General features: G+C 41.6%; 1 protein-coding gene across 3 annotated transcripts; it reads left to right on the top strand.

Annotated features, from left to right (window-relative positions):
• The first annotated feature begins 35,522 nt into the window (after positions 1–35,522).
• EFCAB14 (EF-hand calcium binding domain 14) lies at positions 35,523–71,865 on the top strand. Of its 3 annotated transcripts, none has more exons than XM_057544629.1 (11): positions 35,523–36,711; positions 38,269–38,417; positions 42,777–42,922; positions 53,102–53,200; positions 56,708–56,818; positions 59,145–59,249; positions 60,283–60,474; positions 62,146–62,232; positions 64,656–64,767; positions 65,813–65,938; positions 70,661–71,865. In XM_057544629.1, the coding sequence occupies exons 1-11, from the start codon at positions 36,530–36,532 to the stop codon at positions 70,696–70,698; spliced, it is 1,347 nt and encodes a 448-aa protein (XP_057400612.1). In that variant the 5' UTR covers positions 35,523–36,529; the 3' UTR covers positions 70,699–71,865. The 3 variants fall into 3 exon arrangements, with proteins under 3 accessions (XP_057400612.1, XP_007164566.2, XP_007164565.2); XM_007164504.3 differs by having other exon boundaries at positions 68,421–71,865; XM_007164503.3 differs by lacking the exon at positions 60,283–60,474 and having other exon boundaries at positions 68,421–71,865.
• Positions 71,866–72,089: the final 224 nt, after the last annotated feature.

Here is a 72,089-nt window from a genome sequence, read left to right as displayed (position 1 = left end):
CTAGTTGGATGGAAGAGGAAATGATGAAGAGAACTGAGTCCAAAGCCACCAAGAAATCCACAAGGATGACAAGCAGCCTTGGGATTTGGAACTTAGAAAGTCACTGGTGACCTTGGCAAGCACCATGTCAGTGGAATAATGGGGCTGGAAGCATGATTTCAGGACGCTGGTATGGAAGAGGAGTCAGGGAGTGCAGACAACTCTTTCAAGGCGTATGGAAGGGAAGGAAAGAGCAGAGATTTGGATGGTTTCTTGAAGCAATGTAGTGTCAGGTAAGGGTGTTTTAGGGACTTGGGCAAGCTTATAGGCTAGAGACAAGAGAGAAAATAGAGGAGAGAGGGGATGACCAATGAAACGAGTCTGGGAGAGGTAGGAAGGATGGAGTCTACGGCACGTGTAACGGGTGACCTTAAACAGGAGGAGGGACCCCTCACTCTCTAAAACTGGGGGAGAGGAGCTAAGGATGGGTGTGATGTTCACAGGTTTATAGTTGAGGGTAGAGAGAGGATTTTGAGAGAGCTCATACTACATATTAAGAAAGAAGAAACCATTGGTTTTAATGACTGATTAGAGGCTGAAGGTGATGAAGAGAAAGAATTAGGGATGTTTCCTGGATCATTAACCTGAGCATCTGGGTAGATGGAAATGCTGAGAGAGAAGTTTGGGGAAGAGGGGCAAGGAAGCAGCAAAGGGATGAGAGATGATATGATCAGAACTGGCCAATGAGTATGAGGTACCTCTGGGCTCCCCATGGAGATGTACGTTCCTCAAGGCTTTAACACAGGGTGGGGAGCCTGGAGTAGCAATAAAGTTTTGGAAGCTGTATCAGTTCAGAAATGAGAAGACTCAAGGGAGCTCTGGGGATTCATATAGCAAGAACTAGTGGTCAGTCTCATCAGGATACTGTTGCCCAGATGAAACATCTCAAAATTCAGATTTGCCCAACTGGAGTCATGCGCTCACCCCTTCACCAGGGAAGGGTAGGCATCTTGGCAAATGGTTCCACCAAGATTATATCCAACCAGAGAAGGAGTGATGCATATAGAAAACCAGAGGAAGGGGGAAGGGAAGCTGGTCAGAAACAGCCAGGATGTCTCATTCAGGGGCCATCATGTGGCAATTGAAGCTGTAGAGATGAGAAAGATCCCATGCATTGTGTAGGCAGAGTGAGAAGACAGAGGAAGAGGAGCACAAAGGGTCTACTTCCTGATATTTCCTGTGCTCACCAGAGGTCACTTGCCTTCAAGCTCACTCAGATTCTGGGACTTGGAGCCTCGGAACCTGTTTCTCCCTAGAAGCTGAAGCGGACACTGAGAATCACAGCCACAGTTGCTTCCTCAGAAGAGTCTAGTTTTCATCAATCATTTTGCATCTCCTGGTATTCTTCTACGAAGCTGCCCACCAACCTGGGGACCTGATTTTGCCCTATATCTGAATGGTCTGATGCCTTTCCCTTTCAGGCAACTGCTGAGCACCCAGGAGATGTCAAGGCCCCCTTTAGTCACCCCCAACCATCTCCAGTCACACACACATACATATCTCATCAGCAGAGCATTTATACCCACACTGCTTTGCCCCACATCGCACTGATAGCGGAAGACACACCTAATCAAGGGAAGCACAGCCCTTACAGGCAGAAGCTTCATGAGAGGGCAAACCAGTCCCTCCAGGTCTCAAGCAAGTGAGGGAAGAGATGAAGGGGACAAAATAGCTTGATTTACCAGGCAGCTAAGTGCTGTGCATGCAACCTAGCGGGAATGACCAGGTGGGTAGGGAAGGTGGAAGACAGAAGTGAGAAGATCACAGGATTGTCAAGCCTGACAGCGACCACAGTGCTGGGCTGAGAACTTTCTTTAAATGCTGCCCCTGGCTGAATTATGCCTTGGCTTATGTTGAGCTAAACCTGCCTCAATCTTGTTCATGTGTGTTGTTGATAAACTATGTCTCTCTCATGCTCCTGTCCCTGGTAAATATCATCTTAATAAGTTTAGTCCTTCTCTCTGGCTTCTCATAACTTCTTTGAGGGTACATTTGATCAACCATCACATTAATTCTCCTTCCCAGCTTTGCATTATTGACAATGTATAGAGCTGGTCTTCTACGTGCTCATTTAAGGCAGAGAACAGAGACCTGGGACAACCTCCTGGCTCATCCAAATTCTGGACTAGTCTCTCTGTGAAGTCAATTCTATCCATTCCAAATTAAGGCTTTTCTTCTGGACAGAGAAGATGGAAGGAAGTCAAGAAGGATCTTTTACCTTCATCCCTCTGCTTTATGAAGCCATTGCTCTTACCATCCTCTGCTCAGGACATATCTTACCCAATCCTTCCTGATGCAAACATGGCCTCAAAGCCCCTCACCCTTCTCAAGCTTTATTAGCTTTCTTGAGCCCAATCTGCTCCATCCCATTATCATCTCTTTAAATGGGCCTTGCTCACTCAATCAGGACTGTGCACCGGGTCCCACTCTTCCTTGGCCTGCTCCCCTCCTGCTCATCTTTCCTGATTCCTCCATCCCTCTCATTTTGGCTTCTGTGCCTCTTTGATGGACCACTATTTGGGTTCAGCATCCCAACCTGACCTTCCAGGACACAAGTTGAAGAATCTGACTTCCAACTCCTCTTGCAACAGCTCAGGTGAAAGGCCATCTGCCCCACCTCAGGCCACCTGCCTCTACCATAGTCCTTGGCTGTATGCCTCACTTCCCCATTGGTGGCACGAACCACTCCCAGTCTTTCCCACTCCTTCTCAACATCACGGGTGACCAGGGAGCAAGGAGCATAGCCACCAATGCCTGTCAGAACACTGGAGCAGCAGGGACTTGCCCAAGGTCAGGCCACGGAACATGGTGCTCCCCAGAATAATGCCTCTACCAAAATCTTCTCAAGCGAAACGAAACCAAACCTCCCCATCACCACCTCACCCAGTGTGGCCTCCTCTGCCTGACAGTCCAACCCCATTTCCACTCCAAACAAGTTTCCCAGGATGTGATTTAGGCCATCTGCTCTCAGGGCTACCTTCTTTCTCTGCCCCCATCTCACCAGCCTCTGAGCCTCTACTCATGGTGTCATCCTTCCCTTTTTGCTCCCCTTTACATCTTACTCCCGCTCCAGGACCTACCTCCAGGGATGCTTCCTCCTCAGGACTGCCCAGGTCCTCTCTTCTTGGACCCTTAAGTCAGAACTATGTAATCCTATATGAAATTTCTCAGTGGTCATGAAATGGAAAAGTGAAATTTTGAATAAATGCCTTGTCTATGATAAATTTATAATTTTTATTTATGGAACATTCCAATACATACTTCAGATGAAAGCCCAAGTATTTAGGAGTGAAGTATCATGCTGAATGTAATTTCCCTTCAAATGGTTCAGAAAAATATATATATGTGTATGTAATATATAAGTATGTATATATAATACATAATAATGCATATACCACACATATAATTCATATGATATATGTATGTAGAGTGTGTGTGTGTGTGTGTGTGTGTGTGTGAGAGAGAGAGAGAGAGAGAGAGAAAGAGACAGTCTGAGAGAAAGTTAATCTAGGTCCTCCAAAAAGTAGATACCAAGACAGGTTTAAACATGTAAGGATTTTATTTGGAGAAGTGCCTATATGGGAAAATGGGGAGGAAGCCTGAAAAGGCTGGGAGAGCCATCAGAATGATGCAAGTCTGACACCGAGTGAAGGAGAGAGGGAAGCAAGGTTGGGGAGGAGTGTCCTGGGCTGCCATATAGTCTAAGGAAAGTTTGGCAAAGAGCCCTTGAGCCAAAATCTCCCATCAGAGGAGTTCCATGTCTCCTAGGAACAGGCCTGCCTTAGTAGCCCTGATGCATGTTAACATTTCTAGGTAGCCATGTAAGAGTATAATATGGAAAATGGAATGAGAGAAAAATGTTCAGTCAACCCAAAAGAAAGCAAGAAAGGGGAGAAAAAGAAATATAGAAAAGGAGGGGAAAGCCACCTTTTATGGAAATAGAAAAGAGAAAGCACAAAATAAAATGGAAGAAAGATGCTATGACTCCAAGGGGGAGGGAAGGGGGGAAGGGGCAATGTTGCACCCTGCTGAGAGAGGGGAGAGTGAGGGAAGTGCTACAGATGCACATTGAGCCCGCTTCCAGTGCCCGGTGCCCTGTGACCATGCCCAAGAAGCAATCTGGTTGTCTCAGCCAACCCCCAATCTCCGATAATTTCCAAGAATCTCCCACCAATGTGTCCCTCAGAAAAACAATTTAAGTAAAAGCAAAGCATTTGTTATGAAAATGCAGAAAAAAGTGCTCTAGATGTTTCCCACTCCACCCCCAAAACATACCACCCATTCCAACCAGGGTTCTTGTGAAGGTTAGATAATAAGATTTAATTTGCGCATGCGTAGAAAGAAGGGGTTCCATGAAGCTTAGCGGGCCTTTCATTGGGTTTCCCCTGAACCAAAGGACAGGGCTGAGCCAACTGTAGAGACTCATCAAAAAGATAACAGGCTTGGTATCAGACCCAATGGGGCAAAACCTCTTCAACTTGTAGCACTGCCTGGAGACAGGAAAAGGACAAGAGAACAGGAACTCACAGAAAACTCTTACCATGCCAGACGCATTACAAAACCAGCCTGCCAGGCAGGTACCTCTGAGCCATGAGTGGTGAGCTCCCCATCACTGGAAGTGGGCAAGCAGGGCTGAGGTTTAGTGGGTGGGGGAGAGGAAGAGGGGTTGAGTCAGTGCCCTCAGAAACTCCTTTCTCTCTAATTCAAAAAACAGGGCTCCACTTCAGCAAGACAGGCCGGATGGTGGCCCAATCTCCAACAAGGGCAACCAAGGATTACTGGGGCAGGTGCAGGTCAGGCAAGGGACCAAGTTACCAAGTTACCTGGCTCAGGTAACTTGGTAACCCCATCCTGTGGGTCTTGCCCCTGCCCTGCAGCAGCTCAGGCAATTAAACAATACTTAGGCTTAGGACGGCTTCTAAAACCTCCGAGAGAATGTGCTAAGTACCTTTGTCTCCAGCCCTGCCCTGGGAACAGCTCCCCTTTCTGTGGTCAGCAAACACTGGCTGGCCCTCAGCCCTGCTGATACGAGCTGAGCAGCTTTAGCGAAGGGAGGGGTGGGGAGTGCCGATGACCTGGGCCAGAGCTATGTCAGGGGAACAACCCTGGACCAGAAATCAGAACAAGTGGATGGAGGAGTGAGTGGGAAGGGAAGACCGTAGACAGCAAGGGTCAATAATAAACCCTTCTGAGCAGGGCTGTGAAGAGGGGCAGCTGAGGAGCACCAAAGGGTGCTTAACTTTTAAGATGGAGAAACCTGAGTGTTTTTTACTGCTGAAGGGAAGGTGCTGGTAGAGAACACAGTTGAGAATGCAGGACAGAGGGGGGAATAAGAGACGGATCCAGGTCCCAAGCAGGCAGGGAACATAAGAACTGTGGGGCAGGATTGATGACACCCAGGGGGCAAAGGAGCATGAGAATGGGGTGGGGTGAAGGTGAGCTTCTGAGGGGACCTAGAGGGACGTAGAATCCTTCTCAAAGCTGGAGAAGACAGCTTTCGGGCAGAGGGGAGGCTGCCCTGAGTAGGAGGGTCGAGTAGGAGACGGTGGCCAGCCCGAGAAGCTCGGGGACAGTCGCAGAGAAAGGACACAGGCAGACCATGAGCTGGGGCCCAGCGAGCTGAGGGAGGGCAGGCCCTGCCTGGAGCAGGGTGGGCAGAGCCTGTGAGGACCGTGCTGTGAGGGTGGGCGCTGAGGACCTGCGCAGCTGGCTCCTCCCCAGGGGCTCCTCTTCATCCTTCAGGGCCCAGCCTGGTGACCTTCCCCAGTCCACCTCCACCCCAAGCTGAGAGAACCCTCCCTCCTGAGAGCCCCCCACAGGCCCCTCTTAATAATCACAATCTCTGAAATAATGCCTGGAGCACCAAGTTGACATGTTGATTTTTCTTTTCATTTAACCCTCATCACCCACCCTCTATATACAGGAATTATCATCCTCATTTTACTGAAGGGGCACTGAGGCTCAGAGAGGTAAAGACATTTGCCCAAGATGACTCAGCCAGGATTTGCCCAGGTCAGTCTGACCACAAAACCCATCCTTTCCACTTTGCCACAGCATTAGAACCAGCTGAGTATGGATCTGTCCCCCCCACCGCCCCCAACTATATGCCCCATTAGGGCAGGAATAGGGTCTGCTTCATCCCCGCATCACCAGCACACCCCGCCTGGTACTCAAGAACATTTCTTTTTTTTTTTTTTTTAATTTATTTATTTACTTTTGGCTGTGTTGGGTCTTTGTTTCTGTGCGAGGGCTTTCTCTAGTTGCGGCGAGCGGGGGCCACTCTTCATCGCGGTGTGCGGGCCTCTCACTATCGTGGCCTCTCTTGTTGCAGAGCACAGGCTCCAGACGCGCAGGCTCAGTAGTTGTGGCTCACGGGCCCAGTTGCTCCGCGGCATGTGGGATCTTCCCAGACCAGGGCTCGAACCCATGTCCCCTGCATTGGCAGGCAGATTCTCAACCACTGCACCACCATGGAAGCCCTGGAATTTTTTTTTAAGGAAAAAAGTGTAGTTAGAAAATAACTGAAGATCGCAGCCATCAAAATGCCTCACCTCCTTCGAAACAAGCACACGAGGGGTAACAAAGTTTTGGGGAATCAGATTTTCTTACCTTTTCTCCATTCTTTAGGGTTACTGGAAATAAATATATATTATTTAATTTAAATTATTTAAAAAATCTTTCTACCTAAATAACTTGATAAAAATAACCTGAATAAACATATTAGCACATATAGTGAACTAAAGTATGTACTCACAAAAAGACAAATACTGTGTGATACGACTTACATGTGGAATCTAAAAAATACAACAAACTAGTGAATATAACAAAAAAGAAGCAGATTCACAGATACAGAGAGCAAACTAGTGGTTACCAGTGGAGAAAGAGAAGGGGAGAGGGGCAATATAGGGGTAGGGGATTAAGAGGTACAAACCATTATGTATAATATAAGCTACAAGGATATATTGTACATCACAGGGAATATAGCCAATATTTTATAATAACTATAAATGGAGCATAACCTTTAAAAATTGTGAATTGCTATATTGTACACCTGTAACATAATATTGTACATCAACTATTCTTTAATAAAAAATTTTTTTAGGGGCTTCCCTGGTGGCGCAGTGGTTGGGAACCTGCCTGCTAATGCAGGAGGCGCAGGTTCGGGCCCTGGCCTGGGAGGATCCCACGTGCCGCGGAGCGGCTGGGCCCGTGAGCCACAGTTGCTGAGCCTGCGCGTCTGGAGCCTGTGCTCCGCAGCGGGAGAGGCCGCGATGGTGAGAGGCCTGCGCAGCGCGATGAAGAGTGGCCCCCGCTTGCCGCGGCTGGGGAGGGCCCTCGCACAGAGACGAGGACCCAACACAGCCAAAAATTAATTAATTAATTAATTAATTAATAAAAAAAAAAAATGTAAAAAAAAAAAAAAATTTTTTTTAAAAACCACTGTGTAAGACATTTACTTCCCAGGACTCTTCTGTCTCTATGCACTGCTCTCCCCATCCCCTTCCCAGTACCCACCCAGGCAGCTAGGCCTGCAATTCTTTGCAATCAGAGTGAAATTCTTGATTTGGGGATTCAAAAGCCAAGGCCTGGAGTTGCAAAAACCCAGGCTTTCTAACTTCAAAAGCCTAAGCCCTGAAGGATTTGGAGCATAAGCTCTGTAACATACATAGTAGATTTAAAGGAATACATGAACAATCGGCGCCACCCTCCCGCAGCTGAGACTGGAACCGAACCGAAGGGGGCAGCAGGGACAGAGAAAGAGTCAGGGGTGAGGAAGAGGTGAGACTCTGATGAGTCCCTGAGAAAGTCCTCATGTTACCTATGTGGGAACTCAGAGAGAGAAAAGGGACACACGCCCTCCCGAGGTCAAGCCCAGGAAAGCAGCACGGCCCAGGTGGCTCTGGAAATGTGGTTAGGAAGGGGCTGCATGGTGCTTCTAGGCTGATGGGTCTTAACAGTCTCGCAGCATGGGAGCAGATGAGTATTCTGTGCACCCAGGTGGGATTCAGGGGCTGCTGAGAGGGAGATGGACCTGGAGAGACCTTGCGGCTGGACACAAAGGAAGACACAGTGGCCACCTTTGCTAATTGACAATAGCAGTGAGGCAGAGCCATGTACACTCAGGGCACACCCCCCAAGAACAGACACCACACCCCAGCTGCACTAGTCTTGCAGTGACTCCCAGAATGTGACACACACCTGGCAGAGGAGTGAGGATACCCAGAGGTGACTGAGATATGTTTCTGCCACCTATAGGAAGGGCGCTGGGAAAAGGAAATAAGTTTACATGCAGAGAAAGCATCTTTCATTTCTTGCAGCCTTATGTTTATGGACTAAGACTGTAACGGTTGGATGGCTCTGCCTGTGAAAACAAGAATTAATGCAGCTACAGAGGGAGAGGAGGATTGAGGGTGGAGGGAGAAAGAGAGGCCCAAGATGATGGCAGAAAGCCTTGACCCAAGGGTAGACAGGACCAGCAAAAATCCCCCGTGGAAGGGAATGCCTGTGAATTTTCCCTAAAGGGAGTTTAATATACTCAAATTCAAGTTCTCATTTGTCCTGGTCTTTGCTGCAGCTCCCCTCTGTGGCCCCAAACCTTCAGTATCATCCACTGCACATACTAGCTTTGCATGAGTAATGCTTTGCAAGGATGAAGGAGGAGGAGCAATGGTGTGTGTGGACCCAAGCAGCAAAGAAAGAGGATAGCACTGCCAGGATATAGCGTGGTGGCAGTCAGACAGTGGCTGGGGCTGGAGTCCTCTCAAAGGCTTCCTCACTCACCACTCACATGTCACCTGGGACCTCAGTTAAGGCTGTTGGCCAGAACACCTGCACATGGCCTCTCCGTGTGGCCTGGGCTTCCTCACAGCATGGCGGCTGGGTTCCGAAAGCAAGCATCCAGAAAGAGAGCCTGACAGAAGCTCTATCATCTTGTATAATCTAGCCTCAGGAATCAAGCAGCATCACCTTCGCCTCTTTCCAGTTGTTTTGTTTTGTTTTGTTTGGCCATGCCACGTGGCATGTGGGATCTTAGTTCCCCAACCAGGGATCAAACCCACACCCCCTGCAGTGGCAGCATGGAGTCCTAACCTTTGGACCACTAGGGAATTCCCTTGCCTCTTTCTGTTTATGAGAAGCAGATCACTGAGGACAGCCCATAGGCAAGGGGAAGGGAATTAGACGTCACTTCTTTTTTTTTTTTTTTTTAACTTATTTATTTATTTATTTATTTATTTATTTTTTATTTTTATGGCTGTGTTGGGTCTTCGTTTCTGTGCGAGGGCTTTCTCTAGTTGTGGCAAGCGGGGGCCACTCTTCATCGCGGTGCGCAGGCCTCTCACTATCGCAGCCTCTCTTGTTGCGGAGCACAGGCTCCAGACGTGCAGGCTCAGTAATTGTGGCTCACAGGCCTAGTTGCTCCACGGCATGTGGGATCCTCCCAGACCAGGGCTCGAACCCGTGTCCCCTGCATTGGCAGGCAGATTCTCAACCAGTGTGCCACCAGGGAAGCCCTAGACGTCACTTCTTGATAGAAAGAATTTGTAGACAAGTTTAAGATCACCACAAAGACCAAGAAATCACCAGGAGAAACACAAGCCCCTGAGAATCCCTGAAAATATTGATTGTGAGGGTCAGGCTAATCTTCCACCATGTGTGGAAATGCATCCCAGATGATTCTATTTGAGTGGCAAAAGGCAGTGTGACCCCAGAGGCTAGAGGACTTTGGGGAACCCAGGGAATTGCTGCCAGTTTGCCTGTCTGACACCCCCCAAAAGGCAGTAAACTCACTACCCTCTGCCTTGGACATTGGACTGCGCTGGTGAATGAGTAACCAGGAGCAAGTGAAACTGTTCAGGGCTTGTTTGCATAATATGCACATGGTTGCTTAAAATTTGACAAATGTGTAAAATTTGTGGCGCTCACTACAAGCATTGCTACAAGAGAGGGTACAGCAATTTGCAGACTTGGGAATGAGTACCTGGAATTGACTTTGGGACTGACCAGGACTCTGCTGGACACACCCAGAGGTGGGTGATGGTTCCTCCAGCGATCAAAACTCACAGACTAAACTAGACAGTTAAAATCAGCATAGATGGATTGAAAAGTGAATCCCTCCACAACATGGTTAGTGTCTAATAGTAAAGCAAATCAGAACTTATGTACACAAACATGTCTGTGAGTGGGAGAGTACAAGACAAGAGCAGAAAATGTGAATCAGGTTCTGCTAAAAGGCAGGCACCTGCTGGCTCCAGGCGCCTCTGAGGACCTTCCCTCAGGGAAGATGTCGGGGTTCCTGATATTAAATCATTCATCCCCTTCCCTGCAAAAAGTGCCAAAGAGGAGGAGTTACTTTTCCTTGCCCCTTCACCGAGAAGATGGAAGCCCTAGAACATCAAGGTATGACTCACCCTCTCCACCTCCACTCTCTCCTATCTCCAACCACACCTGCTCCCTCTCCCTCTCTCCTGACAATTGACAACAGAGGGTGAGTAAAGCCAGGAGGCAACAGGGGATGCCAGGAGCTGCACATTTTATAGACTCTTGGCAGACTTTTGGAGAGGGAAGTGGTTGGGAGAGAAGGAAGGAGGGAATGTGCCTCAAGGCTTATGCCAAGGCAGAACTCCAAGGCAGGATCTCCCTCTGGCCATGGCGGGCTATGGTGGGGGATGCTTACTCATTGTGGAAGGGTGTCCAGAGGAAGGGGGAGCCTGACCAGCAGGGACATTGAAGCCAGCTCTTTCTTCATACAACTTTGCCCAGTTTTCCCATAACTTCAGAGGAGATTGGAGCAGCAGGAGCCTGAAGCCACAGGCCTGAGCAGTAAAGCCATCATGCTTTCAACAGACACCCACTAAGCTACTACTATGTGCTGGGCCCCGTACTGAGGGCTGGGGACACAGAACTATCTCAGACATGGAGGAACTCACAGAGGAGTGGGAGAAAAAAGCACAGAACGAATTAAGGCAGTGAAGTGCTTCCCATTACTGAAACCACAGGGAAGGGAGTGGAGGAGGAATTTGTTCCAGCTGGGGTGGAAAGAGAGGTCATGGAAGCATGCCCAGAAGAGAGTCACTAGGAATGAGTCTGGAAAGATAAGCAAGCCTTCCCTAGCAGAGAAAATAATGTGGATGGCCAAGGCCACAGAGGCAGGGGACAGCCAGCCAGTTGTTGAGTAATGCCGGGGCACTGGGCATGAGGATGGGGCAGACTGAGGGAAGAGGCTGGAGAGGCAGGCCAGACCCAAATCACACCAAGCCTTGCAGGCCAGGCTGAGGAGCTGGAGCTTTACCCTAGAGGCCATGGGGAGGGCTGAAAGATTTGAAGGGAACTGAGGCATTAGCCACTCTGGCTAATGTGGGGATTAATGTGGAGAGGTAGAAAGGCCTAGAGGGTAGGAGAGCAGTGAGGAGGGCTGACAAGAGAGGGTGGAGGCTTATACTAGGGCAGTGGCCACTGAGGATCACCTGGGTGTAAGACTAGCAGCAGCAAGACCAGAGGTCAGAGGTCAGCAGTCCAGTCCAGTGTCCCAGACTCTAGCGCCAAGCTCCTGTTTCCTGTCCCAGCTTTGGATGGAAAAGAAGCATTGGAGGCAGCTTCAGAAAGAAAGAAGAAAAAGACATTATGGGAGACTTTGGGCAGTGACAGAATCAGGAGGTAGAAGGCAGGGAGCAGGATGATTTCCTCCTCAAGCTGGAGATCTGCACTCAGCTCTGTGTGGTGTCAACCCCAAGAAGTAGGATGGCTTGGAGGAGCAGGGTGTCTGGGAGGGAGGAGGACCCTGCCTTGACTTCATTCAACAAGTTTGTTCAACAGACATTTGTCCTGAACTTGCTAAGGGAGACACACCAATCCTTTGGAACCAGCAGACCTGGTTCACATCCCAGGTATACCATTTACCAGTTCTATGGCCACAGGAAAGTGACTTAATTTCTGAGTCACTTTCCCCATCCGGAAAATGAAGACTGTCCTCCCTTCCACGTGCAGTTGTTTTAAAGATTAAAAATAATATATATGATAATAATTGTGGCACATAGTAAGCGTTCAGTAAACGTCAGTCATTATTACTTGCCTAGAACTCTGCCGAGGCTCTGACCATGGAAAGAGAGGGTGAACCCAAAGCAGTCCTGGGCTTTAGAAAGTTCTGTGTTTCAGTGCTTCCCTCTGCTGGCCAAAAGGAGCAGACACCACCGGGGAAAGAATCACAGGAGGCTGAAACCAGACAGAGCTCCCTATCTCCCCACCCACAGCAGGAATCTCCCTACATGGAGCATTCCCCAGTGGGAGGACACCAGCCTCCCTCCAGATGTGGATCCCTCCAGAGGCAGCAGATGTGAAGCAGCATATAGACTGCCAGCCACTTACCAGCAGTGTGAAATTGGATGTATCGCTCACCTCTCTGCACCTCTGTTTCCTTGGCTATAAAATGGGTGATGATCCCTACCATGTTTCACAGAATTGTCGTGACTTTTGGGAAAAGAGATTATGCATGGATAATGCCTGTGGACAGACATGATCTGAGCTACCCCACAAATGTTAATGATCAAGCATTTTCTGATGTCCCTTCCCCAATGTGCTGGGTGCTAGGGACCACAGGAAGATATAAGAAGTTGGCCCTGCCCTTGAGGAGCTCCAATCTGGTGGGAGAGACAACCATGCTTCAGGCAGGTATTGATGGGGTGGGATGAGGACTCTGCATGACTGGAGGAGTCAAGGAAAGACCTGCTGTTGTGCCAGCCTGTCCCAAGGACCCAGTTGTTCAGCCCTAAAACAACAGAGGATAGAGCCAAGCCCAGGATGAACTACAGGTCTCCAATCACAGCATCTCTTGGCATAATCCTTCTTTCTGCTCCTCAATCCCCTCTCCCCCAAAGCAGTGAACAGGAAAATGTGGTAGGAGGTCAACAGAGTCAACCAGCCAAAGCCACAGCTGTCTCTGAGTATAAGCCCACCCTGTATTCAGGTAAGGCTCTCAAGACCTTGCCACACATTGTAATACCTTCTCACTGGAATTCCTGGACCAACTCCTGAAGGAGTTGCCCTCACCTTCAAAGCTTTGTTTTAACTTCACCCCACTAATCTTGTTAGACTCCACAGGTGGGTTTCCACCAGAGAAATTTATCCTGGTTCCCACAACCTATAGAAATTTCTTAGGACATGGATATTGACAAAGACTTACAGGGACAGAAAGAAGTTAAGACAACAGACAGGGACCAACTGGCAGGGAAACACACATATTTGGTCCTTCCTTAGAATTTAGGTTCAGAAGAGAAAAATTTTTGTATGACAGGGAAACACTGGGGCTGAGAGAGCACAAAGGAGAAATTTCAACCCTAATAAGTGAAAAAGACATTCAGGCATAAATGACTGGAAAGGGAGAAATAAAGCTGTCATTAAACACAGATAGTATGATTGTCCACATAAAATGAAACAAAACAAAAAAATCCACAAATTATTAGAATTATTAGGAGAGCAAGGCAATTGGACATAAAGGCAATATACAAAGGTCATTGCATTTCTATACACCAGCAACCAACAATTGCCATAGAAAACAATATTTAAGAGTCCAACTATAATAGCAACAAAATTATAAAGTACTTAGGCATAATAGTAACTAAAAGTTGTGTAAGATCTACATGTAAGTAAGTAGCCAAATGATCAAATCTAACTTCACCAATAATTACACAGATAACACTGTACCCTCAAATGTGATACACTGAGATACATCTCAGTGTTATAGTGTTATAGTATTCCTGCAAAAGTGTTTAACCTGAATCTAACCTTGAGGAAACAATCATACAACACTTCCTGGTGGGAGTGTATATTTGACAACCATTGTGAATCTAAATTGAAGGACATTTTTGCAAAACAACTGGCCTATACTTTCAAAAATATCACAAAAGACAAAATTTCATACAGGTCAGTGACAGGTGGGAAACTGCTCTAGATTAAAGGAAAAAAAAGACAAAGCAATTAAATATGGTGTGAGATCTTTGATTTGATCCTGATGTTTTTAAATCAGCTATGAAGGGCATTAAAGGAACAATAGAAGAATTTTTATTAAGAACTTTATATTAGAAAATAATAATGCATCAGTATCAAATTTCCTGAATATGATCATTACACTGTACTCATGCAGAAGAACATCTATGTAGTTGGGAGTTATATGCAGAAATATTTGGGAGTACAATTTCATAATTTGAGAGTAAGTTACCCTCAAATTGTTCAGAACAAAAGAACACATTAATACTTATATAAATATAGAGAGCTAAAGCAAATATTGCAAGGGTGCGCAGGTATTGATTTACTACTCTTGTGGATATATATAGTCCTGATTATTGTTCCCAAATTAAAAGCTGGGGGGAAAACTTTACTGAAAGATATGAAAGATCTAAATAAATAGAGACATATCTATCCCATGTCTCCAAATAGAAATATTTAACACGGTTAATTTTAGATTCAGTTCAACCTCAATCAAAATCTCCATAGAGCTTTTTTAAAATTCAACCTAACAAACTGATTGTAAATTAATATGGAAGAGGAAAGGGCCAAGAATATCCTACATATTTCTGAAGAAGAAAAGGGAGGAAAGACTTGCCCTACCAGTTATCAGAATATATTATAAAATCATGGTAATTAAGACAGTGTGATGATAGAAACTGGCCAATATGAATTAGAATAGACAATCCCCAAACAGACCGATCATGTAATATGACAGAAATGAAAAATGTGAAATTGGATCCATATTTTGCCCTATACACAAAAAATCCATTCAAGATGAACTAAGGACCAAAACGGAAAATATAAAACTTTGAAGCATTTAGTACAAAATACAGGTTAATATCTTTATAACTTTGACCTGGGAAATAATTTCTTAAACAATTTACAATAAAAGAGCTAATCATAAAAGAAAAAGAATAGCGAACTATATTAAAGTAATTACTTCTGTCCATTAAAAGACATTTTAAAGAAAGATAAGCAATAATTTACAAACTGGAAAAAATACAATTGTAACAGAAAACCAACAAAGGACTTATATCAAGAATTATAAAATGCCTCAAGTCATTCATAGAAGGAAAAACAATAGAAAAATGAACTAAAGTCACAATTAGGCATTTCACAGAAAAGGAAACCATATCTTTAATAAATATTTGCTGAACCTCATTAGTAATCAGGTAAAGGAAAACAAAGACTACAATGAAATCCCAATAACCCCATTCAATTTACAAAGATTAAGAAGTCTGACAGCATAGCACAGGGAACTATATTCAATATCTTGTAATAACCTATAATGGAAAAGAATCTGAAAAAAATATATTTATGTATATATAGAGAGAGATATAGATATATAGATATAACTGAATCACTTTGCTGTACACCTGAAACTAACACAACATTGTAAATTAACTATACTGCAATTAAAAATGGTTAAAAATAAAAAATAAACAAAGAAGTCTGACAATAGCAAATGTTAGAAAGAATGTTGGTCAACTATTCTACTATACACTGTTCGTGGGAGTGTAAATTTACACAACCATTTTGATTAAAAATTTAGTATTATCTTATAAGTTTAAATTTTCAGATATTTTACAACCCAGAAATTCCACTTCAAGATATGTATGTGTGTGTATGTAAGTGTGGGTGTGTATGAGGAGAGATGCACCAGGATACATGTACAATAATATTTTTAGCAGTACTGTTTGTAATAGCAAAATAATAGAGACAACTCCATTACTATCCATTGACAGGAAAATCGATAAATTGTGATATATTTTCAGAAAAGGATATTTTATATGCAGCAGCAAAATTGAATGAACTATAGCGCATATTACAATTTGGTTGAATATTGGTAATATATATATTGAAAGAAAAAAGCAAGTCTCAGAAGATTGTATACAGAATGATATTCTTTTTGTAAATTTCAAAAAAAAAGCTAGAACTACAAAAAGTGTGTATGTGTGTTTGCTTTGAAAATCAAAGAAATGACAAATAGAAATTTCAGGATGGTGTTTACATGGGATGGGGAAAGAGGATGGACACTTAAATGTAATTATTGTTTTCGTTTTTGTTTTTTGCTATTCTTTTGTAAATTTTATTTTATTATTTTTTTATACAGCAGGTTCTTATCAGTTATCCATTTTATACATATTAGTGTATACATATCAATCCCAATCGCCCAATTCATCCCACCACCCTCACCCCCACCCCCGCTTTCCCCGCTTGGTGTCCATACGTTTGTTCTCTACATCTGTGTCTCTATTTCTGCCTTGCAAACCGGTTCATCTGTACCATTTTCTAGATTCCACATATATGTGTTAAAATACGATATTTGTTTTTCTCTTTCTGACTTACTTCATTCTGTATGACAGTCTCTAGGTCCATCCACGTCTCTACAAATGACCCAATTTCATTCTTTTTTATGGCTGAGTAATATTCCATTGTATATATGTACCACTTCTTCTTTATCCATTGGTCTATCAATGGGCATTTAGGTTGCTTCCATGACCTGCCTATTGTAAACAGTGCTGCAATGAACATTGGGGTGCATGTGTCTTTTTGAATTATAGTTTTCTCTGAGTATATACCCAGTAGTGGGATTGCTGGGTCATATGGTAATTCCATTCTTAGTTTTTTAAGGAACCTCCATACTGCTGTCCATAGTGGCTGTATCAATTTACATTCCCACCAACAGTGCAAGAGGGTTCCCTTTTCTCCACACCCTCTCCAGCATTTGTTGTTTGTAGATTTTCTGTTGATGCCCATTCTAACTGGTGTGAGTTGTAGTTCTGATTTGCATTTCCCTAATAATTTGTGATGTCGAGCAGCTTTTCATGTGCTTCTTGGCCATCTGTATGTCTTCTTTGGAGAAATGTCTATTTAGGTCTTCTGCCCATTTTTGGATTGCGTTGTTTGGTTTTTTAATATTGAGCTACATGAGCTGTTTAAATATTTTGGAGATTAATCCTTTGTCTGTTGATTTGTTGGCAAATATTTTCTCCCATTCTGAGGGTTCTCTTTTCATCTTGTTTATAGTTTGCTTTGTTGTGCAAAAGCTTTTAAATTTCATTAGGTCCCATTTTTTATTTTTGTTTTTATTTCCATTACTCTAGGAGGTGAGTCAAAAAAGATCTTGCTGTGGTTTATGTCAAAGAGTGTTCTTCCTATGTTTTCCTCTAAGAGTTTTATAGTGTCCAGTCTTATATTTAAGTCCTTAATCCATTTTGAGTTTATGTTCGTGTATGGTGTTAGGGAGTGTTCTAATTTCATTCTTTTACATGCTGTCCAGTTTTCCCAGCACAACTTATTGAAGAGGCTGTCTTTTCTCCATTTTATATCCTTGCCTCCTTTGTCATAGATTAGGTGACCATAGGTACATGGGTTTGTCTCTGGGCTTTTTATCCTGTTCCATTGATCTATATTTCTGTTTTTGTGTCAGTACCATATTATCTTGATTACTGTAGCTTTGTAGTATAGTCTGAAGTCAGGGAGTCTGATTCCTCCAGCTCCGTTTTTTTCCCCTCAAGATTGCTTTTGCTATTCGGGGTCTTTTGTGTCTCCATACAAATTTTGAGTTTTGTTCTAGTTCTGTAAAAAATGCCATTGGTAATTTGATAGGGGTTGCATTGAATCTGTAGATTGCTTTGGGTAGTAGAGTCATTTTCACAATATTGATTCTTCCAATCCAAGAACATGGTATATCTCTCCATCTGTTTGTGTCATCTTTGATTTCTTTCTTCAGTGTCTTATGGTTTTCTTAGTACAGGTCTTTTGCCTCCTTAGGTAAGTTTATTCCTAGGTATTTTATTCTTTTTGTTGCAATGGTGAATGGGATTATTTCCTTGATTTCTCCTTCTGATCTTTCACTGTTAGTGTATAGGAACGCAAGAGAGTTCTGTTCATTAATTTTGTATCCTGCCACTTTACCAAATTCACTGATTAGCTCTAGTAGTATTCCGCTGGCACCTTTAGGATTATCTATGTATAGTATCATGTCATCTGCAAACAGTGACAATTTTACTTCTTCTTTTCCAATTTGTATTCATTTTATTTCTTTTTCTTCTCTGATTGCCATGGTTGGGACTTCCAGAACTATGTTGAAAAATAGTGGCAAGAGTGGACATCCTTGTCTTGTTTCTGATCTTAGAGGAAATGCTTTCAGTTTTTCACCACTGAGAATGATGTTTGCTGTGGGTTTGTCGTATATGGCCTTTATTATGTTGAGGTAGGTTTCCTCTATGCCTACTTTCTGGAGAATTTTTATCATAAATGGGTGTTGAATTTTGTCAAAAGCTTTATCTGCATCTATTGAGATAATCATATGGTTTTTCTTCTTTGATTTGTTAATATGGTGTATTACATTGATTGATTTGTGTATACTGAAGAATCCTTGCATCCCTGATAAATCCCACTTGATCATGGTGTATGATCCTTTTAATATGTTGTTGGATTCTGTTTGCTAGTATTTTGTTGAGGATTTTTGCATCTATGTTCATCAGTGATATTGGTCTGTAATTTTCTTTTGTTGTAGTATCTTTGTCTGGTTTTGGTATCAGGGTGATGGTGGCCTTGTAGAATGAGTTTGGGAGTGTTCCTTCCTCTGCAAATTTTTGGGAGAGTTTGAGGAGGATGGGTGTTAGCTCTTCTCTAAATGTTTGATAGAATTCACCTGTGAAGCCTTCTGGTCCTGGACTTTTGTTTGTTGGAAGATTTTTAATCACAGTTTCAATTTCATTACTTGTGATTGGTCTGTTCATATTTTCTATTTCTTCCTGGTTCAGTCTTGGAAGGTTATACCTTTCTAAGAATTTGTCCATTTCTTCCAGGTGGTCCATTTTATTGGCATAGAGTTGCTTGTAGTAGTCTCTTATGATGCTTTGTATTTCTGTGGTGTCCATTGTAACTTCTCCTTTTACATTTCTAATTTTATTGATTTGAGTCCTCACCCTCTTTTTCTTGATGAGTCTGGCTAAATGTTTTTCAATTTTGTTTATCTTCTCAAAGAATCAGCTTTTAGTTTTATTGATCTTTGTTATTGGTTTCTTTGTTTCTATTTCATTTATTTCTGCTCTGATCTTTATGATTTCTTTCCTTCTACTAACTTTGGGTTTTGTTTGTTCTTCTTTCTCTAATTCCTTTAGGTGTAAGGTTAGATTGTTTATTTGAAATTTTTCTTGTTTCTTGAGGTAGGATTGTGCTGCTATAAACTTCCTTCTTAGAACTGCTTTTGCTGCATCCCACAGGTTTTGGATTGTCGTGTTTTCATTGTCATTTGTCTCTAGGTATTTTTTGATTTCCTCTTTGATTTCTTCAGTGATCTCTTGCTTATCTAGTAATGTATTGTTTAGCCTCGATGTGTTTGTGTTTTTTATGTTTTATTCCCTGTAATTTATTTCTAATCTCATAGTGTTGTGGTCAGAAAAGATGCTTGAGATGATTTCAATTTTCTTAAATTTACTGAGGCTTGATTTGTGACCCAAGATGTGATCTATCCTGGAGAATGTTCCATGTGCACTTGAGAAGAAAGTGTAATCTGCTGTTTACAGATGGAATGTTCTATAAATATCAATTAAATCTATCTGGTTTATTGTGTCATTTAAAGCTTGTGTTTCCTTATTAATTTTCCATCTGGATGATCTGTCCATTGGTGTAAGTGAGGTGTTAAAGTCCCCCATTATTATTGTGTTACTGTTGATTTCCTCTTTTAGAGCTGTTAGCATTTGCCTTACGTATTGAGGTGCTCCTATGTTGGGTGTATATATATTTATAATTGTTATATCTTCTTCTTGGATTGATCCCTTGATCATTATGTAGTGTCCTTCCTTGTTTCTTGTAACATTACTTATTTCCTTATTTTAAAATCTATTTTATCTGGTATGAGTATTGCTACTCCAGCTTTCTTTTGATTTCCATTTGCATGGAATATCTTTTTCCATACCTGCAGTTTCAGTCTGTATGTGTCCCTAGGTCTGAAGTGGGTCTCTTGTAGACAGCATATATGTGGGTCTTGTTTTTGTATCCATTCAGTGAGCCTGTGTCTTTTGGTTGGAGCATTTAATCCATTCACATTTAAGGTAATTATCGATATGTATGTTCCTATTACCATTTTCTTAATTGTTTTGGGTTTGTTTTTGTAGGTCCTTTTCTCTTGTGTTTCCCACTTAGAGAAGTTCCTTTAGCATTTTTTGTAGAGCTGGTTTGGTGGTGCTGAATTCTCTTAGCTTTTGCTCGTCCGTAAAGCTTTTGATTTCTCTGCCGAATCTAAATGAGATCCTTGCTGGCTAGGGTAATCTTGGTTGTAGATTCTTCCCTTTCATCACTTTAAATATATCGTGCCACTCCCTTCTGGCTTGTAGAATTTCTGCTGAGAAATCAGCTGTTAACCTTATGGGAGTTCGCTTGTATGTTATTTGTCGTTTTTCCCTCATTGCTTTTAATAATTTTTTTTTGTCTTAAATTTTTGTCAGTTTGATTACTCTGTGTCTCGGTGTGTTTCTCCTTGGGTTTATCTTGCCTGGGACTCGCTGCACTTCCTGGTCTTGGGTGGCTATTTCCTTTCCCATGTTAGGGAAGTTTTAGACTATTATCTGTTCAAATATTTTCTCAGGTCCTTTCTCTCTCTCTACTCCTTCTGGGACCCCTATAATGCGAATGTTGGTGTGTTTAATGTTGTCCCAGTGGTCTCTTAGTCTGTCTTCATTTCTTTTCATTCTTTTTTCTTTTTTCTGTTCCACAGCTGTGAATTCCACCATTCTGTCTTCCAGGTCGCTTATCCATTCTTCTGCCTCAGTTATTCTGCTATTGATTCCTTCTAGTGTATTTTTCATTTCAGTTATTGTATTGTTCATCTCTGTTTGTTTGCTCTTTAATTCTTCTAGGTGTTTGTTCTTTAATTCTTCTAGGTCTTTGTTAAACATTTCTTGCATCTTCTCGATCTTTGCCTCTATTCTTTTTCCGAGGTCCTGGAACATCTTCACTATCATCATTCTGAATTCTTTTTCTGGAAAGTTGCCCATCTCCACTTCATTTAGTTGTTTCTCTGGGGTTTTATCTTGTTCCTTCATCTGGTACATAGTCCTCTGCCTTTTCATTTTGCCTGTCTTTCTGTGAATGTGGTTTTCATTCCACAAGCTGCAAGACTGTAGTTCTTCTCACTTCTGCTGTCTGCCCTTTGGTGGATGAGGCTATCTAAGAGACTTGTGCAAGCTTCCTGATGGGAGGGACTGGTGGAAGGTAGAGCTGGGTGTTGCTCTGGTGGGCAGGGTTCAGTAAAACTTTAATCCACTTGTCTGCTGATGGGTGGGGCTGAGTTCCCTCCCTGTTGGTTGTTTGGCCTGAGGTGACCCAGCACTGGAGCCTAGAGGCTCTTTGGTGGAGCTAATGGTGGACTCCAAGAGGACTAACACCAAGGAGTACTTCCCAGAACTCCTTCTGCCAGTGTTCTTGTCCCCTTGGTGAACCACAGCCACTCCTCCACTTCTGCAGGAGACCTTCCAACACTAGCAGGTAGGTCTGGTTCAGTGTCCCATGGGGTCACTGCTCCTTCCCCCTGGGTCCTGATGCAGATACTACTTTGTGTGTGCCCTCCAAGTGTGGAGTCTCTGTTTCCCCCAGTCCTGTCAAAGTCCTGCAATCAAATCCCGCTAGCCTTAAAAGTCTGATTCTCTGGGAATTCCTCCTCCCTTTGCCGGACCCCCAGGTTGGGAAGCCTGACGTTGGGCTCAGAACCTTCACTCCAATGGGTGGACTTCTGTGGTATAATTGTTCCCCAGTTTGTGAGTCACCCACCCTTCTACTCTGCCATCTTGAACCAATCTCTGTAATTATTGTTGATGTTACTTGCTGGGTTGGGTTGTGAGCTTCTGTATGTCTGTGTGTGTGTGTGTGTGTGTGTGTGCGAGAGAGAGAGAGAGCAGGAGGAATGGAGGGAGGAGGGAGAGGGAGAAAGAAAGGAAAGAGGGAGAAAGGGAGAAAGGAAGGAAGGAGGGAAGAGGAGGGAAGGAGGGAAGAAAAGAGGTCTATGCAAAGACTAATGGTGACAGTGTCATGAGCCAAGATTATAGATAAGCCAATTTTGTGCAACTGGTGTCAATTAAGAAGAAGAGGAGGAGTAGGAAAAGAAAGAGACACCTAAGCAACCTGGATATCAGAGAAGGCTTTCTGGAATAAGGTACCCCTAATCTGAGCATTGAAGAGCACCTAGGATTCATTCAGATGAAGGAGGCATAAAAAGGCTTTTCAGGAAAAGTCAACATGCAAATATAAAAGGCCAGAAAGTTTGGGCTTGGGTTGTTAAGGATAATTGCTGAGCAGAATGGGAAATAGGCTAAGGAACTGTCCCTATAAGAAAAAAGTCTAAGGAACTATGCACGTCCAACAACCTCAAACACATGGGTGGGGTGGGGCCTAGGAAAGTGACTGGGTCAGAGCCCTCCATTCCCTAGATGTGAAGCCTTTCTCAATCTGTCTGGACAGTAAGACTCTATCAAAGCAACAATGCCCTGGGAGATCTGAAAAGAGGTGGAGCCAGACACACAACCCAAAAACATCTTTTATCACATCCCAAGGCTCTGAGCCTCTGGCTATATGCAGAGGGACGCTGAGCTGGTTGATTCTGTGCCCGTCCTGAAAGCTGAGATAGGAACACAGAAGTGCCTTCAAGAGGTGGAGAGAGGACCTTACAAATCAGCACCACGGACAGAGGCCTCGACGATTCATTTTTTCTCAGGGTTCAGGTAAAGCCAGGAACACCCAGCTGGAATCTTTGGCAGACAAATCCCTGGGCTCCAGGAGCTCAAGGACAGGGAAATCCCAGATCAGGAGATCATCAGTCCTGATTTGGCCTGATTGGATGACCTCATGATTGCTTTTGCCTCTTCCCTGGTCTTCCTGCCTACAGCCTCACACCTTCCTAACCTCCATTCCAGCCCCACAGTGCTACCAGAACAATCTTTCTATGTCTTGAATCGGATCATGACTCTGTCTTTTTAGAAACCCTTCAGTGATATCCCTATCCTGGCATTCAAGGCCCTTCAAGACTTCCGCTGCCCATATGTCTATTATCAGTCTCTTCTCTTCCTAACACCTTTGCTCCTAGCAAAGCTTTCCTTCCTACTTCTTTGATGAACCCCTCTATCCCCCCAAGTGCTAAATATTGGAGGATCCACAAGGCTCAGTCTTTGGAACTTTTCTTCTATTTCCACTCATCCCATTAGTCATCTTATCCAATCCCATGGCTTTAAATACATCTCTAACCTAGACTTCTACCCTAGACTTCAGATTCATATATCTATCTACTTGATAGCCCCACTTGGGTAACCAATAGATATCTCAGATTTACGTCTCTAACAAAATTGTTGGGAGGAGGGATATGGAATAATATCCTCTGAATTGAGAAGGAACTTTAAGATTGAAAAACACAGCAGGCAACTCCATAAAGTGCAATAATGAAGTTTACTGTGGGTAACTTACATGCAGGCACGACTGGGCAGACTATGATCCAGAGGCATTTGTAGCGGTGCTGCACGCCAGCCGGCGGAAGGGGTACAGGAGGATTTAAAGGGGCCAGAGCTAAAAGTAGAACCCGACTACCAAGTGAGAAGCACGTCAGCACCAGATGGAACTGGGCGTTTTTCCTCTCCCCTAGGGGTCTCATGACCATTAACCACCTGCATCAGCAAAAAGCATTCTTCCAGTTTTCATATGAAATGAGGCAAGGGTGAAAGTTGATAGAGAACTTATCTGGCTTGGGCGCATTCCTTGTGAGTAGGTTAAAGCTCAGTCATGCAGAAAGGGGAGGGTGTAGGACTTCAGGTGTAAGATGAAGCTGACAAGATGGAGTCAGTGTGGTTCAGCCACACAAAACCCATGGTCTCATCCTCCTACCAGCTTCCCCATCTCAGTAATCAGCAGTTCTGTTGTCCAGTTGCCCAGACCTTAACTTCTCTCTTTATTTCTTTCATATCCTATAACCATTTCATCAGGAAATTCAGTCAGCTCTGCCTTCAAAAATGTGTGCATAAACCAACCACTTCTTACCACTTGGTCTAAATCACCATCACCTCTGTATTATTGCAGTAGCCTCTAAACTGATTTTCTGCTTCTGCTCTTTCACCTTTCATTCTGCTCTGAACATGGCAGCCAAAGTGACCCTATTAAAACATTCAGTGGGATCATATAATCCCTCTTATCAAAATCCTCTAAGAGCTCCCTAACTCACTTAGAATGAAATCCATTATCTCTTTGCATCAATCATTCTGCTACGGTCATACCGGTATCCTCACTGTTCCTCAAACGTGCAAACATGCTCCCACCTTGGGGCTAGTCTTAGAATCAAATATTGTAAATCTTCCAACTTTGTTCTTCTTTCTCAAACTTTTTTTTACTATTATAGGTTTTTGGCATTTTTATATATATTTAGTATCAGCGTGTCAATTTTTATTCAAAAAAAAAAAAGCCTGCTGGTTTTTTGCTTAAAGCTACATTGAACCTATAGATCAATTTAGGAGTAACTGACATCATAACAGTGTTGTCTTCCAATCCATGAACATGGTACATGTCTTCATTTATTTAGGTCTTACTTTAGTCTCTCAGCAATATTTTGTAGATTTAGTGTACCGATTTTACACATAATTTGCTAAACTTATCCATAAATATTTCATGTTTTTAAGTCATTGTAAATGGTACTATAAATTTTTTATTTTCCTGTTGTTCATTTCTAGTATATAAACATACAAGTAACTTTTGTACATTGACCTTTTATCTTGTGACTTTGCTAAACTAATATATTAGTTTAATAGCTCTTTTGTAGATTCCTTAGGATTTTTTATTTACAGTATATGATCATATCATCTGATCTGTAAATACAGTTTACTTCTTCATGTCTAACTATGTGCCTTTTTTTTTTTTTTTTTTTTTTTTGGCTATGGCAATGAATAGGACCTCAGTACAATGTTGAACAGAAATAGTGAGAGCAGATGTCCTTGTTTTGTTCCTAGTCTAAGAGTAAAAGTATTCTCTTTCAGCGTTACGTATGATATTAGCTGTAGGATTTTCATAGTTGCTTTTTATCACATTCTACTCTTAATTTTCTTAGAGCTTTTCTTATAAGTAGTTGGTGAATGTTATCAATGCTCTTTTTTTTGCATGTATTGTGATAAATTTTGTTTTTCTCCTTCATTTTATAACATGGTGATTTTCAAATGTTAAACTAATCCTGCATTTCTAAGATGAACCCCACTTAGTCATGATATATGCTTTTTATTTGTAGTTGGTTACAGTTTGGTAACAATTGTTAAATGTTTTTGTACCTATTTTCATAAGAGAAAATTAGTAATTTTCTTTGTAATATCTTTGTTTGGTTTTAATATCAGGATAATATTCATCTCAAAAAATAAATTGGAGAAATTTCCCTCTTCCCATGTTTTTTAATGAGTTTGTGTTAAATTAGTATAATTTCTTCCTCAAGTGTTTAATAAAACTTACCAGAGAAGCTATTTAGTCCTGGATTTTCTTCTCCTTTATTATTTTTGGGGGGAAGTGGGGAGAGATTTTAATTACAAATTTAATTTCTTTAATAGATATAGGGCTATTCAATACAGAGGTTTTTTTCTCTAGTAAGTTTTGGCAGTTTGTAGTTTTCAAGGGATTTGTCCATTTCATCTAAGTTGTCAGATTTATTGGCATAAAGTTTTTCAAAATATTACCTTATTATCCTTTTCACATCTGAAGGATATGTAGTGATGTTCCCTCTTCTATTTCTGTTATTGGTAATTCACATCTTCTCTCTTTTCTCTTAATCAGTCTGACTAGAGATATATCAGTTTTATTGATATTTTCAAAGAACCAAGCTTGGTTTAATTTTTTTCTATTGTTTGTTTTCTACTTAATTGATTTCCACTCATATCTTTATTATTTCCTTCCTTCTGCAGTTGGCCCTTGAACAATGTTAGTCTGAACTGCATGGACCCACTTACAGGCGGATATTTTTCAATAGTAAATACCACAGATCTACGTGGTTGGTTGAATCTGTGGATGCAGAGAAACCACGGGTTCAGAGGGTCACTCTAAGGTATACACAGATTAACCCTCACATTGTTCAAGGGTCAACCGTATTTGTTTTTAACTTAATTTGCTCCTTTTTTTTCCTATTATGTTTTTTAAAATTATTTCTTATGCTTTTTTTTTTTAAGGAAAGCCTTTTATTTATTTATTTATTTTTGGCTGCTTTGGGTCTTCGTTGCTATGCTCAAGCTTTCTCTAGTTGAGGAGAGCAGGGACTGCTCTTTGTTGCGGTGCATGGGCTTCTCATTGTGGTGGCTTCTCTTGTTGCAGAGCACAGGCTCTAGGCACAGGGGCTTCAGTAGTTGTGGCACATGGGCTCAGTAGTTGTAGCTAGCGGGCTCCAGAGCGCAGGCTCAGTAGTTGTGGCGCAGGGGCTTAGTTGCTCCACAGCATGTGGGATCTTCCTGTACCAGGGCTCAAACCTGTGTCCCCTGCATTGGCAGGCAGATTCTTAGCCACTGCGCCATCAGGGAAGTCCCTCTTATTATGTTAAGGTAAACTTTTTTTTTTTTTTTTTTTAAGGATTTTCTTTTTAATTTATTTATTTATTTATTTTTGTCTGTATTGGGTCTTCGGTTCGTGCGAGGGCTTTCTCCAGTTGCGGCAAGCGGGGGCCACTCTTCATCGCGGTGCGGGGACCGCTCTTCATCGCGGTGCGCGGGCCTTTCTCCATCGCGGCCCCTCCCGTTGCGGGGCACAGGCTCCAGACGCGCAGGCTCAGCAATTGTGGCTCACGGGCCCAGCTGCTCCGTGGCATGTGGGATCTTCCCAGACCAGGGCTCGAACCCGTGTCCCCTGCATTAGCAGGCAGATTCTCAACCACTGCGCCACCAGGGAAGCCCGGTAAACTTTTATATAATTACTTTTCAACCTTTGTTTCTTTCTAATGCAAGAATTTAAAATTACAGATTTCATCTTAAGTAATTTTAGTCACTACCCTCAAATTTTGATGTCTTTTTTTTTTCCTGCCTTCTTTTGGATAGAGGGGTTTTTGTTTGTTTATTTGTTTGTTTTACTATTTTGTTTCCACCATTGGCTTATCAGTCATGCATCTTTTATTTTCTCTAAGGTTTAAAATATGCATCCATCCATAACTTATCACACTCTACCTTCAAACAATATTATACCACTTCACACATATTGAAGGAAATAATAATATGCTTCCATTTCTCCTTCCTATCCTTTTTTGCCATACATTTTACTTCTACATATGTGATAAACGCCACAGTACCTTGTTATTATTTTGCATTAAATAGTTAATTTAAATTTTTTTAAACTGAGACAAAAGGACTCTGTATTTAACATTGCCTGTGTTTGTCATTTCTTTGTATAGATCCAAATTTTCATCTGGTATCACCTTACTTCAGCTTGCAGAATTTCCTTTAGCATTTCTTTTAGTGCAAAGTAGTTTGTGTAAATTCTCTCAGCTTTTGTTTTTCTAAAAATGTCTTTATTTTCCTTTGATTTTGAAGAGCATTTTAACTGGTGTATAATTCTAGTCTGATCTCTCTGTCTCTCTTCTCTCTTTCTCTCTCTCCCACCTCTTTAAAGAGGTTATTCCATTGTGTTTTGCCTTGCATTGTTCCTAGTGAGAAATCAGTGATGCTTCTTTTTTTATTCCCCTGTATATAATACAGATCTTCTTTTCAGTCTGCCTCTAATATTTCCTATTTATCACTAGTTTTTTAGTAAATTGGTTATGATGTGCTTTGGTATGGTTTTTTTTTATGTGTTTATCCTTTTAGGGTTTGTTGAGTTTCTTGGGTCTGTTGTTTATAGTCTTCAAGTTTGGGAAAATGGAGCTATTATTTCTTCGAATGTTTTTCACCCCTACCCTTCCTGGGACCCCAGTTACAAATATGTTAGATTACTTGTAGTGCTCATAGGTACTGAGGCTCTATTCATTTTTTTAAGTCTTTTTTTCTTTCTATGCTACAATTTGGATATTTTCTATGGCTGTGTTTTCAAATTCACTGATATTTTCTTCTTCAGTATCTAATCTGCTATAAAGACATACAATGTATTCTTTAGTTCAGATATTATACTTTTAAACTCTTGAGGTTCCATTTGGTAACTTCAACTTCTTTCATCATTATGTTCATGTTTCCATTCAAATCTCTTAATGTATATTTAGAATTGTTGCTTCAAAGTCTATGTCTGCTAATTCCATCATCTCTGTCATTTCTGGATCTGTTTCTATGAATTAAGATTTCTTCTGTTTATGGATGATATTTTCCTGCTTCTTTTCATGTCTAATCATTTTATTGGTTGTTGGACATTGTAAATGTTTCATTGTTGAGAGTCTGAATTTTGTTTCCTTTCTTTAAAGAATGTTGAAGTGTGTTTTGTTTGGGCAGGCAATTAAGTTACTTGTGGATCAGTTCCATCCTTTTTCAAGCTTTATTAAGGTAGCTCTAGAGTAGTCTTTAAGGCTACTTTAGCCCTACTATTATGATTCTTTTGAGGTCTCTACTGAATGTCCCTGGTTCAACAAGTTCTCTCCACTCTATACAGATGGAACGTGAATGTCTCCCAGCCCAGTCTGAATTCTGGAAAGTACAACTCCCCAGTAGTTATTTACCCACACTCATGGAGTTTCACCCTGTGCATGCACAACTTAGCATTTAGACAAAGACTCAAGTGAGACCCCCTATACATATTTCTTGAGCTCATTTCTGAGTAGCTCCTTCCTCTCTGGTACTCTTACCCTGCAAATTCTAATGTGTCAGCCTTTCCAAACTCCAATATCCCTCTCATCAACACAAAAATACCCCTGTGGTCTACTTGGGTTTTCTCTCCCTGCTTTGCCAGAAAGTGCCTCAGGCATAAAGCTAGGGTGATCATCAGAATCATCTTATTTGTTTTCCTTCTCTCAAGGATCATAGTTCTGTGCTAACAGTTGTCCAATGACTGAAAAGTTGTTTCATATATTTGTCCAGTTTTCTAGTTATTTACACAGGACAGAAAGCCCAGTACAACTTAATCATGTTCAGAAGCTAAAATCCCTCTCCCTAGGGTCTTTTTATTCAAATTTCACTTCAAAAGTTGTAATCACTCCAACAATACTCTCTGTCCTCCTTTCTTGCTTAATTTTTCTCCTTAGTACTCATCATCCAACACTGTATATATTTACCATCTTATTTGTGAATTGTTTCCTTTCATTAGAATGTAGGTTCCATGCAGGCAAGGATATCTGTATATTTTGTTCCCTGTTATAGCTCTAGCACAAAGATTAGGGCTTAGAATACATTAAGTGCTCAATGAATATATGATGGATAGATGAATGGATGGAGGAAAGCTTACCTCCTTTCAAAATCTTTCCCTAATGCCATCCCTACCCATTCTGCATCTTGTATCATGGTGCTGATCACATCTTTATTGTTCATGTGTCTGTTTCTCTCTGTTTCTGTCTCTGTCTCTCTCTCTCTCTCTCTCACACACACACACACACACACGCACACACACACCCCAGAAGTTCTTACACAACAGGAGTGTGATCATGTCTATCTGTGTGTCCCCATCTCCCTACACAGGGCTGGACACAGGAGAGTTATCATTTGTGTTGAATGGAAATTGTCCCCATCCAAGAGGTGCAGTTGTGTGCAGGAAACCAGCAGAGGGCAGCACGAGGTCATGCATGTCTATTGTCTTCTAGTGCCAGTCTTCTCAGGTAAGTAGGGACTGGTCTCAGATGGAGCTGGACTGTAGTCTCAGGCTGACTTAGACACACAGAGCTAGTGCTATTCCCTCAGTAAAGGCAGCCTCTCCTGGTTACCCCCACCCCTTGCTGATTTAGCATCTCCTGCCATTTACGCCTTCATTCACACCAGGCATTGATGGATGGAGCACACACACACACACACACACACACACAGCCCCTCCTCAGTTAGAAGAGCCTTCCCTTCACGATCCCATCACCTTCTCTTCCAGCCTGTGCTGTTTAAGTTCCCTGCTCCAAATAGGATTTCTCAGAGGTCTGTTTCCTGGCCTCCCTGTCCACTCAATGCACTTAGCAATTCCCTTGAAGTCCTTTAATGTCCACCATTTAAATTTAATCCTACCACAGGCACTGCCAGGAGGTGCGCATTGTTAGTTCCAATTTACAGATGAGAAAACAGACTCAGAGAGGAAAAGGAACTCACCTAAGATCACACAGTTTAGTGGGTGAAGAGGCTGAGACTCAACAGCAGACTGTACTGGTCCAGGGTTCCTTCTGGTCCAGCTGCAATCCCCTCTCCAGCTCAAGCCCCCAGGGAAGAGGGCAGGAGCAGGTGGTCTGGAGACCATGGTGCACATACTTTCCTTCCAGGATTATTGTTCTCATCCTAAAATAAACCCAGTCACTCCAGACTTTCTTTCCCCCCCCCCCCCAATATAAACCCTGGGGACCACTGCCTGCTTCCTGGGAACTCTTACAGAACAGAGCCTGGATATTACTGGTGTATTCCAGGGCCATACACAAGGCTTCGCACACGGTAGGGGCCTCCTTAAGGCAGGATTGTCAGAAGAATGGATGGATGGAGTCACCAAGATGAAGGACAATGCCTGGAAGCTCTTTAGAGTCTCCTCTGTTCTTCCAATAATTTAATTCAGCAAACAGTCCCTGAGGTCCCTCCAACACTGGACCCTGTTCTGGGAGCTAAGACACAGTCAGTAGATGGGGAAACTGAGGCTACTACGTAGCCAAGGGACAAAAGCTTGCAGCAACTCGGAGGAGACTGTGCCTGGAATAGAAGAAGAAACCCGGCGGGGGCAGCCCTCACCCCTGCCCACAATAATGCTGGGAACCAGTGCTGCTTCCTGCTGCCTGGGACCCACCGGGAGAAAAACAATTGTTTAGCTTGGAGCTTGGCCCCTTTCCTACCACCCAATCCTTCCCCTTCCCATTGTCTTTAGCCCCCTCATCAGGGTACAGGAAGCAGCTGCCGACACAGCAGCAAAAAGAATGGGGAAGGGGCTGGGGGGAGCAGATGAGGCCATCCCAGGAGAGGTAAGACGCTTCAGCTGGTTGTCCCTTCCTAGATGAGCTGCAGACAAAGGCCCAGGCAGCAGACTCCGCCAGTATGGAGCTGGGCACCAGGTGCAGAACTCAGGCTTCAGAGGCTCAGATCCAGATTCAAGCCCCAGTATCTGCCACTGATGTGCTGTGTGTCCCTGGGCAAGCCTCTTACAATCTCTGAGCATCAATTTTCTTCTCAGTTAGAGCAAGGGTAAGATGCTTGCCTAGTGAGGATTAGCTTATTGCAGTCACAATTAACACAAAAATGCCTAATACCTGAGTATTTTTAAAAATACTGTTTTTTAAAATACAAAATACTTTAAAATACTGTCATTTCTGTTCCTTCCCCCCACTTTAACCATAGAAAAACACCAAGAAAGATGATGGCAAAGGGGGTTCTTGTAGCAGATGGAAGCAGCGTTTTCTATTGGGTAAATGAAGATGTATTGCCACAACTGGGTCATCATCAAAATCACACTTAATAAATCTGTAATAAATCACATTTAATAATTAATAATCACATTAATGGAACAGGTACATTTATTGAGCATTTACTATGAGTCAGGCACGTTATTTCTTCACAGCTATTCTGTGAGTTAGGTATTGTCAGGGCCAGCTTCGTGGGTATGTGACCAGTGCAGTTGCACAGAACCCGTAACTCAGAAGTTTGCCCCACAGTTGGGGTTTAATGCTCTGTGGTCGCCATCTTGAAATTCTTAATCATTTTATTTTTGAATTTCTGTTTTGAAAGTGAAGTCTGATGGAACATGGAGCATACACTGGGGACTTGGAAGCTCCACTCATACATAGTCCTGCCTCTCCTAACCTCCCTCTCCCCATCCCCAGGATGGGTTCTCAGCTGCCTGTCCCCCTGCCCCGCGTCATCCTAGACAGGGGCCTGGGTGCAGGCACAAAGAGGGCTGGGTTGGCGGTGCATGCCAAGTCATGAGGAAGGGCCCCCCCCACCCCATGAGGGTCCCCATGCCCAAGGGAGCACGACATTAACTAGTGAGCAATAAACAGCATGATGTGCTGAGCAAGAAATCACGAGAGAACGGAAAAAAGCTCGTTTCCTGATTTTTAAACAAGGGGCCTTGCATTTTCTTTTGCACTGGGACCCGCAAATTATATGGCTGGTCCTGGGTACTCTTATTACCACCATTTCACAAAAGTGGAGGCTCAGAGAGGCTCAGCCATTTGCCCAAGGTCACACAGCTGCCAAGTGGCGGAGTTCAGATGTGGACTTCGACCCCAGAGAAGAGAGGATTCTGAGATCTTAAAGAGCTTCAGCCCAGGAATCAGAAGTCCTGGATCCCATTTCTGATCATGGCCCTAGGCAAGTTTGCCCCCACTCCCTGCCTCAGTTTTCCCAAGTGAAAGTGCTCTGTAGAGTCTTCTAAGATAGCACAGCATCTCAAGAGGCTTTGCCACTCACACAGGATGGAATTTTGAGCACAGGGAAGTCATCCTTGCTCACTCTCCCCACAGAGCTGCTAGGAGGATTCAGCAGGCATCGCCCACCCTACATGACACGTCACAGCATATAAACACTTTCATGCTGCTCCCTCCCCCAAAAAGCACAGAGCAGAAGGCTGGGCAGGAAATATTCTTATTCTCATTTTACAGACAGGAAAGTTGGAGTACCAGAGCTGCAAAGTGACTTACCCAAGATCACATTGCGTTTCAGGCAAGTTTTGAATGGGTAACAGGCCTCCCTAGACACAAGATCATAATATGAACATCCCCAAATGAAAAGATGGGTTACAACCTTGAGGAGTCCTGGTGTAGGAGGGCACCATGGGCTCCTCAGTGCAGGAGCCCTCGCTCTGAGATGGTTGGATTAATCGCAGGCCTTGAGGGTCCCAGGTATGAGGTAGGAGGCTAGAGAGGTACCAAGAGCTCCTGAGAGAAAAAAACATCTGGCCATCAGTTTTCAAAGGATGACTCAGCATCTCATGGGATGTTTACCCAACACAGAAGGGTGTGTTATCTATAGACCAATAGACAAACAGTCAGACAGAGGGACTGAATGATAGGTCCAGCAGAAGCATCCCATTAGCTCTCAACTCCCCTCCTCCAGCCTCCCCACCCATGACCAGTCCATTGCATGAAAGGGCAGGGCCTGGCTGACCAGATGTCATTGTAACTAGGTGATACATCCTTGGCTCCACCTTACTCCCTTGGGTTCCTCAGCCCCTGGTTCCCTTGGTGAACATGTAACATCTACAGCACAGGAGGGCCATGGGAAGGGCCATCCTGGGCCAGTCACCCCTTTTGCCTGTGTCTTCTTATGACCATAGGGTTTGTTTGTGAAATGGTTCTTGAAGTCAAGACCTTTTCTTGTCCATCCCCAGAACTTCAGGGAGGTGCTACTGCAGAATTGTCCAATAAAACTTTCTATAATGATGGAAATGTACTGTTCTGTGCTACGCAATAGCCACTAGCCACATATGGTTGTGGAGCACAGTGGCCAGTGAGACTGGGGAACTAATTTAAACTTTTAATTTAATTTTAATTAAGCTAAATGTAAATTTAAATTGCCATATGTGGCTAATGACTACTTACTATATTGGGCAGTGCAGCTCCAGAAACAAAAGGAGACAAAAAAAAAAAAAAACCAAAATAACTGCCCATGTTTGGGGGCTTCAAAAGCACTTTCACAAGCATCTTCTCATTTGTCTGTCCTGTGAAATAGATATTAATCCTCATTTTGCAGAGAGGAAAACTGAAGCTCAGAATTTATATGGCTTCCATGTTGACAGAGTTAGCAAATATTCAAAGCATGATTTCATTGCAGATCTCTTGATTCCAAAACTCCACTTATACCTCTGTATAACTCTGCCCACTCATGTAGGCATCACATATATATCGGATCATCTACCTCTGGTCTAGACACATAAAGATAAATAAGAGACAGACCCAGACTTTGGGTGGGTATCCCTAGACAAAGACAGTGTGATTGCCACAATAAGAATGTGGGTATAAAAATTACTTTAAGTGACTTTTTTCCAAGTAGTTCAAAGCACTTTGCTTTAAATACCATCTACATCTGATGACTTTCAGATTTACATTTCAGGCCCCAACCTCTGCCCAGAACTCCAAATAGGTATACCAAACAGTCCATCTGAATACTGAATTGACTTCTCAAGTTTGCCCCAAATCTGTTCTTTCCCATCTCAGTAAACAGCAATTCCTTTCTTCCAGCTGTTGCACCCTAAGACCCTGGAGTCATCTATTACTCCTCTTTTTTTGCTCACCTTCTCTGTAAACCATCAGCAAATATTGTTAGCTCTGTGGTCAAGAAGCATCCAGAATGCTCACCATCTCCACAACTGCCATCATCTTTATTTGTCCCTCACTGTTCCCTGATTCTCTTTTCCACACAGTGGCTAGAGTGATCTTTTAAAAATCTAAGCCAGAGCTTAAAGCACCAAGGGTTTTCCAAAGTCCTCACAGTGGTCTATAAGGCCCTACAAGATCTTCCCCTGATGCTTGTCTGACCTCATTTTCTACCGCTCTCCTCTTGCTCTTCAAGTCCAGCCACAGCAGTTCTTTCAGGTCACTCCTTCCTCTTGGCCACCGCACAACTCACTCCCTCACTGCCTCCCGATCTCTAACCAAAGGTCCCCTTATCACAGAGGCACTCCCCGTCCCCTTATCATGTTTCAGTTTTCCTCATAATATTTATCATCTCCTGACATTTTATATGTTATTGCTGTCCTCCCACTCGAGTATAAGCTGCAGTAATAGAGTTGGCAGATAAAACACAGGACACCCAGTTAAAAGTAATTTAAGGTAAAATAGAATTAACTTTAAAAAGTATGAAGATGTCCCAGACGTTGCATGGGATATACTTATAATAAAAAAATATTCGTTGTTTACCTGAAATTCAAACGTTACTGAGTATCCTGTATTTTTATTTGCTAAATTGGGCAACCCTATGCAGGAAGGCAAGGATAGTGGTTATCTTGTTTATTGCTGTATCCTCAGCGGTAGAACTGCTCCTGACATATGGTAATCTCTCAATAAATATTTACGAAATGAATGAATGAACGTGTTCAACCAGGTCATTAATCTGTAACACGCCTAAACCTTTAATAAACAGCAGGAGAGTCAGAGGGTTGGAGCCTCTAGGCTGGGTTAGTCACAACTGGGGGGGCCCGGGCGGCTGATGAATTTCCCAAGCAGGCCGAGCAGCTGGATGCTTTGCCTGGCCCATCCCTGCTCCTCAAGAAACAAAACTCGCCCTTGTCAGGTGAGCTACAGGTCCCCGACCCTCCTGGGGGCGGAGCCTCCTCAACTGGCAGGTGGGACCTGCCCTCGCTTGAGCCTGCGTCTTTTAACACCCCGCCTCCCCACCGGCCCCCCTCGAGTGACGTCACCAGACGGGCGGCCAATGGGAGCGCGCCTTACTGGCAGGCGGCGCCGGCGGTCGCTGCCAAAGGGGAAGTGAATTGGGGCTGGAGCGATGGCCCGGGTCTGGAGCCCGCGGCCGCCGCCGCCGCCGCCGCCGCCACCAGCGAGTCGGGAACAGGTGCGGCCGCAGCCGGAGCGGGGGCAGGAGTCGCGGCTGGAGTGGAGGCGGCGCGTGTGAGTTGCCGAGAGTCGCCCGTGCCGGAACACCTCAAACTCTGGGTGGGAGCGCTTCAGGTTGGCTGAGCCGCCGTCGCCCCTCCTCACCGCGCCCCCAGGCCCAGACAGCAGAGCTGGGGTCTCCCCAGGCGCGGGACTGGCTCCTCTCAGGCCGAGCCCTCCAGGCCGGGCTCTGGGTCTTCCTCGGCCTCTGGCTTCCTTCAAACTCAGGACGGAGGCCGGAGGACGGTGATCATCTCAGACTCGGGCATTTTCTCTGTCGGGGTTGTAGCGGCTGGGAGCCCCCTCCTGCTGCCAGCTAGGGAGGGAACAGCGCCGTCCCACCGTCTCGCTCTGCATCTCCCCCTCTCCTCCCATTGAAGAACAAGTTTCTTTTTTTCTCTCCATTGGAAATTCTACCCCGGAAGTCTAAAACACCCATCTGTGTCCTTCCCCAGCTCCTGGAGCACCCTTAGAAATACTATCTACTGACCAGGGCTGAGAATCTCTTGACTTGACTTTTTATCCTCTTTGGGAGACAAAGGTTCCCACCTCCTCCACGTCCAATACCCCCTTCGGTAACTGACAGGGCATGCCTAGAGCTTTATCCATTTGGATCACCAGCTCCCTGGCCATCTTTATGTGACTTCCCCCACCTATCTGAGTTACAGTTTCCTCTGGGCTCCGATCTCCAGCCCCCAGCGGATCTGGTCAGTCCCACTCCTGGGTGGGACTGACCAGAGGGGCTCTGGCCCAGGATTCCTCACCCTGGAAGGCGGCTCCAAGGCCTCGAGAGAACTGGGCGTCGGGTACGAACCTGGCAGCTCAGGAGTGGGTGCTCCACTCACCCCACACAAGAAGATGAAAAAGCGCAAAGAGCTCAATGCACTGATCGGCTTGGCTGGGGACAGCCGGAGAAAGAAGCCCAAGAAAGGCTCAGGCCACCGCCTGCTTCGCACCGAGCCTCCTGACTCAGACTCTGAGTCCAGCTCAGAGGAGGAAGAGGAATTTGGTGTAGCTGGAAATCGCTCTCGCTTTGTCAAGTGAGTAATGCAGTACTCAGGGGTGGGATGGGGAAAAGGCATCTCCTTGCACTACCAAGGAGGCAAATTAAAGGGAAGGAGAAGGGAGTTCTTAGGAAGAAAAAAGTGTGTAGACCTTGGAAGGCACAGAGGGAGGAATAATGTTAGGGAGAAGATGAGTTCAGTTTCTGAATGAAGGATAAGTTAGAGGTCTATCTCTGAGTATACAAAGAAGAGCTCTGAATCTAGGGTGGAAGGGTGGACTTGGGGAATGTGCTAAGAGCCCAGAGAGACCACGGGGGGAGTAGCAAAGAAGCTAAGAATAGGAAACTAAGAGCAGAGAAATTTGGGGGACTAGACCTTTTGTTAAGTATAGGAGAGACAGGGACCTTAAGACTGCAGTTGTTTTTGTTAGGTTAGTTGGATTTTTTTGGTTGTTTGGGGGAGGGGTTGTTGTTGAGGTTTTTTTTGTTTGTTTTGTTTCTGTTTTTTTTGCACTCTTGATGGGTCTGAATCTTGGTGATGGGGGAATATGGTGAGGGACATTCTGTAAAAAGCATGAGCCTCAAGAGAAATGACGGGTGGGAAATAAAAAGAAGAAGCAGGTTTTCTCAAACCACTTTTAGATGGTGCAGCCACTAGACAAATCCAGTAGTGAGCACAAAGACATTGCGAATTGGGGGTTATGGTAGAAAAGGGCCGAAGGGAACCTTGAAGGTGCCCTTGGACTCTCTTAAGGAGCACGTTTAAAGAAGAGTATGCTGCTGAGGTTGTGGAAGCAAGAGCTAGGCAGAAGGTTGGGATGCTAGAAGAAAAGAGATTGAATCCTTTGAGGTTTGTTTGTTTAGAATGTCTGTGTCCTTTTATGTTAAAGGAAGAGATTGGTTTCTTTGCCAGTTCAGGGTAATCCTGGGTTTGGGCTGTGAAGATCTGATGAAGTGGAATAGTTAACTGGAATAGTTATCCTGTTGGGTTAGTTTAGACCTTGAGTGCTGGTTGAAGTTTGGTGTGAAATCTAACCCCTTTCTATGTTTCCCTTCCTTCTGAGCCAATAAGCTGGAGTGTACCAGGTGTCCACATTTTTTCATTCCATTTGGAGTAAAACTCACTCAAAAATTTATAAAGTTTCAGTAAACTGAAACGAGGTCCTCTGGAGTGAGTATATGTTTAAGAGAGAGAAATAGATAAGTGAATTACAGTACAGTGATGGAATGGCAGAGAAGCTCTGGTCTTTACACTTCCCTAACCTGAGCCAGTTTCCAAAGAAACTGATGGTGAATTGATGATGGCAGTGAGCTGCAGTGCCCACAGGTGCTTCCTGTAGCTCACAGGAACTCCCTCTGTTTCATGTGAAGTTTGAAACCTTTGTCCCCTATAGATGAACTCTTTATAGGTCATATTAATAATTTAGACATATTCAACCTGCTGTTCAGATTTAAGTGTGTTACCCCTGCGTTCCCTGGTGAATTAACTGGTATTCATTAGAGATTATAATTGCATGGCGAAACGTGCTATTTTGAATAAAGCTGTATTCATAATCTCTTTTGTACTCCTGGTTGAATTTGTCCTTATGATCAGGGAAGACTATTTACGATGCTGCAAGATCTGTTATCCCCTCTGTGCTTTTGTCATCCTTGCCGCCTGTGTCGTGGCCTGCGTTGGCTTGGTGTGGATGCAAGTTGCTCTGAAGGAGGATCTGGATGCCCTCAAGGAAAAATTTAGAACAAGTAAGTGGTCACCCTTTTCAGAGTATAATTTTGGACTCCTTTTTCCAGGTTCTAGGACAAAGTGAACCACACTGAATTAAGATTTTTGCTCACTCTGATGAAGCAATTATATGTTCCTGTCAGCATTTTTAAACTCTTTCTTAGCTGTCAGCTTGAATGCAGTAACAGTTACTCATTTTTAAATCCACAAACAAAAAACTGTGCTTATGCACCACTAGGACAAATAGCATCTGAAATAATGGTATTGCAGTCAACACTTACAGTGCAGAAGGGAAGGGCTAAGATCCAGAAGTCTAGAATCTTGGTTAATCTCCACCTGTTGCCACTTCATATTCCCCAACTATAAAGTGGCAATAGCAACACTAGGCTGTTTCCTTCCTCCTCACAGGGACATTTGAGAAAGCATGTGGGAGTGTCTGTCAGACAGTTTCCTCCTCAAGAAAAACCTATAGAAACATAGGACTGAGCAGTAATAATGATAGCCAGCATTTATGGAGTGCTTACTGTATGCCAAGTCAGAAATAAATATTTGTCTCATGAGTGTTTTAAAGTTTAAGAAACTTTAAGTTGAAGGGTTTTATATATTCAAAACTGTCAAGTTGTATTTTGCACATCCAAAGTACTTTTTCTGAAAGGTGCGTTTGCATGGTAGCTTCAACCTGTTTTAACCTAAAGATCTTCCTTTAGTAACACTGAGATCTTTAGTTCTAGGTTTCAAGGGTTAATTTTCTAAAGCTAGTAAAACTTTTTAAAAACAACAACAAAAACAAAGTACAAAAAAAAAGAAAGTAAAGTTATACCCAAAAGATGCTTTACTCAGTCTTTGTTTTAACTAACAATTAGTGTGTAGCTACAATTACAACCTGAATTTTATTATAAATAATAAAATTAATTTTTAAAAAAAATTTCTAAGCTAAGGAAGCAGTTTCAGGTTAATCAAAAATACCCTAACTTTAACAGCTTTAACACGCCAGGAAACTGACCACCAGGCTTTCTCAAGGTCATAAAGAAATCTGGCCCCAGAACTAGAATTAGAGTTGTTTCCTTACTTCCTCTCTTAAGCCATAGGAGATCACAACATCCTAGCTTTCCTTCACCCCAGCTTCTCTTTGCTGCCTGCAGTTAGTTAAGTTCCAAACCTGACCTAGGGACAGCTAATCCTTAGTGAGTATGTTAATGACGTTCCTGGTGATGTTGCTTGAAAAAAATATATTGAAATACTAACTTTGGTTTTCTTCTGAGCTTCTGATTCAGGGAATGGGATTGGGTAGGCCACAGTTCTCTGCCAGGATCATCCTGACCTATATGTTTTATCAATTGGTGGGATCAGAGTACAGTGTAAGAATGAGATTTGTATTCTAGTTATTTTCCCTCCTGAATGTTGTCCTTAGCAGTATTACAAGGTGTTTTTAAGGCCAGTGTTTTCTTGGTAAGTAGTAATCATAACTTGGAAATGAGGTTCTGAGAAGCAGTGTTTAACTATAAATAACCACTGACGACACCTGTCTGTGCCGTCATCTCTCCATAACTAGTTGGGCCTCCTATGTTTGTACTACAGCTTGTTTTGGTTACATATAGCAATTATTTATTTATACATTTCAAAACATTGCTCAGTTCTGCCTTCCAGGGATTCATTTCTCTGATTGCTCTGTGCCTGTGTTTTCAGGACACCAGTGTAATTTGTACCTTAGCTGAGCTTTTCATTTTCAGGAAATTTCTTTGTTTAGGAATGCATATTTGAAGTGTATACATGTAATAGACCTGACAATCGATCAGGCAACAAATATTTATTGAGCACATGTTAATACAAATATTTATTGAGCACATGTTAATACAAATATTTATTGAGCACATGTTAATACAAATATTTATTGAGCACATGTTAATACCTGGAAATACTCTATTCAGGAGATGCCAGGAGTTGCACCCTGGACTGTGAGACCTGCTTTCTATCACTGAGCAGCCTTCCCCTGGGACCCTGGCTGCATTTGTCAGCCAGTTGAATGAAGCAGATTTGGAATTGTCAGTCCAGCTGCTCTGTGGGCTTTGGTTTGCTGCAATAGATATGCCAGCACCTATTCTGTCTAAAGCAGGACTTCCTGAGGGAGGATGGGGTAGGGCCTGGGGCATAAATCAGTCTGCAGGCTGAACCGTTGTGGACTACTTGGCAAGAGTTTTTTTGTGAAAACCATTTTCTTGGCTAAATGAGGTTAATCTTGTTAAACTTAAATAATCTTCCTTTGAATTATGCTTCTACTTTCAATATATTTCAATACGTTTATTTTTATTTCTTGTTTTTCAAGAGGACAGTGGAAATAAGACCACCTGCTGACCTGGTTTAGATACCTTTTTGAAAAATTCAGAGCCCCTTGTCATTTATCTCATTATCTTCCGAGACACTTGTGAAGAAAGGAGGCAGGATTGCTGAAATATCTGGAACAGAAAGCAAAGCAGATAGGCTTGGTATTTTTCCCTTGAGGCCAAGGAGTAACTTGATCCTTAAGCTTGAAGTGCTGGCTGGCCTGAAACTCTCAGCTCGGTATTCTTCTTCTAGAACCAGGTACTCCAGAAGGACTCCACAGTTATTATAAAGGAGATTCTGTTCCCGAGCAGTCTTCCCTATCGCTCATGGCTAAAGTGAGGGGAAAGAATTTGGAAGAAAAGGACAGTATTGATAAATCAGACATCCTCATTTCTGGTCATACAGGGAGAGTAGCAGTTTGGTCATTCAGTGCAGAGCTTAAAAATGGTCTTGTTAGGATATAAGCATCTGTGGCAGCTGAAGTACAGTAGAAAGAGTATTGGTCTTAGAAGCACAAGGTTTGACTGTTGAATCCTGACTTGCTCATTACTAGCTATGAAACATAGGCAAGTCACTTATTCTTTCTGAGCCTCATTTTCCCATCCATAATATGTAAAGATGTATTTGTGCTACGAAAGCACTTTGGGCATTCCTCTGTCATGACATCTGTCACACTGTATAGTAATTCTGGGGCAACGCCTTGCTCCCCACTAGACTGAGAGCTTCAGGGTCTTTTGTATGCACTAGTGCCAAGTACAGGGCCGGGCACATAGTAGGGGCTCGATCACAAGATGAGTAATTACATAAAAGTTTATTGCAAATTATAAAGATGTATAATTATAAAATATTGTTATTGGCATTGTATGTTGTATCTAAAGGGTGTAGGCAAAAGTCTCCATTTCCTGATCTTAAAGATCAGGAAAAAAGCTAAGTAAGTTCTTTTGAGTATTACTATACTAAATTTTAAATAAGTTGCTTTCCATGTTGAAAGAACATGAATTAGTAATCATAAGTTGTTTATTTACTACACTTCATTCCATTTATGTAATCAGAGTGCCTTTACTTGTCTTATCTCTCCCAAAAAACCCCAAATCAGATCATGAATATAATCCCCTCTTAGCTTATACAATCCTCAGGATCCAGAGTGTTTTCAGGGCTTGTCAGACTCAATGTTTATTAGTTAATAATTTTAATCCAAGTTATTTATGTGTTTGTCTTACTTCCTCTTCTACTTAATTCATATAGATTGCAGGAAAAAAAGAAACTCTCCCCCAGCCTTAGGATGTTTTACCACCAGAGAATGGCAGACGTGTGTGGGATAAGTTTTTCTTTATAACCTAACTGAATATGTGTATGAAATTCAGTTGGGTGCTATAAGTGCTACATTAATTTCGACTGACTGGTAAAATATTCCTACCACATGAGATGAATGTATTCCTGCAAACTGTGTGTAAATCAAATGTTACATTAAAAGCACTTAGCCAAGTCTACTATTTTTAAAGAAATCCTTCAGCACATATTTTTGAAAAGTGAATAAAAATATCTAATTTCCTTTAATAATTCTGAATTTTCAGGTAGTGGGTTTGCTTACAGTGAGGATACCACCGCCACCCCCTGATTTTTGTGGGGATTTTTTTGTTGTTGAATTTATTTATTTGTTGAGTTTTCTTTGTTTAACTTAATAGGGTAACATTAACTCCATTTCATACCATACAGTCATTTCACTGGACAGGCATTTGCATGCTTCTGTGTACCTGGGACTGTGCTGGGCCCTGGGAATACAGGACCCAATAAGACCTGTCCTCAGGCAGCTCTCTGTCAGTCTGATGGAGGGGACAGACAAGTAAATAAGTATAGCACAGTGTGTTCAGTGCTCACTGAACAGAACAGTGGAGTTGATAAAAGAACAGTGGAGTTGATAGATATGAATTGTCATTATCCTCCCAGAATTAACTTTCATTAATCTATCTTCTTTCCTGCTGTATGATCATTTTTTCATCTTGGAGCCATGAGGGAACTTTATGGCTATTTATTATTGTTCTTATTTTTGCTTTTAGTGGAATCTAATCAGAAAAGCTCATTCCAAGAAATACCCAAACTTAACGAAGAACTACTAAGCAAACAAAAACAACTTGAGAAGATTGAATCTGGAGAGCTGGGATTGAACAAAGTCTGGATAAACATCACAGAAATGAATAAGCAGGTAGCAAAAGTGTGATTTTATTTCTGTGTAAGCAATGAATATTTCATTTTGTCTGTTTAGTATGTATCTGTAAGTATAGGGAACTCACTTCAGATTGTCTTACTTTTTGAAATGGTGCTTTACATACTGTGATCCCAACACATTAAAGTCAGGTAAAATAGGTAATAGTTATGCATTTACCCAGTATTTAAAATGTTAACCCTTTCTGCAAAGGAACAGAGTTTTAACGGAGGAAGTCAGAAATTCTTGAATCAACTTTTCCTAAGGAACAGTGTAGGTATTCAATTTAAGAACAGTGTCATCTAACGCCCAAGAAAATTGGATAACTTGTTTTTATTAGATAATGAGAGCTTATTTTGTTTAATATAGTTTACAGACTTACAGCCTTGGGATGTAGTGCTATATGCTGTACTAAAAACATATCAGCAGCTAATGATAAGTATTATTCTAGAATAGCATTGGAGGAAATGACAGAGTTGGTTAAGTACCTTGACCAGGCAAGCAGGACTAGAGCCAAAACTTTTCCAGTCCCTAAATTGGCCAGATCTCACATTCATTCCGAAAGAGGGACTCTGCCAGAGGAAAAGAGCATATTCAGAAGATGTTGATGCAGCATTGTCAGGATTCAACAGTCAAACCTTGTGCTTATATGAATAAGGTGCTGCAGTTGCCACTTGTTAACTATAGCCCCTGTTCTCAGTTTCTGTGGCTTAGTTAAGAAAGACATGTGCGTCGAGAAGAAAACTCAAGTGCCAAGTGAATGGTACACCCACAAAGTGCTTAAAAATTGTTTTGTCATCCCTGTCGTGGCTAAGAGGATATTCTGTTCTTCAGAGTAGAGTCGCAGAGTTCAGAATCAGCCAGTGCAGAGAGCACCGTGCTAGAATAAAGTGCTTGCCAATGTTTTTGAAGGTACCCTCTCCTTTCAGCAGTAGTTTGGGAGTGGGGTGGTTCAAGCACTTGTGACCAGAGATCAGTGGCCTGGGGCAGAAGCTTTCAAACTTTTGTCTGGAACCCACAGTAAGAAATATTTTCCATCATTACCCAGTAAACACATGCATACATGTATATAACTGAAATAAAAGTTTCTGAAAACAGTCACTTGCCCTTAATATTATGCTGCCTTATGATATTTTATTATTTTTTATTCAGTTCTCTTTCATTTTTAAGAAGTATTCATGAAATAATTGATGGGTTGCAGCACCTAGTATTTACTAGTTATCATTTAGCCTTGGACTCTGAGTTATGAGGGAAAAGCAGGTATTCACTCCATTTTTACAAGAAAAATAGGATAAACCGTGGTCTTGCTTGTATTCACAGAGCAAATGAGCAGTTTGTCCAGACAGTACATCAGGTGAAAGTAAACCACCATGAAGCACTGAGAGACAATTAGCATCTCTCTCTGGGGCAAACTGTGGGTTCTTTATAGTAGCCAGTCATGGAGTTTACCATTCTGAGGCATTTAATTACACCAGAAGGTTGTATATTGTGTTCTGAGCTTTGAGCATAGTACTGATGATGATGGCACTTAAGATGGTAACTGCCACTCATTAAATGCCTTCTTTATGCAGGCCCCAATTAGATGTACTACATATGAGATCTCCTTTCTCTTTTTTCGCTTCTATAACTCTATGAAGTAGGAGGTGCTATCTCCATTTTATCGGTAAGAAAACTAAGGCTCAATGAGATTAAGTAGTTTGCCCAAGGTCAACAGCTGTGTAGCAATGCTAACAAAATATTCAAGTTATAGGAGCCTGTTTTCTTTCCAACTTTCTATTCTGCCTTCCATCTTTATAACCTCTAAAGGACACAGTAGGTGCTTAGTAGATAAAGCTGAAAGGATGTGAAGTCAAGTCCCTATCAGGGCTCATAATCATTCATCATTGATGATTGTCTATTTTAGTAACTTTTTTACTTACTATTTAAAGAGCACTTAATTTTAACCCCAAAGCAGAAAAGCAGCATTTCAGGCTTTTATAGTATAAAATGGTCTAATAAAATGGTCTACAGTAGCTATTTTTAATTTCACTAATGAAAAGTCATGTAATATGCATGAAAGTCATGACTCATCTTTTGGCTGGAATGTGGGAGATTTTTCCTTAATGGTTTGTACCTAATTCAACTTTTTAGACTCTTTGAATTGCAATGTGTGACTTTAGAGATAAGTTCTATAACACTTGAATCCAATCTGACGTGCTAGAATGTGTCTATCAGAGACCAAAGCAGTCCCAGATATCAGTAATGGGAGAGTGCCCCTTGTCTCTCTATTCTAGTTAAACATGTAGCTTTGCTGTAGTTTTCTACAGATTTGGGCATTATTCCACCCAAGAGAGGAATGCTGAAAAATGGAATCCAGCTTTGCAGTTTCTGGGACTGTAGCTGGGTCCTAGTGACAGTATGTGGTCCAGGTCTTATAAGTGAGTAAGAAGTCCTAAGTGTTGCCTGGTAATTGGAGAATTAGTGGTCAGCTCTCCAGAGCATATTCTTTTTGTGAGGCAGCTGATAGCCTAGGCCTAGCGCGTTTGGGGCATGGGGAGAAGCGGAACAGCACCTCACCTTACATTGCCTCGGCTTTCAGGCTGCTGCTCTGGTTTTGGGTGAAATGATAGCTGTCAGCCAGCCACACTGGCCATTTGTGAGGCCATTACCATTCTTGAGATACCTGTGACTAGCATCAGGCTCTGCCACAGCCTCAGGATAGAGCCGTACCTGGGAGAGTAGTTTGTACCCAGATTGTTCCACCTAGAACACAGCTTGTTGTCCCTTTAAGATCTGGCCAGTTGTCAGTGGAAGGAGTTGTTCCCTCAGGTGAAAAAAAAGGAACTACACAATTGATAGGTCATTTGGAATAATCATATCCTTGCCCATCAAGTTGGTGTAGCACCAATTGTGTACATGATTTGGGGCACTGAGTAAAACACACATGGGGTAGACCCCTTCCAAGTACTTTATGATTGAGTATGTTAAGATAGTCTTGGAAGGCCCAGTGGAGGGCATGGGGAAAGGGCCAGCCAAGGAAATCTGTCACACCCCTTCCAAAGCTTTGTGATGTGTTTTCCTATGTGTATATTTCTTTCCCATCTTTTGTCTTTAAAATTTCATGAGTAATATGTGAATGTATTCTTATATAAGATTTAATAGTAAAATACACATAGAACTCTTACGAAAACTCCCCTTCAACCCCATCTCTGTATGTGCCCCCATTACACACAGATACAGACACATAACACACATTCCCTGTCCCCATAGTTCTTCGCTGTCAATAGTCTGGGCTACATTCTTACAGTCCCCTTTATATGCATTTACAGAATTGTAATAGCTTTTAATATGAATTAGCTTTTAGGTTAGCGTGTGCACATGCACACGCGTGTGTGTGACTAAATGGAATCATTAGGCATACTACAGCTTTCTCTGTTTACTCAATATATCTACATCCTTAGTGTTAGACATTTAGATGTTTCTAGAGTTGTGCTATTATGAATAAGAAAACAGTGAATAGTCTTGAGCGTACATCTTTATGCTGGTGAGCATAAAGTAATCTTTTTTTAATTTGTTTTCTTCCATTTTTATTGAGATATAATTGATATACTAGTTATCATTTAGCCTTTATACTAGTTATCATTTAGCACTGTATAAGTTTAAGGTGTACCGCATAATGATTTGACTTACATACATCATGAAATGATTATCACAGTACATTTACTGAACATCCATCATCTCATATAGATAAAAAATTAAAGAAGTAGAAAAAATATATATATTTGTCCTTGTGATGAGAACTCTTAGGATTTACTCTCTTAACTTTCATATATAACGTACAGCAGTGTTAATTATGTTTATCATGTTGTACATCACATCCCTAGTACTTATTTATCTTATAACAAGAAGTTTGTACCTTTTGACTACCTTCCTCCCACTCCCCCTCCCCTCACAATTCCCCCCCCACCCCGCCTCTGGTAACCAACCACAAATTTGGTCTCTTTTTATGAGTCTGTTTGTTTTTGAACTATAATTGACCTATAATACTGTTTCTGTTATACAACATAGTGATTTGATATTTATATACATTTCAAGATGATCACTACAATAAGTCTAGTTACTTATGCCACCATATAAAGATAATACATAGTTATTAACTGCATTCCCAACACTGTGCATTTCATGCCTGTGATTCATTTATTTTTCACCTGGAAGTTTGTACCTCATAATCTCCCTCACTTAGTTCTTTCCTTCCCCCACGCCTCCTCCCCTCTGGCAAACACCTGTTTGTTCTCTGTATCTGTAACTGTTTCCGTTTTGTTATGTTTGTTCATTTGTTTCTTAGATTCCACATATAAGTGATATCATACAGTATTTGTCTTTCTCTGTCTGACTTATTTCACATAGCGTAACATCCTTTGGGTCCATCCATGTTGTCACAGATGGCAAGATTTTATTCTTTTTTATGGCTGAGTAATATTCCATTTTGTATATATGTGTGTGTGTGTGTGTGTGTGTATCATACACACCACAACTTCTTTCTCCATTTATCTATTGATGGGCACTCAGGTTGCTTCCATATCTTTTCTATAGTAAATAATGCTACAATGAACCTAGAGGTGTATATATCTTTTCTAATTAATGTTTTCATTTCTTTGGATAAATACCCAGGAATGGAACTGCTGGATCATATGGTAGTTCTGTTTTTTATTTTTTTGAGAAATCTCCCTACTGTTTTCCCTAGCGGCTGCACCAATTTACATTCCCAGTGCAAGAGGGTTCCCTTTTCTCCACATCCTCGCCAATACTTGTTATTTGTTGTCTTTTTGATAGTAGCCATTCTGACAGGTATGAGGCAATATCTCATTGTGGTTTTCATTTGCATTTCCCTGATGATTAGTGATGTTGAACATCTTTTCATGTGCCTGTCTTTGGAAAAAAGTCTGTTCGGATCCTCTGCCCATTTTTTAATTGGGTTGTTTGTTTTTTAGATGTTGAGTTGTATGAGCTCTTTGTATATTTTTGAGTATTAACCCCTCGTCAGCTATATCATTTGCAAATATCTTCTCCCATTCAGTGGGATCCCTTTTTGTTTGGTTGACAGTTTCCTTCACTGTGTAAAAGCACTTTAGTTTGATGAAATCCCATTTGTTTATTTTTGCTTTTGTTTCTCTTGCCTAAGGAGACATATTAAAAAAGTATAATAAGACCAGTGTCAAAGAGCTTATTACCTGTGTTTTCTTGTAGAAGTCTTAGGGTTTCAGGTCTTTACGTTTGAGTCTTTAATCCATTTTGAATTTATTTTTGTTCATGGTGTGAGAGAGTAGTCCAGTTCAATTCTTTTTCATGTAGCTGTCCAGCTTTCCCAACACCATTTATGGAAGAGGCTGTCTTTTCCCCATTGTATAGTCTTGCCTTATTTGTTGTAGATTAATTGCCCAGATAAGTGTGCGTTCATTTCTGGGCTCTCTATTCTGTTCCATTGATCTATGTGTCTGCTTTTGTGCCAGTCTCATACTATTTTGATTACTGTAGCTTTATAGTATAGTTAGAAATCAGGGAGCATGATACCTGTAGTTTTGTTCTTTCTCAAGATTGTTTTGGTCATTTAGAGTCTTCTGTGTTTCCATACAAATTTTAGAATTATTTGTTCTAGTTCTGTGAAAAATGCCATTGGTATTTTGATATGGATTGCATTGAATCTGTAGATTACCTTGGGCAGTATGGTCATTTTAACAATAATTTTTCCAATCCATGAACACAGTCTGTCTTTCCATCTGTTTGTGTCGTCTTCAGTTTCTTTCATCAGGGTCTTACAGTTTTCCAAGTACAGGTCTTTTACCTCCTTAGTTAGATTTATTCCTAGGTATTTTATTCTTCTTGATTAAACAGGTAACCTTTAGGATAGATTTCTAGAAATGAAATTGCTGAATTAAAGGGTGTAAACGTTTCAAATTGTGACAGATAATCCTAGATAACCATCTAACAAGTCTTCTCCAATTTACATTTCCATCAACAGGGCATGAGAATACCTATTTCTGTATGTGCTTTTCAAACCTAAGTGTTATTCATATCTTTTTAAGGGCATGTGTTAAAACCTCCTTGATGTAACTGCTGCTCTTAAGAGGTTTATAGTTTGCTGAGAGTATCTCTCTGGAGCTGAAGTTTCTCACCCATTTTATTTTTAAATGGATAGAGTTGGAATGTTGAAGATTAGTCTGAGTATTTTGGAGCACTTATGGAGAATTGCATGTTTAAGTGCTTATTAAATTTCATTATTAAAGAGCTAACACTTACTTGGTATTTTGTTTGTATCAGGTACTGTGCTGAGAGCTCTAGATATGTATCTCATTTAAGCCTCATAGCCTATATTAGTCATCTGTTGCTGTGTTACATTTGTCCCAAAGCTTAATGACTTAAAACAACAAACATTTATTATCTCGCAAGTTTTCTGGGTCAGAAATTTGGAAGCAGCTTAGTTGAGTTGTTCTGGCTAGGATCTCTCTAAGGTTGCAGCTAAGATATACGGCCAGGGCTACATATCTGAAGGCTTGACTGGGACTGAAGCATCCTCACTCACATGGCTGTTGGCAGGAGGTCTCGGTTTGTCCCACCATGGCTTCTCCATGGGGCTGCTTGAGTGTTCTCACAACATGGCAGCCGGCTTATCCAGAGTGAGTGATCCAAAAGAGAGCAAAAAGGAAGACAGTGCTTTTTTATGACCTAGTTTTCAAAGTTGCACATTGTCACTTGCACTTTATTCTGTGGGCCAAAAGTGAGACACTCAGTGCAGGCCACACTCAGGGGAAACGGAATTAGTGTCCACCTCTTGAAGGGAGGACTATCAAAGAATTTATGGACATATTTTAAAACCATCACATGTCCCTATGAGATGGTTGTTGTTATACCATACTACCAGTGAGGAAAATGAGTTCACACTTATGTAGCCTTATCTCCTACTTCCTAGACTCTACCCTCTACTCTGCTTGGACTAGCCTTCTCAGCGTCCATCCCAGACACAGAGTGTTCATTCTTAGCCATTCATTCATTTGGTAGATACTTATTGAATGCCTGTCTTTGTGTCAGGCGTATTATGGAAAATAAAACAGACATGGTCCTTGATGACATGGAGCTTACAGTCTAGTGGAGGAGAGAAATCTTAATTTAAAATCACACACATAAATAAATCATTGTCACTCTGAGAAATGCTATGAAGGAAAAGTATTCCTGGGCCTATTCTTTTTTTTTTTTTTTAATTTTTTATTTATTTAGTTATTTATTTATTTATGGCTGTGTTGGGTCTTCGTTTCTGTGCGAGGGCTTTCTCTAGTTGTGGCAAGCAGGGGCCACTCTTCATCGCGGTGCGCGGGCCTCTCACTATCGCGGCCTCTCTTGTTGCCGAGCACAGGCTCCAGACGCGCAGGCTCAGTAATTGTGGCTCACGGGCCCAGCTGCTCTGCGGCATGTGGGATCTTCCCAGACCAGGGCTTGAACCCATGTCTGCTGCATTGGCAGGCAGATTCTCAACCACTGTGCCACCAGGGAAGCCCGGGCCTATTCTTTTTATTGCTCCCTACCTATTCCCTGATGCCACAGTCACCCTTCTAACCTAGAAAGGATAGCTGATTTATTTCTATATATAAAACTCTTACTTCTCTATCAGAGTCTGATTTGAGTCCTGATTCAATGAAGCCTGTCCCTTTCAACCTGTGCTAATATTTTCTCAGACTGTATTCAGTATCACATTTAGTACTTATTTCTTTAATGTTACCTATCTACTTCTACCTCACCCTCTCCCTCACTCCCTCTCCCCTCCCTCTGCCTCTCCCTCCTCCTCTCTCTTCCCCTCCCCCTCTCCCTCTCCTTTTCTCACTCATATTTTGCTCCTGTCCCCCAGGCCTTCTTTCTATTCTTCAAATATGCCAAGCTCTTCCCCACACTGGGACCTTTGCCCTAGCGATTCCCTCTGCCCTGAAATGTACTTTTTTTATTTCTCTCTCTGGTTAATTCCTTATTATTTAGATCTCAGTTTAAATTTCATCTTCTAATAGAGGCCCTCTCTGGCAGTCCAATCTAAAGTAGCTACCCAGTCACACTCATCAAGTCACCTTATTTTATTTTTTTCACATCTTTATTGGAGTATAAATGCTTTACAATGTTGTGTTAGTTTCTACTGTACAACAAAGTGAATCAGCTGTATGTATACATATATCCCCATATCCCCTCCTTGAGCCTCCCTCCCACCCTCCCTATCCCATCCCTCTGGGTCGCCACAAAGCAGCGAGCTGATCTCCCTGTGCTATGCAGCAGCTTCCCACTAGCCATGCATTTTATATTTGGTAGGGTATGTATGTCAGTGCTACTCTGTCACTTCATCCCAGCTTCCCCTTCCTCCCCATGCCCTTAAGTCCGTTCTCTACGTCTGCGTCTTTATTCCTGCCCTGCCACTAGGTTCATCAGTACCGCTTTTTAAAATTCCATATATATGCGTTAGCATACAGTATTTGTTTTTCTCTTTCTGACTTACTTCACTCTGTATGACAGACTCTAGGTCCATCCACCTCACTACAAATAACTCAATTTCGTTTCTTTTTATAGCTGAGTAATATTCCACTGTATATATGCGCCACATCTTCTTTATCCATTCATCTGTTGATGGACATTTAGGTTGCTTCCATGTCCTGGCTGTTGTAAACAGAAGTCACCTTATTTTCATTTTCCTGTAATGTATCCCGCTATCTAATATTTTTCTTATATCAAATTGTCTGTCTCTTTGCACTAAAATGTAAACACCAAAGATCACTGACATCTGTGTTGTTCACCACTGGAATAAAATAGGGTTTAATAGATATTTGTTGCAGGAATGAATGAATGAGTGGATGAATGAAAGGAAAATGGTCTGACGCCCCTGAACACATCCCTCCTAAAAGGAAAGAGGGAGAAGAGTTCCAAGGCTCCTCACTGCACTCCCTTGTTCAGAACACGCTGCTGCTCACTCCAGGAGCTCTCTTTAAATACTGTACACAGTACTTATTACTATCTAATACTTTGCTTCTTTGTTCTTCTGTCACCTCCTACCAGGATGTAAGCTCCATGAAAGCAAAACCTCACGGTCTTATTTGCCACTTTCTCCACAGTTCTGGGCACAGAGAAGGTGCCAGACATTTGTTGAATAAAAGAATACGGGGTCAGGTTTACTTTGTCTTGTATCCTTCTGATGCCTACCACAGGGTTAGGCATGCCACAAGTGCCCAGAAACTTTCATGGTTACTCTGTGAGGCCATTCTGAATATAATTGCTATTGGTAGATCTGTGTCCTCATCCTAGAATTTGGGACAGGAAAGCAGTGTGGAACCAAGTTTTGAGCCACATTGCGAGGTTTTTAGAATATTATCTCTGCATCCTGAAACTGAGTAATACACAGGTTCCACCAGTCCTCATTCTAGAGAGAAGTCCAGCTATTTAGAATTTTACCCATAAATAGCAGAAGGGAAGATACTTTTTATTTTGATTCAGTTCCTATTTTAATACATTCAGTATATCAGTCAGCCAGCAGGTCAGTGGGTATTTATTGAGCCCCTTCAGGGTACAAAGTAGTGCTTTGGTTGAGCTATTGAGTTTGAAATATTAATCACATTGTTAAACCAAAACTAAATCCCCAAGTAGTTGAAAGTGCTATTCAAGTTGTCAGGGTTCAGTTGCTGTCAACTGTATATTGTGATATTGGGCTTTTACTTTATATGTTCCAACTTGGGCAGAAACAAAAGTTCAGCAAATAACTGAGGTGGTATTTTTTACCAAAATAAAATCTTTCAGAGATCCTTGATCATTAGCTTTCTTCCTGTCCAGTTGTTGAAGGACTGTGTTGTAATTACTGCATCTTTTGGGTAATTTAAGATTTTTGGATCTTGTAGCTGCCAGGAGTGGGGTAAAGAATAATGCCTGCCTTTCCCTCCTTGGCACTGGTATTTAAACTGGACAGGGAGAGAAGGGGTGTTATTGCTTCCTCCCACATCTCAAGTCTATCCAAGGTACTCTGCAGAGTTCTTCTACTGCTGTGACGTGACCGGGCAGAACGTCTGGATCACAGAATCACATGATGTCCAAAGGTGCTTGACATCACCATCAGCTGTAGAGTGTGTGAAGGGAGCATTGTTCTACAAGTTCTGTTTTCATTGGTTATTACTCATTTCCTTTCAGATTTCTCTGCTGACTTCTGCAGTAAACCACCTCAAAGCCAATGTCAAGTCAGCTGCAGACTTAATTAGCCTGCCTGCCACTGTAGAGGGACTTCAGAAGGTAAGTGCTGTGTATGGGCACTGAAATTAACCTACTGTAATTCTGTCTTCTTACAAATTCTCTTTGAAAGGCTGGCATTTGAAAGCAGCTACTCCAAGAGGACAGTAATAGAGTTCAAGACATCTCTGCTTTGGTCTGGTTAGTTGGACCTTTAATTTGCAACAGGTGGTTTTAGCTATGGTTTATATGGATTCACACCTTTTTATCTGGCTTTCCAAGTCCCAGGATTGCTTTGCTGGGACTCTTGTGTTAACATGTGTGGGTTTGCTTTTCATTACTTGCCTTTTCAGTTCATCATCCACAACGTCTTTATGAAAGCAGAGCAATTGTACATGAGAGTTGCTCTAAGTTGCTATTATTTTCCATGATTGAGAAAGAGAGGGGATTTTTTGTTTGTTTTCGTTGGTTTTGTTTTTTAAAAAAAGATAATTTGGGGAAGTGCAAAATAAAAATTCCGGATGTGATAAGTACTGGCAAGGATGTGGATAGAGGGAAACTTTCAAACACTCCTGCTGGGAGTATAAATTGGTAAAAAGCATTTTGGAAAACAATATATATTATTTTATAAAGGTAGAGAGACACACCCTCTAAGCAAATCACTCTTAGGTATATGCCCTAGACTCTAGGGCCTAGGCAAACATTACTTTAGAATTTCTGTTTACTTGATCCCTATGATTCAGCCTAGAGCAGGAGGCAGTAACCAACCAGATGAAGAGTATGTTGGAATCTTTAGAGCTGGGTGAGGAGAGTGGGTAGGGAATGGAAGGAAAAGAGGGTGCTTAATGGGCACACAAGCAACATGAGGCCCTGTAGCAGGAAGTGGAAGAGGGATTCTGGAGCAGGGAGCCCCAAACAATGGGTATCAAATCTAGAATCTTTGGCTTTTAAAAGTCAGTGTGGGGGCTTCCCTGGTGGCGCAGTGGTTGAGAATCTGCCTGCCAGTGCAGGGGACACGGGTTCAATCCCTGGTCCGGGAAGATCCCACATGCCACAGAGTAACTAAGCCCGTGAGCCACAATTACTGAGCCTGCGCGTCTGCAGCCTGTGCTGTGCAACAAGAGAGGCCACAATAGTGAGAGGCCCGTGCACCGCGATGAAGAGTGGCCCCCACTTGCCGCAACTAGAGAAAGCCCTCGCACAGAAACGAAGACCCAACACAGCCAAAAATAAATAAATAAATAAATAAAATTTAAAAGAAAGTCAGTGTGTGCTGAGTTTGATTTGATTATATACCAGGCTCTATAAACATATAAATTGTTTCCTCAAAGGAGTGAGAAATTCCTAAGCCAGAAACGAAACTTGTTATTTTACAGCCACACCACCTGTGTGTGCTCAGTCTCTATAGTCTGCTGTTTGTCCAATATGGTCATCTGCCTACAACTTAAAAAAAAAAGTAGGGACAACTTTGATGAGGCCAGACTGTTTTTGCCATTATTCCCAAGGGTCAAGTAGGGGAAAAGGTAGGCCTCTGTAACCTTTAATACAGAAGCAACTCTGGCAGTCTTGCATTCAAAAAGGAAATTGGTTTATTCTTGTGTTCGTTAATTGAACAAACATTCGTGGGGGCTTCCTCCAGTATGTGCGAGGCACTTTGCAGTTGGTGAGAATACTAGTTTCAGGGTTTTGCTCTAGAGTTCACATGGCTCTGTCAGCTGCTTCCTTAAAAAAAAATTCTTAAACAAGAGCTTACTATCTTCTTGCGTCCTGATGGGCTCATGCATCCAGCCAGTGAGGATTCTCTAACAGTGGATGTCTTTGAATGCTTGTAGCTTCTATAACAACAGAGCTTACATAGACAAAATCTCAGCTTAGAGACTTCTACCCAGTATGTTGTCTCTTTGCATATCTGTGCATTTATAATGTCAGGCACTACTTTTATTACAGGTGGCTCAGTTTTGAAGTGGTAGGTCATCTCAAAAAACCTAACTTCAATGTATCTCATGTAATTATTTGTTTTTTAAAGGTTGAAAATGTCATTTATTTTTCTCTTGGATTCTTGGCTATCAGTATAATAAAAACACCCTTGGTTAAAAATACTAATGGGACACTATAAAATTGTCAGTATATCTTAATGAAAGACCAAAACCTATCAAATTAGTAACAAATTAGTTCCTTTAGGACAAGCCTTTTTTAAAAGATCGTTTCTGAATTATATTCCTAAGTCTGCAATCCACTTGGGCTCCTTAGACCTAATGAAAGCAAGTAAGCAACTAGCCATATCTAACTCTACTCAGTAGTTACTGATGGGATTCTAAAGCAGAAGAACACATGCTGCCAAATGGAATTTTCCCTTCATCTCTGCAATGCTGGGTTTTCCAAGGCCAAAAATGGTTCCACCCATTTTTACTCAAAAGTCATCATTTGCTCCTGAGAGTGGCAGTCTACAATGATAGCTCTGGCCATCTGCCTGCAGGGCTTGATAGAGGCAGTTTGTGGGAGAACTTTATCTACGGATCCCAGATTTATAAACTAGTTTTTTGGGGGGTTTTTTGTTTTGTTTGTTTTGTTTTTAAGGAAAGATCTGGCTTTCCTCTATGAAAATTATGTGTGTGTGCGTGTGTGTGTATGTGTAGTTTCTGGTTAATTGTGTCAGTATAAACTACATGGAGCTCATAGTTCGAAGATATTTGAAATAATCCTCCATTAGGTCAGTGTTTAAGTAAAATCACAATGATACACCACTACACTCCCACTAGAATGGCTAACATGGAACAGATTGAGGGTACCAGTATTGATGAGGAGATGGAGTAAAAAAGTTAAGCCTACATCTACCATATGATCAGCCATTCACCTCCTAGGAATTGTGATAACGAGAAAGCTTATGATGAAGGGAAATGAAAGCATATGCCCACATGAAGGCTTGTACGTTAATGTTCATAGCAGCTTTATTTGTAATAGTCAAATGTTGAAAACAACCTAAAACCTAAAACACCATCAACAGGTCAAGGTGATGTATCTGTAGAATGGAATGCTACTCCACAACATGCTGAGTAGCTACAACATGCATAAATCTCAGAATAATTATGCTGCATGAAAGAAGCCATACCAAAAAAAAAAAAAAAATGTACATGCTCACTCACTGTTCTATTTATGTAAAATTCTAGGAAATGCAAACTGATATATATAAGTGTATGGATAGATAGCTAGATAGTGACATATATATATATATATATATATATATATATATATATATATATATATATATATATATAGTGATAGAAAGTGGATCATTGGTTGCCTGGGAACAGGGAGGGAAGAATTACAAGGAGGCATGAGGAAACTTGGGTGGGATGGATGTTTATTATCTTGATTGTGGTAATGGTTTCACAGGTATATATATATATATATATATATATATATATATGTATATGTATATATATGTAAAAACTTATCAAGTCATACATTTTAAATACGTGCAGTTTATTGTTTCTGAGTTATATCTTAATAAAGTTATTAAAAATTTTTAAAAAGGAAAAAACACTGACCCTACTACATGTTTCTGTTCAGAGTGTAGCTTCCATTGGCAATACTTTAAACAGCGTCCATCTTGCTGTGGAGGCAATACAGAAGACTGTGGACGAACACAAGAAAACCATGGAGTTACTGCAGAGTGATATGGTACGGAAATCTACAAATGCTACAGAAAGTCAGCATACTCCTGCCTACCCTTTTATGTGTAATCTTGTGATACCAATTTTCCATTTACCTAAACAGGCCCCACAGGCACCTTTTTAGAAGATAAAATAAGCAGTGTTGATTGATTTTACTACAATCTGTAAATTGAGGTAGATAGGATTAAAAGCTGAGTCTTTTGCCAACGTGGTAGAGGAGATACAGCACTAAGACACTGTCCTTAAAGTTGAATGGGTAGGAAGGAAAATGGAAAAGAAGGAAAGGGGAGTGGGGAGGTGTCTTATTTATTGCTACATAACAAATCACCCTAAGACTTAGTGGCTTAAAACAACAGTTTATTATTTCTCACTGTTCTGTGGATCAGGAGTTTGGGCAGGGCTGTTAGACTGTGGAATGATTAGAGGCAAAGCAAAGAGGAGCTCCAGAGGATGAAAGGCCATCTTGGGTGTTCCAGCTTCAGCCAGTCTCACAGTCGAATACAGCCACGTGTGTGACCTCATCCTGTACCATGGGGAACAGGAAGCCACCCCACCCCCACTGAGCCCAGTCAACCCACAGAATCATGAGAAATAATAAACTTGTTTTAAGCCACAAAGTTTGGGGATGATTTTTTTTTTTTAAGATTTTTTTTTTTTATGTGGACCGTTTTAAAAGTCTTTATTGAATTTGTAACAATATTGCTTCTGTTTTATGCCTTGGTTTTTGGGTGGCGAGGCATGTGGGATCTTAGCTCCCCAACCAGGGATCAAACCCTCACCCCCTGCACTGGAAGGCGAAGTCTTAACCACTGGACCGCCAGGGAAGTCCCTGGGGATGATTTATTATACAGCAACAGATAACTGAGACAGAAGCAAACCCTGCAGTGCTCAGGAATTGTTTTCAAACATTGCTTAATGCTGCGCAGGTGTAAGCTGTCTGCAGTCATTCAGAGGCCTTAATTAATCTCCTAATGGATACTCAGCTCCATGAAAGATTTATGAAGGGTGAGAAAGGATGGCACAGCCCTCGCTGTCCTGCTGGAGAGATGAGTTATACATATGTGAAATCAGGACAGTTCAAGGCACACAAAAGTTCCCTAGCTTTTCCACCAATTTCTAGATCTGCCCTACATGCTCTTTTCAAGCTTTGGAGTTTCAAGTATAAACTGGGCAGTTTGTGCCAAGGAGACCTGGGCTATTTTAGAGCTCTAGAAAGGAGGGTTTTTCATTTTCTTCAGAACGAATACTCCTCACTTTTATTTAGTGGGGCTGACCCAGAGGAAAAAGCCTTGATCTAGGTATCCAGACACCCTGGATTCTAATTCCAACTTTGCCACTGAGTAACTGTGTGATACATAATAATAAAGACTTCTCTAACTCAACAGTTCTTTTATTATTATTATTATTATTATTATTATTATTTTAATAGCTTGAGCATTTTCTCAAAGTAATTATTTTCTAAAATACTTTTTACTAACTCAAAAATTCATACTTTATAGAACCATGGGTTTTTTTTCTTTTTTTTCTCATCCTCCCCTCCTTTTCTCTTTATTGTTACCATTTGTTTCCTATAAAAGCAGAGTTGACAAATGTCTAGGATTTCAGATTTCAAGGAAAACAATTTATTTTGACCAGTTGCATCCTGTTATCATTAAATGTGCATCTTTTAAACTTCCATGATTGCCAGTGGTAATCCTCCTACTGAATAAGCCATACAAAGTTTTTCCATTAGAGGGAAAAGTGTATATAAGCATGTTATACTTCAGTCGCCACCAGGAGAGACTTGAGCAGTGGGAAGGGGATGAGAAAGGAAGGGTAACCCTCATAACTCTTGGCATGTGCTGTACAAACTGAAAAGCTAATAATGTGCATGGTTGGTTACGTGCTCAGTGCCCAAAGCCAGTGGTTCCTCGACTGGCTGTTCTTGGAATGTGTAAATCTCTTTAGTTCTGGGGAAACAATGACACTAACCAGGTTCAGACTGAGTTGGTCCTGGGAGATATAGTGGTTGTATAGTTTCTCTGGGAGTACAGGTGACAGGGAGAGGAGGCCTGGTTTCTAGGGAGTTCATTCCATTCAGAGACTGAGAAAGTTCCCTGACGCGGTCTGGGTGCTGCTGATCCAGTCCAGGCTTTAGGCTGGGGATCCCCAGAAGTACCTGGTGCCCTCAGGCCTAGCACAGGAGTGGTCATACCAAGGCTCCTGGGAAATAATTGTTGGTTAATCTGTGGATGCCACCTGTGAGAAGCTGGAACGTTCCAGGACCATCCCTGATGGATAAGTAGACTTAGTTATTACTTACTGCCTATACCAACCTTCATTCCTGTTCACAGAATCAGCATGCCTTAAAGGAAACCAGTGGAAGCAACCAGATCATTCCATCACCTTCAGCTACATCTGAACTTGACAGTAAAACCCACAGTGAGAATTTGAAACAGGTACTTTTGTCTCTGGCTTAACTCCCTGTGACCAGTGAACTCTGGAGCGGCCTGAGTAGTGTAGGCTCCATGTTGCGATCCCTGAGCAGGCATCTTGTGCACACGTTTGCCTGCCTGAGAGCTGAGCAGAGGGGGGTGTGCGGCTCTGTCAGGGAGCCAGCATGCTGCCTGTGTCTTCCTTGGCAGTCTGCTTTTTCTCGCTGCATGTCGATCAGTGGAGTAAATTCCTTTTCACATCTTGAAAGTCATAAAGTGACCAGATTATCCTGAAACTGTTTTTGAACAGTTTTTGAATAGCAATCTGGGCAAGTTAAAGATGGATGGATAGCAGATTAATTCAAAGTGATGGCTGTTTTGGGTCACAGTAAATACTAAGAACACTAGAAAGCATATCCTTGAAAATCAAGATTTTCTAAAGACCAGAGGAGGGAAAAGGGTGAGTTCAGAATCACATTAAAAAGAATAAAAGAAATCTTCACTGAGAAGAATTCCTGTCCTGAGTTTAATGCCCTTTAAAGCCTATAATCATCATTCCTTTCTAAATAACAATCAGTACTGGAGAATGTCAAAAATAATTGAATCTTGTACTAAATAACACACTACCTGTTATGGTTTTGCTACATGAGCCAATTCAGTAATTGGTATTGTTTCTACGGTAGTTTTGTTCTGACAAATTAGGTTAATGAGCGTTTCAGTTAATAACCCAGCAGGCTTTCTCGCCAGCAGGTGAGGTAAACATTGGGAAATCAATTCCCAAGCTCTCAGCTTTCTGGGACCAGAGAGTGAATCATGTTGGTAGTCTCTTCCCTCTTTCCCCCTCCTGTCTAACTGAGGTCAGACAGTTCCAGAGGGAGTAAACTGGGAGCAGTTCAGAGTGGAGGGACAAAACGGAGACTGACGATCAATGGTCAAGAGCAGGAAAAGGAGTTTACTTCAATAAGTTGACATAGTAATGGTTGTTCAGTGCTGCTGGCCTGCTTGTCTAGTACATGTCTTTAGCTGGATTCCACAACTTGATTTATTTCCACTCCAGGATATCCTGTACCTCCACAACTTTTTAGAGGAAGTAAACAGTGCCCTAGTGGGGTACCAGAGAGAGAATGATCTTAAACTCGAGGGGATGAATGAGACAGTCAGTAATCTTACCCAGAGAGTCAACTTGATAGAAAGAGATCTGGTTGCTATGAGCAAGGTAGAAAAGCGAGCGAACCTGTCCTTCAGCATGGTAAGCCTCTTCATGTCTTTTGTGACATGTTCTGTGTTGCAGTGTGTTTTGTCTGTACATGGATGACATTCCACAACCTTTTCAGACCACGACTTCTAGGATACTTGAGAGGGTCCACGTTTGTGTTATGCTTAATCCTTGTCTCCTTTAATCCTTACAGTAGCTCTGTGATGTGAATGGCACAGACGATGTCAGTCCTGATTTGGAAGGGAGATGTAGAGAGGTTCAGTTGCTTGCCAAGGCCTCACCACAAGTAGTTGGCAGAGACGACAAGCTTCCTTTTATGTTACCAGTGACTCATCTGGTAGGGAAGCTCTGGCACATAGTTCCAAAGGAGGTCTTCTTGATCTTTACTTTTTTAATTTATTAAGGGTGGGAACAATGACAGTGACAATAACTAGAGAATCTTTTGTCATTTCTTTAAGCCCAGACTCGGCTTTCAGACTTGTCCTGTTTCATGGGCATATGAGGGGGATCCCCTTGCAGATAATGTCAGGAAAGCTATTTAAGACAAATCAGTCAGACCAGCTCCTCCCCTTAAGAGATCATTGAGTCTATCTCATTTTACATAAGAGGAACCTGAATGACGTACTAAGTCACTGATGCTGACAGACCGTATGGTTTACTGGTTTTCATGTTATTGCAAATAAGATGTGGTGGTTGTTTTTTTTTAATCACCTTTCACATATACATTGTTCTGGAATCCACGTGGGTTATTTTTTAATAGCTGCAAGCCCCACTCTTAAAGATTCCATATAGCAAAGACATAGGCATATAGAAATGGAAACCAAATACAGGAAATTGTATAAATTGTATAAGTCAGGTAACTGTATAAATTGTATAAATTTATAAATTGTGTAAATCAAGTAACTACCAAAGCTGGAAGCAAGCCTACAAGTAAAGGCAAGCTCTGGCACATCGGAAGCAGCCTTTGAACTGGCTCTGCTACAGTGGAGCCCTGGCAAGTTGCCCGGCCTTGGCTTTGAGGGTAGGGTAAGAGGACCTGCTCCTCTTCCTCCTTTACAGGGCTGTGTAATTTACTACAAAGCTGTGAAGATTAAAGGAGCCTTATTTTTAAAAGCCTTTTTGAACTTAGCTAAACTGAGTACGGTAGAGGCTAGGAATTTTGGATGATTTGATGAGTATTAGGTCTTGAAGGTTGGTTTTCAAGGCTTATAGTGAAAACTCACCAGCCTCAAAACTCTCCATACTGTCCCTCCCCTCCTCACCCTATTTTTTTCCAGGAGAGGAAATTGCTAATAGTGCCATCTGTCCTACTGTTTCTTCCAGCAGCATCATACCCAGCATGGTTTTGGGTAGAAGTCCTCTCGCCTTTTATACTTCAAAGTTTTAAAGTTTGTGACGGAAACTAGAAGCACCAGTTTCAGCTTTGTCTCTCTGAGGCCTTTCTCCCTCTCTCCTCTCATTCTCCTGCTGGTTTTCTGTTGAAAGTGTTCTGAGACCCTTTATATATTTACTTTTTTTAATTTTTATTGGAGTATAGTTGATTTACAACGTTGTGTTAGGTTCAGGTGTACAGCATAGTGAATCAGTTGTATATCGAGACCCTTTAAATAAGTTTGGCCAGTTTGTTTTTAAAATGCTGGATGTTGTTTAAGTTTTAATGTTTTCCTTTAATCTTCTCTTGTTTTGTTCCTTTTACCCTTTAAGATGAATGATAGAGCTGCCACTCTGAAGAGAGAGTCTTTGCATCAAGTGACCAACAGAACAGAGTCAGTAAAATCCCAGAGCATAAAGGTAAATAATAGGAGGCTTTCTCTGAAGTAAGAATAAATGCATGAGCACCTGCTTCTTTCTCAAAGGGAGCACTTTGGTCTTTTTTTGAAACTTCAAGACAGAGTAATTAGTAAATTAGTATATTAGTAAATAAGCAAATACTTTATCAGGAACCTGCCCCTTGCCCAGCTTTTTGCTAGGAGCTGGTGTGACCACAGTGAGCAGGGTAGACACGTGACACCTATTCTGGTGGAGCTCAAAGTCCATCAGCCAGAAGATCATTAACACATAATTGAGCAGATAATCACGAGTATGATAAGTGCTACAAAGGAAAGGTATAGGGTATAACAGTGCTAACAGAGAACAGGAAGGCTTCCCTAAGGAAGTGACTTTTAAGCTAAGACAGTAAGTTATCTGTACTAATGATGAGAGGCATAGATAATCTAAAAATGGTGTCTAAACTAAAAATTATTTCTTATTTTTAAAATTACAGACTCTTGGGGGGTGGAAGGGGGAAAAGAAAGAGTGCAGTCTCAGTACATACATAGTCCCTTTAAGCTTCAGCCAGTTCCCTTCACCTTGTACCTTCCCTTTTTTTGATCTTCCCAGACATATTGTCAAGATAAGACAAGTAGTCTGTGATGTGCTTTGTTATCCCAGGAAAGAAAGTTTGTTTTCAGCATTCTCTGTGATTAGAGTACTGTTTAATATTATAAGATCTGGGCTAAAATAAAGGAAAAGCCAGAAAGATTGTGACTGAGTGACTAAAATATCATTTCAGATGCACATTGCATTCGATGAGCTCAAGGATGGGGTTCACAGGAAATGAACTTGGAAATGAACCATATGTCAGGCAGTTTTCAGTGTAATGCTTTGCATCTAGACTTGTTCTTCCTTAACAGTTTTGTATTGTCTGGATAAAAATCACATATATTAAGATTTTAGTGCTTTATAAGCTAGGCTTTTGTTGAGTTTTCTAACTGCTGCTACCCAAAAAAAAATTTATCTTCACCTAGAGAATGACAAGAAAAATTTAAGATCCAGATAAAAATGTTCAAGCACGAAAAAAGTAACGGGTGGTTATTATTGGAAAATAGTAGTGATTTCAGCAACAGTTCAGATTTTGACAGTAAATATCAGAATAAAATAGAGCTAGTACACATTTTTGCCTGAATTTTTTGGCTTTACTTTCTGACATTTTGTGTTTTTAACTGTTACCCCATTGTATTAGTCCCTTTGTCCTACCTCATCTAAGTGTCCAAAAGAAATGTAATTTCTCCTTGCCATAAATTATTCAAGCATTTAGTACCTAGTTTTAGCTATATACATCCATATTTTGGCTCCCTAAATAAACTAAGAGTGATCTACTGTACAGTAACTATTAGGGTAGACTAAGGATAAGAGAGAACTAAGTAAATATATATTGAATAAAAGAAATGTGTAATGGTCGATATTCTAACTAAACATGGGCTCAGGACCTTTCACGCTAGCCTACGCTGTTAGAAACTGACCTCACAGAAACCAGACTTCTCTCTTTTTATAATTAATTGTATTTTTTATATGCCACTATATCATCTGGGAATGAGGCAGGGTAGGGGAAAAAAATTTTTTTAAAGATACAAGTAAGGCCTCGAATTAGAAATATTATAGCTCCCTGATCAGCTTGGTGCTTTGTGACCACCTAGAAGGGTGGGATAGGGAGGGTGGGAGGGAGGGAGACGCAAGAGGGAAGAGATATGGGGATATATGTATATGTATAGCGGATTCACTTTGTTATAAAGCAGAAACTAACATACCATTGTAAAGCAATTATATTCCAATAAAGATGTTAAAAAATAAATAAATGAATGAAGAACAGTAAAAAAAAAAAAGAAATATTATAGCTCCCTTATGTTCCTAACAGTTCCTGCCACCAGTTGAATCATTACCATGGTGGCAGAGAAGGAAGATCAGGGGGAATATTTGTGGTTTGGTTGCTTTTTTTTTTTTTTTAAGGTGATAAGAGCATAAAACTGCCTAAAGTGATCTAGTCACAAGGTGAAGTAAGCTATTCAGGAAAATTATTTAGTTAGTGTGAAATAGTACCTAGAAAACAATATCCTACCCATTTAGGAAATGGGTATCACAACAGCACCTGAGCAAGTGTTTGTTTCCTTTACTGCTGACACATGCTTGCCTTCCCTGTCCGCCAAATGCACACAGTGAATCAGATCATCTGTAGCATAATGTTCCCTTGATGGTCTAGGCTCAAATCCAGCCAGGCCCTGATCAACGCTGAGTACTGAAGATATCTCTAGTAATTGTTGATTCATTCCTTCATTGCCTTCAGAGGAAGCCTACTTGGGGTCAAGCAATACAGGCTAAATAGGCTTTGGGTATATCATGAAGAATCAGATGAGGTCTTCCTTCCGCCTTAAACCTTCTGTGATCTTTGTTGTGGACAGAAAGAAGATAGTTCAGATTCTCAGGTATACAAGCTCAGAGAGAAACTGCAGCTGATCAGTGCTCTTACAAGCAAACCTGAGAGCAGCAGGCCTCCAGAGACTGCCGATGAAGGTGAGATATTCAGGGTTGGCTTCTGAATATTTCACGCAGGCTTGGGCAGCTCGCCTCCCACACAGAGAGTGGGGAAAGGTGTTCCAGCAGGACTGATGGCACTGAGTGAATGATGCCTGAGCGCACCGAGGTGAAGCTGCTACACTTTGCTTTCATTTAGAAAAAGCCCATTTTGCACATGATTTGTACTCCAGTCTATTAAGGGAAAAATGGGTAATGTTTAGCTGGAAATAGACTTCTCCATGCTGTCTGCATCCAATTATAGGCAAAAACATTGCTGTCGTAGCATGTATTAAACCAGCCCTAAATGTTGTTTACGGGAGTCTTCATTTCTGTAAATGCATAAAAATTTACTTAAATATTAGTCCTTCTGAAAAACCATTAACAAATAACAATGGGATCATTGGGTTGGAAGGGCCTTTGGCTTTAGTCAGGGACATAACCTAATCGATATTAGCAGGTGCATCAACCTCTGCTGGTGCTGCTCTATGAGGATGTAACCACGGCATTAGATTATGTTGGTTTTGACCCCTACCCTCCCACAAGTATTTTTCATTTTGGGGAAAGCAATACAACTTCTCTTATTCTCTTTTAAGTGAGAGACAAAGTACAGTGGGAGGCCTTGCCCTAACACTGTGCTACATAATCGTATGTTAGCACTCTTTCAGCACCAGCTGGTCTGGTGGCACATACCCCCAGATCGGGCTCATAGCACAGCTCCTAGGATGTCAAATACGCAATGCTTTTCTCACTTGCAGCTTGAACTCTCAACCTCTAAACATGTGGAATGCTAACTTGTACTATAAGAGCATCCAGTGGGACCACGGCTTCAAACCTTAATGTTACATAATATTGATTGATCTTCACTTATCCACAAAACATCTCAATTCGTATCTTTAATTTCATGTAGTCACTATGCTACTTAATTCTCAGCTGTTTCTCTTAAATTAAGTACATATGAATTTGCCCTAAAAGGTTAGGACCTTCAATACTGGTTTAACTTGGTGTCACATTAGTAATACTAAAACTGTATTGTTTGTTACAGAGCAAGTTCAGAGTTTCACATCAAAGCCATCAGCATTGCCAAAATTCCCACGGTCTCTTGGAGGCCAGATTGAGAAAGCCGCCCAGCTAAGGCCTGTCTCCCTACCAGGAATTTCTAGCATCAAAGGTAAATTTTTATATTATGGAGTGATAGAGGAAATGCTCAAAGTTATAACTTTCTGACTTTTTTAACTTGTAAGATAAAGAATGATATCTAACATTGATTGAGCACTTCCTATAGGCCAGATACTTGGTATGCATTATATCATATAATCCTGATAACAAACCTGGGACTGTCAACATTCATGTATTATACCCATTTTACTGATAGGGAAACTACCTAAGTCCACATAGCAAATAATTGGTTGAGGCAAAATTCACACCAAGGCAGTTTGACGCTGACGTTTGCACTCTTAACCACACTGCACTATATTTTCTCTCTATGAATGTATTTTAGAGTCTTCTTCATTCATTCAATGAGTGCCTAGTTGGACCCAGTGTAAGCAGTAAGAATACAGTATAAGAATCATTCTCACTTTCTTCATGGATATAACAGTCTAGTGGAGAAGACAAGCAAGCAAACACAATACTGTGAGATTAGCAAAATAAAGTAAAAGTTGACCCTATTTGTCAGAGCCCTCCGAAAATGAGGGGTCCTTTGGCTGAAAATCAGCAAGAAAAACTTTAGTAGGAAGGATATGATTCACAGAGAAATGTGCTTGCCTTGCTTCCAACAGTGTGTGTTCCATCCCTCTCCGTGGTGTTTGGTCTCCTGTTTTTGCACTTGCTAACTGCCTGAAAAATCACCCATTCCTGTCACCCTATCTCTGCCTGGCTCTTCACCTCAGTTTAGATACCTTTCCACCAGGAAACATTTTCTTACCTCCCAGGACTGGATTAGGCTCCTCCTGTGTATGCACTCATAATATCTTACATTTGCACGTGTCACTCCGTTGTAATTTCCTGGGGACCTATAACATTTAACTTCACTCCCAGCCCCTAGTCTAGTGCCTGGTACATGTGAATATTTGTTAAGTGAATGAGTTGTCTACAGGCTACAATTAATGCTTTTAAAGCATAGAAGGCTTACATTTATATTGTCATTTAAATGCAATTACTTTTTTCCCTGTCCCCAATTTTTTTTTTTTGTTTTCTGGAGAGACAAGAGAGTGTTCAGTTGTGTTTATTGGCAACACAAGTTGCCTCCTCCTACTCTTCATTATTACATCAAGAATTGATGAGAATAAAAGGAAAGACTGTTAGAGCAGATTAAGAAATAGCCAATTTAACATTTATACTTTAATCCCTAACGTAGACCTTACACACTTTTGAATGACTACATTTTATAAATGACCTGAGGCAGCAATCAGATTTTTATTTGAATACTGCTGTAGAGTACATAGCATGCTCTATAAACTCATGCCCCATGTACACACACACAAACATTTTCCAGCTAGCCACTTGGTGGCAGGCATTGGGAACAAGTGTCTCACTGCTTTTCTGGCTTTTCGGAGAGCTTTTGAGACTTTATTTAGCTGCTTTGTTGGGGCTCTCTTAGGACTAAAAGTAGGGACTTACCCAAAAGCTTGTCTACAAAATTGCTTGATAGTACTGTCCTCTGGTATTAGAGACTGAATCCACTAAGTCATTCAGTGGGGACACATTCAAGCCCTTTTTAGACGTTGTGTAAACAATCGGCCCTCCTAGGTATTTATTATAGGGCCCTCTCTTGGGTCGGGGAGGGGGTCAGTCTCCAAGAGAGAACAGTTACACCCTGTTATCCCCCTGCCCCCACCCCTGGAAACCACTAATCTCTCAACTACTGTCTCTTTGGATTTGCCTATTCTGGGTGTTTCATATAAGTGGCATCATAATACGTGGTCTTATGTATGCTTCTTTCTTTCAATATGCTCCTTTCACTTAGCATAATATTTTCAAGGTTGGCATGCATGTTGTGGCGTGCAGCAATATTTCATTCCTTTTTATGACTGAATAATATTCCATCCTACGGATATACTGCATTTTGTTTATCCTTTCATTAGTTGATGGACATTTGGGTTGTTTCCACTTTTTGACTATTAGGAGCAATGAAGCTATGAACATATGTATACAACTTTTTGTGTAGACAACATGTTTTCATTTCTCTTGAGTACATACCCTAGGAATGGAATTGCTGGGTTATATAGTAACTGTTGAACTGACAATATGCCATACGTAGTCTGTTTTATAGGCTATCAGAGCTCCTATCAGTTAGCTCTTTAGGCTTCTACAGTCCTTTCTACCCCTTCAACATAAGAATAAAATCTGGAAAATCTAAAAGAACGGCCCTGAACAGAGAGAAAGCCAGTCCATTCACTTCTCCTGTGATTATCTGTCACTGATTCTATTTTGGGACGATAGTGCCCTACAGTGTTCCTCTCATTCTTAAAGGATCAAGAATTAGTCTTTCAGATTTAGTGAGATCTTAAACTTTACCTTTTGGGAACAAAGTCTGCAAAGTAGCTTTTCTTTCAGTGCTTTAAATTCTGTTGAGACTACTTTTTAAACTGTTAACTAAATTTAGTTATATGTATAGACATATACATTTTTTTGTAATTCCTTTTTAACAGATCTTCAGGATTTATTCCATAAGACTGGGCAGGATGTGGATGGGAAGCTGACCTACCAGGAAATCTGGGACTCCTTCCATTCTGCTGTGCCAGAACCAGAGCGTTTGAGGGAGTTTGATTCTGATGGAGATGGAAGATACTCATTCCCGGAGCTAAGAGTAGCTTTAGGTGTCTAGCCTCATCAGGCTTATTTTAGAAATGGATGTATGCCCTGGACTACCTAATATCTACTCAGCTAACAAAAACAACCCTTCTACCTACCCATCAATCCTCCAGTCCTCCAAACTACAGTAGCAGACACGTTGCCACCTTTTAACTTGTTTGAAAAAGCTATGTAAAAGTTATTTTTTTAAAAAAGACCATTTTACTTATAATAGGATACTCAGAAATCTATGATTTCCTTAAACCAGTAGGATCTTAATTTTAAAATTGCCAGAAAAAAACTCAAGCCCTCTTTTTTTCTCTTTCCTTTTTTTTGAGGGGAGGAGACCTTATCTTTTAAAACTGGAAAATGTGTATATAGAGAGAATAAGCCACCTTTTATATTTCGCATAAATTTGCCTTAAATTAGCTGCACTTTATACAGACTCAGAAAATGTCTTTCCTTTAACAGATAGACCTTTTCTGTTTGTAAATATTTAAAATGAAAGAAAGAGTTGTGCATATTTTGTGGGAAGTAGGAAGAATGGTTTGAAACAGGACGTGAACAAATGACTTGCTGTTAAAAATTGCTAATCTGATCCGGTAGCAGCTTGAAGCTGTGTCCCCATCTCCTTAAGACATCCTCTTTGGGTGCTGCCATGGGGTTTGGCCTGGTGCTGGGGGAGTAGATTTAGGGAGTGGACACTGTGGGTACGGTGCTGCCTCCAGGCTCAGGATTCTGGCTCTTTGGTCTATCCTCTCAGCTCCTCCCAACCTGTGAACCAGAGAAGTCTTGTTGGGGATTTTCTCTCTTTTAATCCTGTTTCAGGGTTTATGAGCATAAAAAGTTATCCAGTGGGAGCTACATTTCCTCCCTGAGTGAACTAGATTATCTTCCCCCACGCATCCACTCAAGTCTACCTTTAAGCCGTAACTGACCTTCACCTCTGATACTGTCTCCATTCTGAATGGCAGGGCTGCAGTCCCTCGGCCACTGTCTCAGCCTGGCTACTCAGGAACTATAGAGGAAAGCTCTGCCTCTAATTTTGATCCAGGAAACTTCTTGAGATTTTACCTGGGACCTAACCAAGAACCTAATATGTTCTTCTGTGGGCTGACTAAGGCCAAAAAGGTTGTGAAATGAAACACCTGAAATCATATTAGGTTTCCTTACAATTACAGCTCAGAAATAGCTAGAGGCTTTCTGTCTGGAGGATGCCAAACGTGGCAGGCAGGCCTAGGGCGGGGGGCTTCACGTGATGGCAGCAAATCTAACACAAGCAAGTGCAGTACTTCTCCCATTAAATACTTCTGTAGACCTGCTACTAAAGGTCCCTGAACTGGAAGGAATTATTCGTCCATGTCACCTCTGTGTGTGCTGTGTTGATCTTAGAAGCAATCTTCAGGCAACACAAAAGGAAAACTCTGCAAAACTTAACTGTGCTGTAGGCCAAGTCAGGGAGAAACTAGAGAAGCTTTCAGACTTCTTTAGTAAACCTTGTTTCCATTTTAACTTTATCCAAGTTGCCCTGTTAGCCATGGATGCAGTGGAGCACCCTTAAATATTTAAGGGATGTTTTTTTTCTTTATATGATGTTCAGCTCGGTGTTGGCTAACCTTGTTTTTTTTTTTTTTCTAGAGATATTAAAATTTAGTTAAAGTGGGATGAAGTCTTTTCCCATGAATGTGTCTGCTTACCTCATTATGGCTTATGCTTCTCGCTCTATTTCTCTCTCTCAAACAATTCCTTTGCCTACCTATGCTATTTTACTTTCTTGGAAAGGTTTAAATATAGTATAAAATTAGCCTGGCACTTTAGGTAACTTGAAGATAACCTACTCTTCTGGCTGCCTTTCATGCCCCCCCCTTTTTAATATATATACCCTTGCAGATTTTGTAACAACCAAATAAAATTCTAGCAATAAATTGAATTATACTGCTATATTTATATGTACTGTACCTGGAAGGTATTTTTTTGAGAACTGATTTATATGAAGTATACTTGAGGGTAATGTAACTTTTTAGTTTCAAATTCTTATTCATAGGCAAATACTTTGAGGACACCTTGACTCTTCGTATATACTTTTCTTTTGCATCAGCTGTGCTTTTTAGTTTAGCCTCCATTCTTCCCACCTGAAGCTTGTCCGCCACCTACCATCATCCCTGAGCCAGCTGGATGGTTCCATCCTCTCCCCACCAGATTTGGCAGAGGTGTTCCTGCTGCACCCTCAGACCTGTGAGTACCCTTGCCACACCGCCTGGGAAAGTGCCATATCTCCCAGGCAGAACTAGGACATCTTGAACTCCTTTGTTGTAAGTTGAGCATGTTCATTGGCTTAAAAAAAGAATTCTCATAATTGTATATCATTCAGTGTTAATTTGGGATTTTTATTTGAAAGTTGTCTTAACTTATCCAACCTATGACTTGTGTCGATCTGTAATCAAGCCTCACCTACCACACCTCAGCCCTGAGAGGAAGGCTAGGTAGTAGTAGTGAGTTTGGTTTTGGTTTTCGTTTCAAATGCTTTTACCTTTTCACTCCGGCAGCTCCTCCCGCTGCTTTCCTGAGTTACCCAAAGCATGTCTTCTTGGTCCTGTTTTTCTTTTGCCTTCTATCTGGTATAATGTTTACCTAGAGAGCCTCCCCCATAAATCAGAGAGGCAATGTATTATAGGAAGAGAAGAACCAAAAGAAGAGAGAACCTGGCTTAGGGATGACTGTAGTGTCGTCTTAAAGGCCGAGAAGGGCCTGGCTCTTAGGATTGTGTCTGATACAGCACAGCTGAAGAGTGGACACCCTTCACCTGCTGCTGGTTGCTTTCCCTTCCTTTGGCGTTCCCCCTCACGTTATATCGCTGGACGTAGCCACATCTGTGCGCCCCCCATGTTGGTCTTGCCGGTCACAGTTGAAGATTTTGACTGTGATGGGCTCATACTCATATGGCCTGCTGTTGAGTTGTTTTTAGTAACAGCTTTTGTTTGCTACACCTCATTGGCTTGCTTACCAATGCCAGTTTGATATGGTCCCCTCTTTCATATCCAAACCAGAACACATTTGGGTATTCCTAGGACTTTATAGAGCGTGTACTGTTTGTTATACGAACCTAACCTACCTTGTTTTTTTCTCATATTAAGAAATGTAAATCTGCTTTGCTTAAGTGGAGCTATTTTGGTAATGTTTAAGCAATTTTGGTTCTGTTTAGGGAGGGAATTCAAGATTTCCATCACTTGATTTGGGCTTTGCTAATTTAATATCAGTAATAAAACAATTTTAATTTAAATAAAACATTTCTTTTTTCTCTCACTGTGTCTGTGATTAAAGGCTCGCTCCCCCATCCCCCCAATTACTAAGAAAAAAATCTGCTTTGATCCCTATTTTTATGGACTCCTTCCTCCTTTTGAATGCAAAGCCTAACAGATGGTGGACAGAAAGTAACGTTGAAGAATCTGCCTGAAGATCCGCCCAATTTGGCCTGAAGAAATGAAGGCTGTTTTGGCATGTGCAGGGTGGGAAGGGAGCAGGATGAG

This window comes from Balaenoptera acutorostrata, chromosome 1 (genome assembly GCF_949987535.1).
Source record: "Balaenoptera acutorostrata chromosome 1, mBalAcu1.1, whole genome shotgun sequence".
Taxonomy (NCBI): Eukaryota; Metazoa; Chordata; class Mammalia; order Artiodactyla; family Balaenopteridae; genus Balaenoptera; species Balaenoptera acutorostrata.
The sequence above is the reverse complement of the archived record's forward strand: the minus strand, read 5'-3'. Positions and strand labels throughout refer to the sequence as shown.

Excerpts from the sequence above, each read along its gene's own strand:
- EFCAB14 (XM_007164504.3), top strand. The coding sequence starts at position 36,530 with ATGAAAAAGCGCAAAGAGCTCAATGCACTGATCGGCTTGGCTGGGGAC. Across the intron at positions 42,923-53,101 it reads TCACAGAAATGAATAAGCAG|ATTTCTCTGCTGACTTCTGC; the intron begins GTAGCAAAAGTG and ends ATTTCCTTTCAG. Across the intron at positions 53,201-56,707 it reads CTGTAGAGGGACTTCAGAAG|AGTGTAGCTTCCATTGGCAA; the intron begins GTAAGTGCTGTG and ends GTTTCTGTTCAG.